This window comes from Cyanistes caeruleus, chromosome 14, assembly GCF_971803275.1.
Source record: "Cyanistes caeruleus chromosome 14, bCyaCae1.hap1.1, whole genome shotgun sequence".
NCBI classification, from domain to species: domain Eukaryota; kingdom Metazoa; phylum Chordata; class Aves; order Passeriformes; family Paridae; genus Cyanistes; species Cyanistes caeruleus.
The window spans coordinates 544364-608558 of NC_141714.1; the positions used below are offsets into that span (position 1 = coordinate 544364).

The 64195-nt window shown below is 50.1% G+C and overlaps 2 long non-coding RNA genes across 2 annotated transcripts in view; both read right to left on the bottom strand.

The window, feature by feature from the left end:
* Nucleotides 1-14132: 14132 nt before the first annotated feature.
* On the bottom strand, nt 14133-60275 carry LOC147650477 (uncharacterized). Its single transcript, XR_015276228.1, has 18 exons — nt 58105-60275; nt 57777-58010; nt 54962-57485; nt 54634-54867; nt 51818-54342; nt 51490-51723; nt 48674-51198; nt 48346-48579; nt 45530-48054; nt 45202-45435; nt 42392-44910; nt 42064-42297; nt 39248-41772; nt 38920-39153; nt 36104-38628; nt 35776-36009; nt 34187-35484; nt 14133-15359 (listed from the first exon to the last, which is right to left on the bottom strand). It is a non-coding gene; the product is annotated as an uncharacterized LOC147650477 (long non-coding RNA).
* Nucleotides 60276-63560: 3285 nt separating this feature from the next.
* Nucleotides 63561-64195, bottom strand: part of LOC147650478 (uncharacterized) — a 7437-nt gene continuing 6802 nt past the window's right edge. Inside the window, exons 6-7 of the long non-coding RNA XR_015276230.1 lie at nt 64066-64195; nt 63561-63774 (exon numbers count right to left, since the gene is read on the bottom strand). The exon at nt 64066-64195 is cut by the window's right edge and continues 104 nt beyond it. This is a non-coding gene — a long non-coding RNA (uncharacterized LOC147650478). The remainder of the gene's footprint in view (nt 63775-64065) is intronic.

Below are 64195 nucleotides of genomic sequence, written 5' to 3' on the forward strand. Positions count from 1 at the left end.
ACTGGGTTTTCAGGGCAGCTTTCCATATCTCTGCAAGATTTCTTCATCCCTCAACACGTCTGACTTTATTATGTCCAACGATGCATTTGGGTTTCTTCCGTCCTCTTGTGTGCCCGTGAGTAACCTTCCACGTGGATGAAGGAGATTGTGTACAGGACAATTGATTGCGGCATTGCCATTTGGCTTCACTGTCACTCAGTTGAACACGGTCCTTATCTAAGAAGGACTTCCAAGAAATGGGTAGGAGTTTTGGCTGTGAGAGGAGCAGAAAGCACATTTTCTACAGCAAATTGCTAGCTGATGCACTTTCCTCCCTGCCAAAATAGTGATTGCCATTCATCTTCCTGGGAAGAATGTAAAGACCCATTCAGAGATGCCAGGTTCAGCTGGCCTGTGGCTTTGTGTGCCTCATTTCACATGTCCAATTTCAAGGGCCACTAAAAGAGGCTCATGTTTGCCTTGCTACCCACAAGTGCTGTAGGTATTTCCAGGAGAAGAGGGAAAACATCGCTGTCCTGTGGTGTGGTAGAAATGCCACCACAACTGTGATTGTGTGAGCAAAGCCAGCCAGTGCTTTTTGGGGCAGCAGCAGCAGCTGAGAGTGTGGCAGAGCGGTTTTGATACTCTTTTTAGAGTCCTGCAAACATTGTTCCCGAAACAACCTACAGCTTTGCAAATGTGCCCGAAGAAAATGCAAAGAGAACTGGGGTGTGAAAATCAAAGACTGTTTATCTGTAGAAGAAAAGGAACAAGAATGAACTACACCACATATTTACACTGTAAGAATATTGGTAACAACAACAACAACAACAAACTATAGAACCTATTTACCTGAGAAGAGATCTAACAAAGCTCTATGAAACGTATTTACAGGCAACTTAAACAAACTCTAAAACTTCTATCCTGAACACAACAACTGTAAAACGTATGTACAGCAGGGTGGCATCTGTGTCTGTGATGTCCCTAAGTCCTGGAAGAAAAACAAGTAGCACGGTCAGTGCAGTCAGGCACGGAAGGGTGTTCCATGTGCTGCCGGGCTGGGACACTGGCCCAGTGGGACTCTGCTGCCAGAAGGGAGCGTGGCTGGGGGCTGTGGCCCAGGCACTGGAACAGGGCTTGTGTGGCCCACAGCAAGCCCAGGCCAGGCCAGGGATGGCCAGCAGAATCCAGTGCATGGGCTAGCGTGTCCCTGAGCAGGAAGTGCCCAGCCCGGCCCCAGGCTGGCAGCAGGGGCCCCACTCTGCCTGTGGGGAGCACCTGCCTGTTCTGCTGCTGGCATCGGTCTTCATCCCAAGACCATGTCTTCCTCCTTGTCTTTTAGATCAATATCCATCTCTTCAATATAATCTTTCGTTTCCACCTCCATCTCTTCCTCTGTCTCGTACATATCCACATCCATCTCTTCCTCTCCAGTATCCTCTCCGTCCACTTCCATGGCTTCTTCTCTATCAGTCTGTGTATCGACGTCCGTCTCCTCCTCTCGGTCTGTGCCAGCCTGCAGAGGTAGCAAAATTTCCCAGCCTGTCCCACAGAGCTCCAGCCCAGCCAGGCAGCTGCGGGGTGTCCGCCTCCGTGGAATAGTACCATACCTCTTTTGGAACAAATGCAGACATCCTGCAGGGATGGAGAGCAAAATCCAAGCGATGGGGAGCTTTGGGGACTGCTGGGGGAATCAGGGAGCAGGTGGCAACAAGGTGACAGAGGTAGGCTTGGAGCAGGGTGAATGAAGAGCGTGCTGGCACAAGGAGCCAAGGGTTGTGTTGTGGCCGTTGCTGGATGCTGGAAGTTCTAGCTGGAGCGTGCACTGTGACATCACCGCCAGGAGTTCAGGCCCAGGCTGAAGTGGACAACGGAGACCGTAGAATGAATGATGGAATCCCTGGGTGCTTGGGCTTGGAAGGGACCTTAAAGACCATCTTGTTCCAAGCGGAGCAATCTTCGCCCAGAAGAGGTTGCTCAGAGCCCCGCTCCCAGCTGGCCTTGGATGTTGCCAAGGATGGAGCATCCCCAGCCTCTGTGCACAGCCCGGGCCAGTGGCCCAGCAGCCGGAGTGGAAAAGAGCAGCTTCATTAGATCCAACTTCAAGCTCACTCCTGCAGTTGAAAGGCTTCTCCTCTCTGTGCCCATCTTTCCTAGAGCTGCAGGGAGGCCTCGCCAGCCCCCTTCTCTTTCCAGGCTGAGCATCCCCAGCCCCACACGGACAGCAGTCCGATGCGTGGCAGTCAAGGCTAAAGGGTAGCAAATGGCTACATCAGGAAGTGAGAGATGGAAGCTTTTGAAGATGGAAGCTTTACCTCTAAATGTAGAAAAGAAAGAAAAGTGGAGGGGGAAATGGTGGGACTCTGGCTCTGTTCTAACTGGCGAAGATTTTCTTTTCTTCTTTTCTGTCGTGCTAACCCAAGTTTTGTTGTTTGAAAGGAGGTTTAGCAAAATATCCATCGTCTTCTCCACTGCTGAAACACTGAACAACACCTGGGCAGGCTGAGGATGCAGAGCAAAACCTGCAAATATCTACTGCTGATCGTGATCCTGGGGAATGCAGCTAAAGCCAGCCAAAAGCAATTTCTGGAAAGTCAAGCCTGCTTTACGTTTTCTGGAGTTTGGTTGTGCCAACTTCACCAGTCATTTCTAAAAAAGGAAAAGAAACTCCAAGCAAAACAGAGAAAAACACAAAGAAACCAACCCAAAGAAACCAATCAAACAAACAGATAAAACACCCCCAATCAAACCAAAGGCAATGAGAAGTTAGGACTAGTTGTAAGGATATCACAGCAGGCGAATGGCTGCTTCCTACTTGGATCACCATCCAAAGCCACCTAGAACAACTTCTCCAAAACATATCCAGCAGGAGAAATGGAAAAAGTGATCCATGGCAGCTCTGCATTGTGGTGAAGGATGAGCATGCAGTGGTCCAGATGCAGCATTGCCCACCCTCCAGGCTGCTGTTTGCTCTGCTGAAAGACTCTTGCAGGACTGTGGCCCCTCTCCATGCAATGGAAATCATTGCCACAGCTCTCAGTTGAGGCACTGGCATTTCCAGAGCCAGATTCAGGCACAATCCTACTGCCTGCTGAGCATCTGGGAAAGGTGCTGAGCATCTTCAGGCCTAGAAGCACAAAAGAGCTCAGGCTCTCCCCGAACTGGGTTTTCAGGGCAGCTTTCCATATCTCTGCAAGATTTCTTCATCCCTCAACACGTCTGACTTTATTATGTCCAACGATGCCTTTGGGTTTCTTCCGTCCTCTTGTGTGCCCGTGAGTAACCTTCCACGTGGATGAAGGAGATTGTGTACAGGACAATTGATTGCGGCATTGCCATTTGGCTTCACTGTCACTCAGTTGAACACGGTCCTTATCTAAGAAGGACTTCCAAGAAATGGGTAGGAGTTTTGGCTGTGAGAGGAGCAGAAAGCACATTTTCTACAGCAAATTGCTAGCTGATGCACTTTCCTCCCTGCCAAAATAGTGATTGCCATTCATCTTCCTGGGAAGAATGTAAAGACCCATTCAGAGATGCCAGGTTCAGCTGGCCTGTGGCTTTGTGTGCCTCATTTCACATGTCCAATTTCAAGGGCCACTAAAAGAGGCTCATGTTTGCCTTGCTACCCACAAGTGCTGTAGGTATTTCCAGGAGAAGAGGGAAAACATCGCTGTCCTGTGGTGTGGTAGAAATGCCACCACAACTGTGATTGTGTGAGCAAAGCCAGCCAGTGCTTTTTGGGGCAGCAGCAGCAGCTGAGAGTGTGGCAGAGCGGTTTTGATACTCTTTTTAGAGTCCTGCAAACATTGTTCCCGAAACAACCTACAGCTTTGCAAATGTGCCCGAAGAAAATGCAAAGAGAACTGGGGTGTGAAAATCAAAGACTGTTTATCTGTAGAAGAAAAGGAACAAGAATGAACTACACCACATATTTACACTGTAAGAATATTGGTAACAACAACAACAACAACAAACTATAGAACCTATTTACCTGAGAAGAGATCTAACAAAGCTCTATGAAACGTATTTACAGGCAACTTAAACAAACTCTAAAACTTCTATCCTGAACACAACAACTGTAAAACGTATGTACAGCAGGGTGGCATCTGTGTCTGTGATGTCCCTAAGTCCTGGAAGAAAAACAAGTAGCACGGTCAGTGCAGTCAGGCACGGAAGGGTGTTCCATGTGCTGCCGGGCTGGGACACTGGCCCAGTGGGACTCTGCTGCCAGAAGGGAGCCTGGCTGGGGGCTGTGGCCCAGGCACTGGAACAGGGCTTGTGTGGCCCACAGCAAGCCCAGGCCAGGCCAGGGATGGCCAGCAGAATCCAGTGCATGGGCTAGCGTGTCCCTGAGCAGGAAGTGCCCAGCCCGGCCCCAGGCTGGCAGCAGGGGCCCCACTCTGCCTGTGGGGAGCACCTGCCTGTTCTGCTGCTGGCATCGGTCTTCATCCCAAGACCATGTCTTCCTCCTTGTCTTTTAGATCAATATCCATCTCTTCAATATAATCTTTCGTTTCCACCTCCATCTCTTCCTCTGTCTCGTACATATCCACATCCATCTCTTCCTCTCCAGTATCCTCTCCGTCCACTTCCATGGCTTCTTCTCTATCAGTCTGTGTATCGACGTCCGTCTCCTCCTCTCGGTCTGTGCCAGCCTGCAGAGGTAGCAAAATTTCCCAGCCTGTCCCACAGAGCTCCAGCCCAGCCAGGCAGCTGCGGGGTGTCCGCCTCCGTGGAATAGTACCATACCTCTTTTGGAACAAATGCAGACATCCTGCAGGGATGGAGAGCAAAATCCAAGCGATGGGGAGCTTTGGGGACTGCTGGGGGAATCAGGGAGCAGGTGGCAACAAGGTGACAGAGGTAGGCTTGGAGCAGGGTGAATGAAGAGCGTGCTGGCACAAGGAGCCAAGGGTTGTGTTGTGGCCGTTGCTGGATGCTGGAAGTTCTAGCTGGAGCGTGCACTGTGACATCACCGCCAGGAGTTCAGGCCCAGGCTGAAGTGGACAACGGAGACCGTAGAATGAATGATGGAATCCCTGGGTGCTTGGGCTTGGAAGGGACCTTAAAGACCATCTTGTTCCAAGCGGAGCAATCTTCGCCCAGAAGAGGTTGCTCAGAGCCCCGCTCCCAGCTGGCCTTGGATGTTGCCAAGGATGGAGCATCCCCAGCCTCTGTGCACAGCCCGGGCCAGTGGCCCAGCAGCCGGAGTGGAAAAGAGCAGCTTCATTAGATCCAACTTCAAGCTCACTCCTGCAGTTGAAAGGCTTCTCCTCTCTGTGCCCATCTTTCCTAGAGCTGCAGGGAGGCCTCGCCAGCCCCCTTCTCTTTCCAGGCTGAGCATCCCCAGCCCCACACGGACAGCAGTCCGATGCGTGGCAGTCAAGGCTAAAGGGTAGCAAATGGCTACATCAGGAAGTGAGAGATGGAAGCTTTTGAAGATGGAAGCTTTACCTCTAAATGTAGAAAAGAAAGAAAAGTGGAGGGGGAAATGGTGGGACTCTGGCTCTGTTCTAACTGGCGAAGATTTTCTTTTCTTCTTTTCTGTCGTGCTAACCCAAGTTTTGTTGTTTGAAAGGAGGTTTAGCAAAATATCCATCGTCTTCTCCACTGCTGAAACACTGAACAACACCTGGGCAGGCTGAGGATGCAGAGCAAAACCTGCAAATATCTACTGCTGATGGTGATCCTGGGGAATGCAGCTAAAGCCAGCCAAAAGCAATTTCTGGAAAGTCAAGCCTGCTTTACGTTTTCTGGAGTTTGGTTGTGCCAACTTCACCAGTCATTTCTAAAAAAGGAAAAGAAACTCCAAGCAAAAGAGAGAAAAACACAAAGAAACCAACCCAAAGAAACCAATCAAACAAACAGATAAAACACCCCCAATCAAACCAAAGGCAATGAGAAGTTAGGACTAGTTGTAAGGATATCACAGCAGGCGAATGGCTGCTTCCTACTTGGATCACCATCCAAAGCCACCTAGAACAACTTCTCCAAAACATATCCAACAGGACAAATGGAAAAAGTGATCCATGGCAGCTCTGCATTGTGGTGAAGGATGAGCATGCAGTGGTCCAGATGCAGCATTGCCCACCCTCCAGGCTGCTGTTTGCTCTGCTGAAAGACTCTTGCAGGACTGTGGCCCCTCTCCATGCAATGGAAATCATTGCCACAGCTCTCAGTTGAGGCACTGGCATTTCCAGAGCCAGATTCAGGCACAATCCTACTGCCTGCTGAGCATCTGGGAAAGGTGCTGAGCATCTTCAGGCCTAGAAGCACAAAAGAGCTCAGGCTCTCCCCGAACTGGGTTTTCAGGGCAGCTTTCCATATCTCTGCAAGATTTCTTCATCCCTCAACACGTCTGACTTTATTATGTCCAACGATGCCTTTGGGTTTCTTCCGTCCTCTTGTGTGCCCGTGGGTAACCTTCCACGTGGATGAAGGAGATTGTGTACAGGACAATTGATTGCGGCATTGCCATTTGGCTTCACTGTCACTCAGTTGAACACGGTCCTTATCTAAGAAGGACTTCCAAGAAATGGGTAGGAGTTTTGGCTGTGAGAGGAGCAGAAAGCACATTTTCTACAGCAAATTGCTAGCTGATGCACTTTCCTCCCTGCCAAAATAGTGATTGCCATTCATCTTCCTGGGAAGAATGTAAAGACCCATTCAGAGATGCCAGGTTCAGCTGGCCTGTGGCTTTGTGTGCCTCATTTCACATGTCCAATTTCAAGGGCCACTAAAAGAGGCTCATGTTTGCCTTGCTACCCACAAGTGCTGTAGGTATTTCCAGGAGAAGAGGGAAAACATCGCTGTCCTGTGGTGTGGTAGAAATGCCACCACAACTGTGATTGTGTGAGCAAAGCCAGCCAGTGCTTTTTGGGGCAGCAGCAGCAGCTGAGAGTGTGGCAGAGCGGTTTTGATACTCTTTTTAGAGTCCTGCAAACATTGTTCCCGAAACAACCTACAGCTTTGCAAATGTGCCCGAAGAAAATGCAAAGAGAACTGGGGTGTGAAAATCAAAGACTGTTTATCTGTAGAAGAAAAGGAACAAGAATGAACTACACCACATATTTACACTGTAAGAATATTGGTAACAACAACAACAACAACAAACTATAGAACCTATTTACCTGAGAAGAGATCTAACAAAGCTCTATGAAACGTATTTACAGGCAACTTAAACAAACTCTAAAACTTCTATCCTGAACACAACAACTGTAAAACGTATGTACAGCAGGGTGGCATCTGTGTCTGTGATGTCCCTAAGTCCTGGAAGAAAAACAAGTAGCACGGTCAGTGCAGTCAGGCACGGAAGGGTGTTCCATGTGCTGCCGGGCTGGGACACTGGCCCAGTGGGACTCTGCTGCCAGAAGGGAGCCTGGCTGGGGGCTGTGGCCCAGGCACTGGAACAGGGCTTGTGTGGCCCACAGCAAGCCCAGGCCAGGCCAGGGATGGCCAGCAGAATCCAGTGCATGGGCTAGCGTGTCTCTGAGCAGGGAGTGCCCAGCCCGGCCCCAGGCTGGCAGCAGGTGACCCACTCTGCCTGTGGGGAGCACCCGCCTGTTCTGCTGCTGGCATCGGTCTTCATCCCAAGACCATGTCTTCCTCCTTGTCTTTTAGATCAATATCCATCTCTTCAATATAATCTTTCGTTTCCACCTCCATCTCTTCCTCTGTCTCGTACATATCCACATCCATCTCTTGCTCTCCAGTATCCTCTCCGTCCACTTCCATGGCTTCTTCTCTATCAGTCTGTGTATCGACGTCCGTCTCCTTTTCTCGGTCTGTGCCAGCCTGCAGAGGTAGCAAAATTTCCCAGCCTGTCCCACAGAGCTCCAGCCCAGCCAGGCAGCTGCGGGGTGTCCGCCTCCGTGGAATAGTACCATACCTCTTTTGGAACAAATGCAGACATCCTGCAGGGATGGAGAGCAAAATCCAAGCGATGGGGAGCTTTGGGGACTGCTGGGGGAATCAGGGAGCAGGTGGCAACAAGGTGACAGAGGTAGGCTTGGAGCAGGGTGAATGAAGAGCGTGCTGGCACAAGGAGCCAAGGGTTGTGTTGTGGCCGTTGCTGGATGCTGGAAGTTCTAGCTGGAGCGTGCACTGTGACATCACCGCCAGGAGTTCAGGCCCAGGCTGAAGTGGACAACGGAGACCGTAGAATGAATGATGGAATCCCTGGGTGCTTGGGCTTGGAAGGGACCTTAAAGACCATCTTGTTCCAAGCGGAGCAATCTTCGCCCAGAAGAGGTTGCTCAGAGCCCCGCTCCCAGCTGGCCTTGGATGTTGCCAAGGATGGAGCATCCCCAGCCTCTGTGCACAGCCCGGGCCAGTGCCCCAGCAGCCGGAGTGGAAAAGAGCAGCTTCATTAGATCCAACTTCAAGCTCACTCCTGCAGTTGAAAGGCTTCTCCTCTCTGTGCCCATCTTTCCTAGAGCTGCAGGGAGGCCTCGCCAGCCCCCTTCTCTTTCCAGGCTGAGCATCCCCAGCCCCACACGGACAGCAGTCCGATGCGTGGCAGTCAAGGCTAAAGGGTAGCAAATGGCTACATCAGGAAGTGAGAGATGGAAGCTTTTGAAGATGGAAGCTTTACCTCTAAATGTAGAAAAGAAAGAAAAGTGGAGGGGGAAATGGTGGGACTCTGGCTCTGTTCTAACTGGCGAAGATTTTCTTTTCTTCTTTTCTGTCGTGCTAACCCAAGTTTTGTTGTTTGAAAGGAGGTTTAGCAAAATATCCATCGTCTTCTCCACTGCTGAAACACTGAACAACACCTGGGCAGGCTGAGGATGCAGAGCAAAACCTGCAAATATCTACTGCTGATCGTGATCCTGGGGAATGCAGCTAAAGCCAGCCAAAAGCAATTTCTGGAAAGTCAAGCCTGCTTTACGTTTTCTGGAGTTTGGTTGTGCCAACTTCACCAGTCATTTCTAAAAAAGGAAAAGAAACTCCAAGCAAAACAGAGAAAAACACAAAGAAACCAACCCAAAGAAACCAATCAAACAAACAGATAAAACACCCGAATCAAACCAAAGGCAATGAGAAGTTAGGACTAGTTGTAAGGATATCACAGCAGGCGAATGGCTGCTTCCTACTTGGATCACCATCCAAAGCCACCTAGAACAACTTCTCCAAAACATATCCAACAGGACAAATGGAAAAAGTGATCCATGGCAGCTCTGCATTGTGGTGAAGGATGAGCATGCAGTGGTCCAGATGCAGCATTGCCCACCCTCCAGGCTGCTGTTTGCTCTGCTGAAAGACTCTTGCAGGACTGTGGCCCCTCTCGATGCAATGGAAATCATTGCCACAGCTCTCAGTTGAGGCACTGGCATTTCCAGAGCCAGATTCAGGCACAATCCTACTGCCTGCTGAGCATCTGGGAAAGGTGCTGAGCATCTTCAGGCCTAGAAGCACAAAAGAGCTCAGGCTCTCCCCGAACTGGGTTTTCAGGGCAGCTTTCCATATCTCTGCAAGATTTCTTCATCCCTCAACACGTCTGACTTTATTATGTCCAACGATGCATTTGGGTTTCTTCCGTCCTCTTGTGTGCCCGTGGGTAACCTTCCACGTGGATGAAGGAGATTGTGTACAGGACAATTGATTGCGGCATTGCCATTTGGCTTCACTGTCACTCAGTTGAACACGGTCCTTATCTAAGAAGGACTTCCAAGAAATGGGTAGGAGTTTTGGCTGTGAGAGGAGCAGAAAGCACATTTTCTACAGCAAATTGCTAGCTGATGCACTTTCCTCCCTGCCAAAATAGTGATTGCCATTCATCTTCCTGGGAAGAATGTAAAGACCCATTCAGAGATGCCAGGTTCAGCTGGCCTGTGGCTTTGTGTACCTCATTTCACACGTCCAATTTCAAGGGCCACTAAAAGAGGCTCATGTTTGCCTTGCTACCCACAAGTGCTGTAGGTATTTCCAGGAGAAGAGGGAAAACATCGCTGTCCTGTGGTGTGGTAGAAATGCCACCACAACTGTGATTGTGTGAGCAAAGCCAGCCAGTGCTTTTTGGGGCAGCAGCAGCAGCTGAGAGTGTGGCAGAGCGGTTTTGATACTCTTTTTAGAGTCCTGCAAACATTGTTCCCGAAACAACCCACAGCTTTGCAAATGTGCCCAAAGAAAATGCAAAGAGAACTGGGGTGTGAAAATCAAAGACTGTTTATCTGTAGAAGAAAAGGAACAAGAATGAACTACACCACATATTTACACTGTAAGAATATTGGTAACAACAACAACAAACTATAGAACCTATTTACCTGAGAACAGCTCTAACAAAACTCTATGAAACGTATTTACAGACAACTTAAACAAACTCTAAAACCTCTATCCTGAACACAACAACTGTAAAACGTATGTACAGCAGGGTGGCATCTGTGTCTGTGATGTCCCTAAGTCCTGGAAGAAAAACAAGTAGCACGGTCAGTGCAGTCAGGCACGGAAGGGTGTTCCATGTGCTGCCGGGCTGGGACACTGGCCCAGTGGGACTCTGCTGCCAGAAGGGAGCGTGGCTGGGGGCTGTGGCCCAGGCACTGGAACAGGACTTGTGTGGCCCACAGCAAGCCCAGGCCAGGCCAGGGATGGCCAGCAGAATCCAGTGCATGGGCTAGCGTGTCCCTGAGCAAGAAGTGCCCAGCCCGGCCCCAGGCTGGCAGCAGGGGCCCCACTCTGCCTGTGGGGAGCACCTGCCTGTTCTGCTGCTGGCATCGGTCTTCATCCCAAGACCATGTCTTCCTCCTTGTCTTTTAGATCAATATCCATCTCTTCAATATAATCTTTCGTTTCCACCTCCATCTCTTCCTCTGTCTCGTACATATCCACATCCATCTCTTGCTCTCCAGTATCCTCTCCGTCCACTTCCATGGCTTCTTCTCTATCAGTCTGTGTATCGACGTCCGTCTCCTCCTCTCCGTCTGTGCCAGCCTGCAGAGGTAGCAAAATTTCCCACCCTGTCCCACAGAGCTCCAGCCCAGCCAGGCAGCTGCGGGGTGTCCGCCTCCGTGGAATAGTACCATACCTCTTTTGGAACAAATGCAGACATCCTGCAGGGATGGAGAGCAAAATCCAAGCGATGGGGAGCTTTGGGGACTGCTGGGGGAATCAGGGAGCAGGTGGCAACAAGGTGACAGGGGTAGGCTTGGAGCAGGGTGAATGAAGAGCGTGCTGGCACAAGGAGCCAAGGGTTGTGTTGTGGCCGTTGCTGGATGCTGGAAGTTCTAGCTGGAGCGTGCACTGTGACATCACCGCCAGGAGTTCAGGCCCAGGCTGAAGTGGACAACGGAGACCGTAGAATGAATGATGGAATCCCTGGGTGCTTGGGCTTGGAAGGGACCCTAAAGACCATCTTGTTCCAAGCGGAGCGATCTTCCCCTAGAATAGGTTGCTCAGAGCCCCGCTCCCAGCTGGCCTTGGATGTTGCCAAGGATGGAGCATCCCCAGCCTCTGTGCACAGCCTGGGCCAGTGCCCCAGCAGCCGGAGTGGAAAAGAGCAGCTTCATTAGATCCAACTTCAAGCTCACTCCTGCAGTTGAAAGGCTTCTCCTCTCTGTGCCCATCTTTCCTAGAGCTGCAGGGAGGCCTCGCCAGCCCCCTTCTCTTTCTAGACTGAGCATCCCCAGCCCCACACGGACAGCAGTCCGATGCGTGGCAGTCAAGGCTAAAGGGTAGCAAATGGCTACATCAGGAAGTGAGAGATGGAAGCTTTTGGAGATGGAAGCTTTACCTCTAAATGTAGAAAAGAAAGAAAAGTGGAGGGGGAAATGGTGGGACTCTGGATCTGTTCTAAGTGGCGAGGATTTTCTTTTCTTCTTTTCTGTCGTGCTAACCCAAGTTTTGTTGTTTGAAAGGAGGTTTAGCAAAATATCCATCGTCTTCTCCATTGCTGAAACACTGAACAACACCTGGGCAGGCTGAGGATGCAGAGCAAAACCTGCAAATATCTACTGCTGATCGTGATCCTGGGGAATGCAGCTAAAGCCAGCCAAAAGCAATTTCTGGAAAGTCAAGCCTGCTTTACGTTTTCTGGAGTTTGGTTGTGCCAACTTCACCAGTCATTTCTAAAAAAGGAAAAGAAACTCCAAGCAAAAGAGAGAAAAACACAAAGAAACCAACCCAAAGAAACCAATCAAACAAACAGATAAAACACCCCCAATCAAACCAAAGGCAATGAGAAGTTAGGACTAGTTGTAAGGATATCACAGCAGGCGAATGGCTGCTTCCTACTTGGATCACCATCCAAAGCCACCTAGAACAACTTCTCCAAAACATATCCAACAGGACAAATGGAAAAAGTGATCCATGGCAGCTCTGCATTGTGGTGAAGGATGAGCATGCAGTGGTACAGATGCAGCATTGCCCACCCTCCAGGCTGCTGTTTGCTCTGCTGAAAGACTCTTGCAGGACTGTGGCCCCTCTCCATGCAATGGAAATCATTGCCACAGCTCTCAGTTGAGGCACTGGCATTTCCAGAGCCAGATTCAGGCACAATCCTACTGCCTGCTGAGCATCTGGGAAAGGTGCTGAGCATCTTCAGGCCTAGAAGCACAAAAGAGCTCAGGCTCTCCCCGAACTGGGTTTTCAGGGCAGCTTTCCATATCTCTGCAAGATTTCTTCATCCCTCAACACGTCTGACTTTATGATGTCCAACGATGCATTTGGGTTTCTTCCGTCCTCTTGTGTGCCCGTGAGTAACCTTCCACGTGGATGAAGGAGATTGTGTACAGGACAATTGATTGCGGCATTGCCATTTGGCTTCACTGTCACTCAGTTGAACACGGTCCTTATCTAAGAAGGACTTCCAAGAAATGGGTAGGAGTTTTGGCTGTGAGAGGAGCAGAAAGCACATTTTCTACAGCAAATTGCTAGCTGATGCACTTTCCTCCCTGCCAAAATAGTGATTGCCATTCATCTTCCTGGGAAGAATGTAAAGACCCATTCAGAGATGCCAGGTTCAGCTGGCCTGTGGCTTTGTGTGCCTCATTTCACATGTCCAATTTCAAGGGCCACTAAAAGAGGCTCATGTTTGCCTTGCTACCCACAAGTGCTGTAGGTATTTCCAGGAGAAGAGGGAAAACATCGCTGTCCTGTGGTGTGGTAGAAATGCCACCACAACTGTGATTGTGTGAGCAAAGCCAGCCAGTGCTTTTTGGGGCAGCAGCAGCAGCTGAGAGTGTGGCAGAGCGGTTTTGATACTCTTTTTAGAGTCCTGCAAACATTGTTCCCGAAACAACCTACAGCTTTGCAAATGTGCCCGAAGAAAATGCAAAGAGAACTGGGGTGTGAAAATCAAAGACTGTTTATCTGTAGAAGAAAAGGAACAAGAATGAACTACACCACATATTTACACTGTAAGAATATTGGTAACAACAACAACAAACTATAGAACCTATTTACCTGAGAACAGCTCTAACAAAACTCTATGAAACGTATTTACAGACAACTTAAACAAACTCTAAAACCTCTATCCTGAACACAACAACTGTAAAACGTATGTACAGCAGGGTGGCATCTGTGTCTGTGATGTCCCTAAGTCCTGGAAGAAAAACAAGTAGCACGGTCAGTGCAGTCAGGCACGGAAGGGTGTTCCATGTGCTGCCGGGCTGGGACACTGGCCCAGTGGGACTCTGCTGCCAGAAGGGAGCCTGGCTGGGGGCTGTGGCCCAGGCACTGGAACAGGACTTGTGTGGCCCACAGCAAGCCCAGGCCAGGCCAGGGATGGCCAGCAGAATCCAGTGCATGGGCTAGCGTGTCCCTGAGCAAGAAGTGCCCAGCCCGGCCCCAGGCTGGCAGCAGGGGCCCCACTCTGCCTGTGGGGAGCACCTGCCTGTTCTGCTGCTGGCATCGGTCTTCATCCCAAGACCATGTCTTCCTCCTTGTCTTTTAGATCAATATCCATCTCTTCAATATAATCTTTCGTTTCCACCTCCATCTCTTCCTCTGTCTCGTACATATCCACATCCATCTCTTGCTCTCCAGTATCCTCTCCGTCCACTTCCATGGCTTCTTCTCTATCAGTCTGTGTATCGACGTCCGTCTCCTCCTCTCCGTCTGTGCCAGCCTGCAGAGGTAGCAAAATTTCCCACCCTGTCCCACAGAGCTCCAGCCCAGCCAGGCAGCTGCGGGGTGTCCGCCTCCGTGGAATAGTACCATACCTCTTTTGGAACAAATGCAGACATCCTGCAGGGATGGAGAGCAAAATCCAAGCGATGGGGAGCTTTGGGGACTGCTGGGGGAATCAGGGAGCAGGTGGCAACAAGGTGACAGGGGTAGGCTTGGAGCAGGGTGAATGAAGAGCGTGCTGGCACAAGGAGCCAAGGGTTGTGTTGTGGCCGTTGCTGGATGCTGGAAGTTCTAGCTGGAGCGTGCACTGTGACATCACCGCCAGGAGTTCAGGCCCAGGCTGAAGTGGACAACGGAGACCGTAGAATGAATGATGGAATCCCTGGGTGCTTGGGCTTGGAAGGGACCCTAAAGACCATCTTGTTCCAAGCGGAGCGATCTTCCCCTAGAATAGGTTGCTCAGAGCCTCGCTCCCAGCTGGCCTTGGATGTTGCCAAGGATGGAGCATCCCCAGCCTCTGTGCACAGCCTGGGCCAGTGCCCCAGCAGCCGGAGTGGAAAAGAGCAGCTTCATTAGATCCAACTTCAAGCTCACTCCTGCAGTTGAAAGGCTTCTCCTCTCTGTGCCCATCTTTCCTAGAGCTGCAGGGAGGCCTCGCCAGCCCCCTTCTCTTTCTAGGCTGAGCATCCCCAGCCCCACACGGACAGCAGTCCGATGCGTGGCAGTCAAGGCTAAAGGGTAGCAAATGGCTACATCAGGAAGTGAGAGATGGAAGCTTTTGGAGATGGAAGCTTTACCTCTAAATGTAGAAAAGAAAGAAAAGTGGAGGGGGAAATGGTGGGACTCTGGATCTGTTCTAAGTGGCGAGGATTTTCTTTTCTTCTTTTCTGTCGTGCTAACCCAAGTTTTGTTGTTTGAAAGGAGGTTTAGCAAAATATCCATCGTCTTCTCCATTGCTGAAACACTGAACAACACCTGGGCAGGCTGAGGATGCAGAGCAAAACCTGCAAATATCTACTGCTGATCGTGATCCTGGGGAATGCAGCTAAAGCCAGCCAAAAGCAATTTCTGGAAAGTCAAGCCTGCTTTACGTTTTCTGGAGTTTGCTTGTGCCAACTTCACCAGTCATTTCTAAAAAAGGAAAAGAAACTCCAAGCAAAAGAGAGAAAAACACAAAGAAACCAACCCAAAGAAACCAATCAAACAAACAGATAAAACACCCCCAATCAAACCAAAGGCAATGAGAAGTTAGGACTAGTTGTAAGGATATCACAGCAGGCGAATGGCTGCTTCCTACTTGGATCACCATCCAAAGCCACCTAGAACAACTTCTCCAAAACATATCCAACAGGAGAAATGGAAAAAGTGATCCATGGCAGCTCTGCATTGTGGTGAAGGATGAGCATGCAGTGGTCCAGATGCAGCATTGCCCACCCTCCAGGCTGCTGTTTGCTCTGCTGAAAGACTCTTGCAGGACTGTGGCCCCTCTCCATGCAATGGAAATCATTGCCACAGCTCTCAGTTGAGGCACTGGCATTTCCAGAGCCAGATTCAGGCACAATCCTACTGCCTGCTGAGCATCTGGGAAAGGTGCTGAGCATCTTCAGGCCTAGAAGCACAAAAGAGCTCAGGCTCTCCCCGAACTGGGTTTTCAGGGCAGCTTTCCATATCTCTGCAAGATTTCTTCATCCCTCAACACGTCTGACTTTATGATGTCCAACGATGCATTTGGGTTTCTTCCGTCCTCTTGTGTGCCCGTGAGTAACCTTCCACGTGGATGAAGGAGATTGTGTACAGGACAATTGATTGCGGCATTGCCATTTGGCTTCACTGTCACTCAGTTGAACACGGTCCTTATCTAAGAAGGACTTCCAAGAAATGGGTAGGAGTTTTGGCTGTGAGAGGAGCAGAAAGCACATTTTCTACAGCAAATTGCTAGCTGATGCACTTTCCTCCCTGCCAAAATAGTGATTGCCATTCATCTTCCTGGGAAGAATGTAAAGACCCATTCAGAGATGCCAGGTTCAGCTGGCCTGTGGCTTTGTGTGCCTCATTTCACATGTCCAATTTCAAGGGCCACTAAAAGAGGCTCATGTTTGCCTTGCTACCCACAAGTGCTGTAGGTATTTCCAGGAGAAGAGGGAAAACATCGCTGTCCTGTGGTGTGGTAGAAATGCCACCACAACTGTGATTGTGTGAGCAAAGCCAGCCAGTGCTTTTTGGGGCAGCAGCAGCAGCTGAGAGTGTGGCAGAGCGGTTTTGATACTCTTTTTAGAGTCCTGCAAACATTGTTCCCGAAACAACCTACAGCTTTGCAAATGTGCCCGAAGAAAATGCAAAGAGAACTGGGGTGTGAAAATCAAAGACTGTTTATCTGTAGAAGAAAAGGAACAAGAATGAACTACACCACATATTTACACTGTAAGAATATTGGTAACAACAACAACAACAACAAACTATAGAACCTATTTACCTGAGAAGAGATCTAACAAAGCTCTATGAAACGTATTTACAGGCAACTTAAACAAACTCTAAAACTTCTATCCTGAACACAACAACTGTAAAACGTATGTACAGCAGGGTGGCATCTGTGTCTGTGATGTCCCTAAGTCCTGGAAGAAAAACAAGTAGCACGGTCAGTGCAGTCAGGCACGGAAGGGTGTTCCATGTGCTGCCGGGCTGGGACACTGGCCCAGTGGGACTCTGCTGCCAGAAGGGAGCCTGGCTGGGGGCTGTGGCCCAGGCACTGGAACAGGGCTTGTGTGGCCCACAGCAAGCCCAGGCCAGGCCAGGGATGGCCAGCAGAATCCAGTGCATGGGCTAGCGTGTCCCTGAGCAGGAAGTGCCCAGCCCGGCCCCAGGCTGGCAGCAGGGGCCCCACTCTGCCTGTGGGGAGCACCTGCCTGTTCTGCTGCTGGCATCGGTCTTCATCCCAAGACCATGTCTTCCTCCTTGTCTTTTAGATCAATATCCATCTCTTCAATATAATCTTTCGTTTCCACCTCCATCTCTTCCTCTGTCTCGTACATATCCACATCCATCTCTTGCTCTCCAGTATCCTCTCCGTCCACTTCCATGGCTTCTTCTCTATCAGTCTGTGTATCGACGTCCGTCTCCTCCTCTCCGTCTGTGCCAGCCTGCAGAGGTAGCAAAATTTCCCAGCCTGTCCCACAGAGCTCCAGCCCAGCCAGGCAGCTGCGGGGTGTCCGCCTCCGTGGAATAGTACCATACCTCTTTTGGAACAAATGCAGACATCCTGCAGGGATGGAGAGCAAAATCCAAGCGATGGGGAGCTTTGGGGACTGCTGGGGGAATCAGGGAGCAGGTGGCAACAAGGTGACAGAGGTAGGCTTGGAGCAGGGTGAATGAAGAGCGTGCTGGCACAAGGAGCCAAGGGTTGTGTTGTGGCCGTTGCTGGATGCTGGAAGTTCTAGCTGGAGCGTGCACTGTGACATCACCGCCAGGAGTTCAGGCCCAGGCTGAAGTGGACAACGGAGACCGTAGAATGAATGATGGAATCCCTGGGTGCTTGGGCTTGGAAGGGACCTTAAAGACCATCTTGTTCCAAGCGGAGCAATCTTCGCCCAGAAGAGGTTGCTCAGAACCCTGCTCCCAGCTGGCCTTGGATGTTGCCAAGGATGGAGCATCCCCAGCCTCTGTGCACAGCCCGGGCCAGTGGCCCAGCAGCCGGAGTGGAAAAGAGCAGCTTCATTAGATCCAACTTCAAGCTCACTCCTGCAGTTGAAAGGCTTCTCCTCTCTGTGCCCATCTTTCCTAGAGCTGCAGGGAGGCCTCGCCAGCCCCCTTCTCTTTCCAGGCTGAGCATCCCCAGCCCCACACGGACAGCAGTCCGATGCGTGGCAGTCAAGGCTAAAGGGTAGCAAATGGCTACATCAGGAAGTGAGAGATGGAAGCTTTTGAAGATGGAAGCTTTACCTCTAAATGTAGAAAAGAAAGAAAAGTGGAGGGGGAAATGGTGGGACTCTGGCTCTGTTCTAACTGGCGAAGATTTTCTTTTCTTCTTTTCTGTCGTGCTAACCCAAGTTTTGTTGTTTGAAAGGAGGTTTAGCAAAATATCCATCGTCTTCTCCACTGCTGAAACACTGAACAACACCTGGGCAGGCTGAGGATGCAGAGCAAAACCTGCAAATATCTACTGCTGATCGTGATCCTGGGGAATGCAGCTAAAGCCAGCCAAAAGCAATTTCTGGAAAGTCAAGCCTGCTTTACGTTTTCTGGAGTTTGCTTGTGCCAACTTCACCAGTCATTTCTAAAAAAGGAAAAGAAACTCCAAGCAAAACAGAGAAAAACACAAAGAAACCAACCCAAAGAAACCAATCAAACAAACAGATAAAACACCCCCAATCAAACCAAAGGCAATGAGAAGTTAGGACTAGTTGTAAGGATATCACAGCAGGCGAATGGCTGCTTCCTACTTGGATCACCATCCAAAGCCACCTAGAACAACTTCTCCAAAACATATCCAACAGGACAAATGGAAAAAGTGATCCATGGCAGCTCTGCATTGTGGTGAAGGATGAGCATGCAGTGGTCCAGATGCAGCATTGCCCACCCTCCAGGCTGCTGTTTGCTCTGCTGAAAGACTCTTGCAGGACTGTGGCCCCTCTCCATGCAATGGAAATCATTGCCACAGCTCTCAGTTGAGGCACTGGCATTTCCAGAGCCAGATTCAGGCACAATCCTACTGCCTGCTGAGCATCTGGGAAAGCTGCTGAGCATCTTCAGGCCTAGAAGCACAAAAGAGCTCAGGCTCTCCCCGAACTGGGTTTTCAGGGCAGCTTTCCATATCTCTGCAAGATTTCTTCATCCCTCAACACGTCTGACTTTATGATGTCCAACGATGCATTTGGGTTTCTTCCGTCCTCTTGTGTGCCCGTGAGTAACCTTCCACGTGGATGAAGGAGATTGTGTACAGGACAATTGATTGCGGCATTGCCATTTGGCTTCACTGTCACTCAGTTGAACACGGTCCTTATCTAAGAAGGACTTCCAAGAAATGGGTAGGAGTTTTGGCTGTGAGAGGAGCAGAAAGCACATTTTCTACAGCAAATTGCTAGCTGATGCACTTTCCTCCCTGCCAAAATAGTGATTGCCATTCATCTTCCTGGGAAGAATGTAAAGACCCATTCAGAGATGCCAGGTTCAGCTGGCCTGTGGCTTTGTGTGCCTCATTTCACATGTCCAATTTCAAGGGCCACTAAAAGAGGCTCATGTTTGCCTTGCTACCCACAAGTGCTGTAGGTATTTCCAGGAGAAGAGGGAAAACATCGCTGTCCTGTGGTGTGGTAGAAATGCCACCACAACTGTGATTGTGTGAGCAAAGCCAGCCAGTGCTTTTTGGGGCAGCAGCAGCAGCTGAGAGTGTGGCAGAGCGGTTTTGATACTCTTTTTAGAGTCCTGCAAACATTGTTCCGGAAACAACCTACAGCTTTGCAAATGTGCCCGAAGAAAATGCAAAGAGAACTGGGGTGTGAAAATCAAAGACTGTTTATCTGTAGAAGAAAAGGAACAAGAATGAACTACACCACATATTTACACTGTAAGAATATTGGTAACAACAACAACAACAACAAATTATAGAACCTATTTACCTGAGAAGAGATCTAACAAAGCTCTATGAAACGTATTTACAGGCAACTTAAACAAACTCTAAAACTTCTATCCTGAACACAACAACTGTAAAACGTATGTACAGCAGGGTGGCATCTGTGTCTGTGATGTCCCTAAGTCCTGGAAGAAAAACAAGTAGCACGGTCAGTGCAGTCAGGCACGGAAGGGTGTTCCATGTGCTGCCGGGCTGGGACACTGGCCCAGTTGGACTCTGCTGCCAGAAGGGAGCCTGGCTGGGGGCTGTGGCCCAGGCACTGGAACAGGGCTTGTGTGGCCCACAGCAAGCCCAGGCCAGGCCAGGGATGGCCAGCAGAATCCAGTGCATGGCCTAGCGTGTCTCTGAGCAGGGAGTGCCCAGCCCGGCCCCAGGCTGGCAGCAGGTGACCCACTCTGCCTGTGGGGAGCACCCGCCTGTTCTGCTGCTGGCATCGGTCTTCATCCCAAGACCATGTCTTCCTCCTTGTCTTTTAGATCAATATCCATCTCTTCAATATAATCTTTCGTTTCCACCTCCATCTCTTCCTCTGTCTCGTACATATCCACATCCATCTCTTGCTCTCCAGTATCCTCTCCGTCCACTTCCATGGCTTCTTCTCTATCAGTCTGTGTATCGACGTCCGTCTCCTTTTCTCGGTCTGTGCCAGCCTGCAGAGGTAGCAAAATTTCCCAGCCTGTCCCACAGAGCTCCAGCCCAGCCAGGCAGCTGCGGGGTGTCCGCCTCCGTGGAATAGTACCATACCTCTTTTGGAACAAATGCAGACATCCTGCAGGGATGGAGAGCAAAATCCAAGCGATGGGGAGCTTTGGGGACTGCTGGGGGAATCAGGGAGCAGGTGGCAACAAGGTGACAGAGGTAGGCTTGGAGCAGGGTGAATGAAGAGCGTGCTGGCACAAGGAGCCAAGGGTTGTGTTGTGGCCGTTGCTGGATGCTGGAAGTTCTAGCTGGAGCGTGCACTGTGACATCACCGCCAGGAGTTCAGGCCCAGGCTGAAGTGGACAACGGAGACCGTAGAATGAATGATGGAATCCCTGGGTGCTTGGGCTTGGAAGGGACCTTAAAGACCATCTTGTTCCAAGCGGAGCAATCTTCGCCCAGAATAGGTTGCTCAGAGCCCCGCTCCCAGCTGGCCTTGGATGTTGCCAAGGATGGAGCATCCCCAGCCTCTGTGCACAGCCCGGGCCAGTGGCCCAGCAGCCGGAGTGGAAAAGAGCAGCTTCATTAGATCCAACTTCAAGCTCACTCCTGCAGTTGAAAGGCTTCTCCTCTCTGTGCCCATCTTTCCTAGAGCTGCAGGGAGGCCTCGCCAGCCCCCTTCTCTTTCCAGGCTGAGCATCCCCAGCCCCACACGGACAGCAGTCCGATGCGTGGCAGTCAAGGCTAAAGGGTAGCAAATGGCTACATCAGGAAGTGAGAGATGGAAGCTTTTGAAGATGGAAGCTTTACCTCTAAATGTAGAAAAGAAAGAAAAGTGGAGGGGGAAATGGTGGGACTCTGGCTCTGTTCTAACTGGCGAAGATTTTCTTTTCTTCTTTTCTGTCGTGCTAACCCAAGTTTTGTTGTTTGAAAGGAGGTTTAGCAAAATATCCATCGTCTTCTCCACTGCTGAAACACTGAACAACACCTGGGCAGGCTGAGGATGCAGAGCAAAACCTGCAAATATCTACTGCTGATGGTGATCCTGGGGAATGCAGCTAAAGCCAGCCAAAAGCAATTTCTGGAAAGTCAAGCCTGCTTTACGTTTTCTGGAGTTTGGTTGTGCCAACTTCACCAGTCATTTCTAAAAAAGGAAAAGAAACTCCAAGCAAAACAGAGAAAAACACAAAGAAACCAACCCAAAGAAACCAATCAAACAAACAGATAAAACACCCCCAATCAAACCAAAGGCAATGAGAAGTTAGGACTAGTTGTAAGGATATCACAGCAGGCGAATGGCTGCTTCCTACTTGGATCACCATCCAAAGCCACCTAGAACAACTTCTCCAAAACATATCCAACAGGACAAATGGAAAAAGTGATCCATGGCAGCTCTGCATTGTGGTGAAGGATGAGCATGCAGTGGTCCAGATGCAGCATTGCCCACCCTCCAGGCTGCTGTTTGCTCTGCTGAAAGACTCTTGCAGGACTGTGGCCCCTCTCCATGCAATGGAAATCATTGCCACAGCTCTCAGTTGAGGCACTGGCATTTCCAGAGCCAGATTCAGGCACAATCCTACTGCCTGCTGAGCATCTGGGAAAGGTGCTGAGCATCTTCAGGCCTAGAAGCACAAAAGAGCTCAGGCTCTCCCCGAACTGGGTTTTCAGGGCAGCTTTCCATATCTCTGCAAGATTTCTTCATCCCTCAACACGTCTGACTTTATTATGTCCAACGATGCCTTTGGGTTTCTTCCGTCCTCTTGTGTGCCCGTGAGTAACCTTCCACGTGGATGAAGGAGATTGTGTACAGGACAATTGATTGCGGCATTGCCATTTGGCTTCACTGTCACTCAGTTGAACACGGTCCTTATCTAAGAAGGACTTCCAAGAAATGGGTAGGAGTTTTGGCTGTGAGAGGAGCAGAAAGCACATTTTCTACAGCAAATTGCTAGCTGATGCACTTTCCTCCCTGCCAAAATAGTGATTGCCATTCATCTTCCTGGGAAGAATGTAAAGACCCATTCAGAGATGCCAGGTTCAGCTGGCCTGTGGCTTTGTGTGCCTCATTTCACATGTCCAATTTCAAGGGCCACTAAAAGAGGCTCATGTTTGCCTTGCTACCCACAAGTGCTGTAGGTATTTCCAGGAGAAGAGGGAAAACATCGCTGTCCTGTGGTGTGGTAGAAATGCCACCACAACTGTGATTGTGTGAGCAAAGCCAGCCAGTGCTTTTTGGGGCAGCAGCAGCAGCTGAGAGTGTGGCAGAGCGGTTTTGATACTCTTTTTAGAGTCCTGCAAACATTGTTCCCGAAACAACCTACAGCTTTGCAAATGTGCCCGAAGAAAATGCAAAGAGAACTGGGGTGTGAAAATCAAAGACTGTTTATCTGTAGAAGAAAAGGAACAAGAATGAACTACACCACATATTTACACTGTAAGAATATTGGTAACAACAACAACAACAACAAACTATAGAACCTATTTACCTGAGAAGAGATCTAACAAAGCTCTATGAAACGTATTTACAGGCAACTTAAACAAACTCTAAAACTTCTATCCTGAACACAACAACTGTAAAACGTATGTACAGCAGGGTGGCATCTGTGTCTGTGATGTCCCTAAGTCCTGGAAGAAAAACAAGTAGCACGGTCAGTGCAGTCAGGCACGGAAGGGTGTTCCATGTGCTGCCGGGCTGGGACACTGGCCCAGTGGGACTCTGCTGCCAGAAGGGAGCGTGGCTGGGGGCTGTGGCCCAGGCACTGGAACAGGGCTTGTGTGGCCCACAGCAAGCCCAGGCCAGGCCAGGGATGGCCAGCAGAATCCAGTGCATGGGCTAGCGTGTCTCTGAGCAGGGAGTGCCCAGCCCGGCCCCAGGCTGGCAGCAGGTGACCCACTCTGCCTGTGGGGAGCACCCGCCTGTTCTGCTGCTGGCATCGGTCTTCATCCCAAGACCATGTCTTCCTCCTTGTCTTTTAGATCAATATCCATCTCTTCAATATAATCTTTCGTTTCCACCTCCATCTCTTCCTCTGTCTCGTACATATCCACATCCATCTCTTGCTCTCCAGTATCCTCTCCGTCCACTTCCATGGCTTCTTCTCTATCAGTCTGTGTATCGACGTCCGTCTCCTTTTCTCGGTCTGTGCCAGCCTGCAGAGGTAGCAAAATTTCCCAGCCTGTCCCACAGAGCTCCAGCCCAGCCAGGCAGCTGCGGGGTGTCCGCCTCCGTGGAATAGTACCATACCTCTTTTGGAACAAATGCAGACATCCTGCAGGGATGGAGAGCAAAATCCAAGCGATGGGGAGCTTTGGGGACTGCTGGGGGAATCAGGGAGCAGGTGGCAACAAGGTGACAGAGGTAGGCTTGGAGCAGGGTGAATGAAGAGCGTGCTGGCACAAGGAGCCAAGGGTTGTGTTGTGGCCGTTGCTGGATGCTGGAAGTTCTAGCTGGAGCGTGCACTGTGACATCACCGCCAGGAGTTCAGGCCCAGGCTGAAGTGGACAACGGAGACCGTAGAATGAATGATGGAATCCCTGGGTGCTTGGGCTTGGAAGGGACCTTAAAGACCATCTTGTTCCAAGCGGAGCAATCTTCGCCCAGAATAGGTTGCTCAGAGCCCCGCTCCCAGCTGGCCTTGGATGTTGCCAAGGATGGAGCATCCCCAGCCTCTGTGCACAGCCCGGGCCAGTGCCCCAGCAGCCGGAGTGGAAAAGAGCAGCTTCATTAGATCCAACTTCAAGCTCACTCCTGCAGTTGAAAGGCTTCTCCTCTCTGTGCCCATCTTTCCTAGAGCTGCAGGGAGGCCTCGCCAGCCCCCTTCTCTTTCCAGGCTGAGCATCCCCAGCCCCACACGGACAGCAGTCCGATGCGTGGCAGTCAAGGCTAAAGGGTAGCAAATGGCTACATCAGGAAGTGAGAGATGGAAGCTTTTGAAGATGGAAGCTTTACCTCTAAATGTAGAAAAGAAAGAAAAGTGGAGGGGGAAATGGTGGGACTCTGGCTCTGTTCTAACTGGCGAAGATTTTCTTTTCTTCTTTTCTGTCGTGCTAACCCAAGTTTTGTTGTTTGAAAGGAGGTTTAGCAAAATATCCATCGTCTTCTCCACTGCTGAAACACTGAACAACACCTGGGCAGGCTGAGGATGCAGAGCAAAACCTGCAAATATCTACTGCTGATCGTGATCCTGGGGAATGCAGCTAAAGCCAGCCAAAAGCAATTTCTGGAAAGTCAAGCCTGCTTTACGTTTTCTGGAGTTTGGTTGTGCCAACTTCACCAGTCATTTCTAAAAAAGGAAAAGAAACTCCAAGCAAAACAGAGAAAAACACAAAGAAACCAACCCAAAGAAACCAATCAAACAAACAGATAAAACACCCCCAATCAAACCAAAGGCAATGAGAAGTTAGGACTAGTTGTAAGGATATCACAGCAGGCGAATGGCTGCTTCCTACTTGGATCACCATCCAAAGCCACCTAGAACAACTTCTCCAAAACATATCCAACAGGACAAATGGAAAAAGTGATCCATGGCAGCTCTGCATTGTGGTGAAGGATGAGCATGCAGTGGTCCAGATGCAGCATTGCCCACCCTCCAGGCTGCTGTTTGCTCTGCTGAAAGACTCTTGCAGGACTGTGGCCCCTCTCCATGCAATGGAAATCATTGCCACAGCTCTCAGTTGAGGCACTGGCATTTCCAGAGCCAGATTCAGGCACAATCCTACTGCCTGCTGAGCATCTGGGAAAGGTGCTGAGCATCTTCAGGCCTAGAAGCACAAAAGAGCTCAGGCTCTCCCCGAACTGGGTTTTCAGGGCAGCTTTCCATATCTCTGCAAGATTTCTTCATCCCTCAACACGTCTGACTTTATTATGTCCAACGATGCCTTTGGGTTTCTTCCGTCCTCTTGTGTGCCCGTGAGTAACCTTCCACGTGGATGAAGGAGATTGTGTACAGGACAATTGATTGCGGCATTGCCATTTGGCTTCACTGTCACTCAGTTGAACACGGTCCTTATCTAAGAAGGACTTCCAAGAAATGGGTAGGAGTTTTGGCTGTGAGAGGAGCAGAAAGCACATTTTCTACAGCAAATTGCTAGCTGATGCACTTTCCTCCCTGCCAAAATAGTGATTGCCATTCATCTTCCTGGGAAGAATGTAAAGACCCATTCAGAGATGCCAGGTTCAGCTGGCCTGTGGCTTTGTGTGCCTCATTTCACATGTCCAATTTCAAGGGCCACTAAAAGAGGCTCATGTTTGCCTTGCTACCCACAAGTGCTGTAGGTATTTCCAGGAGAAGAGGGAAAACATCGCTGTCCTGTGGTGTGGTAGAAATGCCACCACAACTGTGATTGTGTGAGCAAAGCCAGCCAGTGCTTTTTGGGGCAGCAGCAGCAGCTGAGAGTGTGGCAGAGCGGTTTTGATACTCTTTTTAGAGTCCTGCAAACATTGTTCCCGAAACAACCTACAGCTTTGCAAATGTGCCCGAAGAAAATGCAAAGAGAACTGGGGTGTGAAAATCAAAGACTGTTTATCTGTAGAAGAAAAGGAACAAGAATGAACTACACCACATATTTACACTGTAAGAATATTGGTAACAACAACAACAACAACAAACTATAGAACCTATTTACCTGAGAAGAGATCTAACAAAGCTCTATGAAACGTATTTACAGGCAACTTAAACAAACTCTAAAACTTCTATCCTGAACACAACAACTGTAAAACGTATGTACAGCAGGGTGGCATCTGTGTCTGTGATGTCCCTAAGTCCTGGAAGAAAAACAAGTAGCACGGTCAGTGCAGTCAGGCACGGAAGGGTGTTCCATGTGCTGCCGGGCTGGGACACTGGCCCAGTGGGACTCTGCTGCCAGAAGGGAGCCTGGCTGGGGGCTGTGGCCCAGGCACTGGAACAGGGCTTGTGTGGCCCACAGCAAGCCCAGGCCAGGCCAGGGATGGCCAGCAGAATCCAGTGCATGGGCTAGCGTGTCTCTGAGCAGGGAGTGCCCAGCCCGGCCCCAGGCTGGCAGCAGGTGACCCACTCTGCCTGTGGGGAGCACCCGCCTGTTCTGCTGCTGGCATCGGTCTTCATCCCAAGACCATGTCTTCCTCCTTGTCTTTTAGATCAATATCCATCTCTTCAATATAATCTTTCGTTTCCACCTCCATCTCTTCCTCTGTCTCGTACATATCCACATCCATCTCTTGCTCTCCAGTATCCTCTCCGTCCACTTCCATGGCTTCTTCTCTATCAGTCTGTGTATCGACGTCCGTCTCCTTTTCTCGGTCTGTGCCAGCCTGCAGAGGTAGCAAAATTTCCCAGCCTGTCCCACAGAGCTCCAGCCCAGCCAGGCAGCTGCGGGGTGTCCGCCTCCGTGGAATAGTACCATACCTCTTTTGGAACAAATGCAGACATCCTGCAGGGATGGAGAGCAAAATCCAAGCGATGGGGAGCTTTGGGGACTGCTGGGGGAATCAGGGAGCAGGTGGCAACAAGGTGACAGAGGTAGGCTTGGAGCAGGGTGAATGAAGAGCGTGCTGGCACAAGGAGCCAAGGGTTGTGTTGTGGCCGTTGCTGGATGCTGGAAGTTCTAGCTGGAGCGTGCACTGTGACATCACCGCCAGGAGTTCAGGCCCAGGCTGAAGTGGACAACGGAGACCGTAGAATGAATGATGGAATCCCTGGGTGCTTGGGCTTGGAAGGGACCTTAAAGACCATCTTGTTCCAAGCGGAGCAATCTTCGCCCAGAAGAGGTTGCTCAGAGCCCCGCTCCCAGCTGGCCTTGGATGTTGCCAAGGATGGAGCATCCCCAGCCTCTGTGCACAGCCCGGGCCAGTGCCCCAGCAGCCGGAGTGGAAAAGAGCAGCTTCATTAGATCCAACTTCAAGCTCACTCCTGCAGTTGAAAGGCTTCTCCTCTCTGTGCCCATCTTTCCTAGAGCTGCAGGGAGGCCTCGCCAGCCCCCTTCTCTTTCCAGGCTGAGCATCCCCAGCCCCACACGGACAGCAGTCCGATGCGTGGCAGTCAAGGCTAAAGGGTAGCAAATGGCTACATCAGGAAGTGAGAGATGGAAGCTTTTGAAGATGGAAGCTTTACCTCTAAATGTAGAAAAGAAAGAAAAGTGGAGGGGGAAATGGTGGGACTCTGGCTCTGTTCTAACTGGCGAAGATTTTCTTTTCTTCTTTTCTGTCGTGCTAACCCAAGTTTTGTTGTTTGAAAGGAGGTTTAGCAAAATATCCATCGTCTTCTCCACTGCTGAAACACTGAACAACACCTGGGCAGGCTGAGGATGCAGAGCAAAACCTGCAAATATCTACTGCTGATCGTGATCCTGGGGAATGCAGCTAAAGCCAGCCAAAAGCAATTTCTGGAAAGTCAAGCCTGCTTTACGTTTTCTGGAGTTTGCTTGTGCCAACTTCACCAGTCATTTCTAAAAAAGGAAAAGAAACTCCAAGCAAAAGAGAGAAAAACACAAAGAAACCAACCCAAAGAAACCAATCAAACAAACAGATAAAACACCCCCAATCAAACCAAAGGCAATGAGAAGTTAGGACTAGTTGTAAGGATATCACAGCAGGCGAATGGCTGCTTCCTACTTGGATCACCATCCAAAGCCACCTAGAACAACTTCTCCAAAACATATCCAACAGGAGAAATGGAAAAAGTGATCCATGGCAGCTCTGCATTGTGGTGAAGGATGAGCATGCAGTGGTCCAGATGCAGCATTGCCCACCCTCCAGGCTGCTGTTTGCTCTGCTGAAAGACTCTTGCAGGACTGTGGCCCCTCTCGATGCAATGGAAATCATTGCCACAGCTCTCAGTTGAGGCACTGGCATTTCCAGAGCCAGATTCAGGCACAATCCTACTGCCTGCTGAGCATCTGGGAAAGGTGCTGAGCATCTTCAGGCCTAGAAGCACAAAAGAGCTCAGGCTCTCCCCGAACTGGGTTTTCAGGGCAGCTTTCCATATCTCTGCAAGATTTCTTCATCCCTCAACACGTCTGACTTTATTATGTCCAACGATGCATTTGGGTTTCTTCCGTCCTCTTGTGTGCCCGTGGGTAACCTTCCACGTGGATGAAGGAGATTGTGTACAGGACAATTGATTGCGGCATTGCCATTTGGCTTCACTGTCACTCAGTTGAACACGGTCCTTATCTAAGAAGGACTTCCAAGAAATGGGTAGGAGTTTTGGCTGTGAGAGGAGCAGAAAGCACATTTTCTACAGCAAATTGCTAGCTGATGCACTTTCCTCCCTGCCAAAATAGTGATTGCCATTCATCTTCCTGGGAAGAATGTAAAGACCCATTCAGAGATGCCAGGTTCAGCTGGCCTGTGGCTTTGTGTACCTCATTTCACATGTCCAGTTTCAAGGGCCACTAAAAGAGGCTCATGTTTGCCTTGCTACCCACAAGTGCTGTAGGTATTTCCAGGAGAAGAGGGAAAACATCGCTGTCCTGTGGTGAGGTAGAAATGCCACCACAACTGTGATTGTGTGAGCAAAGCCAGCCAGTGCTTTTTGGGGCAGCAGCAGCAGCTGAGAGTGTGGCAGCGCGGTTTTGATACTCTTTTTAGAGTCCTGCAAACATTGTTCCCGAAACAACCCACAGCTTTGCAAATGTGCCCAAAGAAAATGCAAAGAGAACTGGGGTGTGAAAATCAAAGACTGTTTATCTGTAGAAGAAAAGGAACAAGAATGAACTACACCACATATTTACACTGTAAGAATATTGGTAACAACAACAACAACAACAAACTATAGAACCTATTTACCTGAGAAGAGATCTAACAAAGCTCTATGAAACGTATTTACAGGCAACTTAAACAAACTCTAAAACTTCTATCCTGAACACAACAACTGTAAAACGTATGTACAGCAGGGTGGCATCTGTGTCTGTGATGTCCCTAAGTCCTGGAAGAAAAACAAGTAGCACGGTCAGTGCAGTCAGGCACGGAAGGGTGTTCCATGTGCTGCCGGGCTGGGACACTGGCCCAGTGGGACTCTGCTGCCAGAAGGGAGCCTGGCTGGGGGCTGTGGCCCAGGCACTGGAACAGGGCTTGTGTGGCCCACAGCAAGCCCAGGCCAGGCCAGGGATGGCCAGCAGAATCCAGTGCATGGGCTAGCGTGTCTCTGAGCAGGGAGTGCCCAGCCCGGCCCCAGGCTGGCAGCAGGTGACCCACTCTGCCTGTGGGGAGCACCCGCCTGTTCTGCTGCTGGCATCGGTCTTCATCCCAAGACCATGTCTTCCTCCTTGTCTTTTAGATCAATATCCATCTCTTCAATATAATCTTTCGTTTCCACCTCCATCTCTTCCTCTGTCTCGTACATATCCACATCCATCTCTTGCTCTCCAGTATCCTCTCCGTCCACTTCCATGGCTTCTTCTCTATCAGTCTGTGTATCGACGTCCGTCTCCTTTTCTCGGTCTGTGCCAGCCTGCAGAGGTAGCAAAATTTCCCAGCCTGTCCCACAGAGCTCCAGCCCAGCCAGGCAGCTGCGGGGTGTCCGCCTCCGTGGAATAGTACCATACCTCTTTTGGAACAAATGCAGACATCCTGCAGGGATGGAGAGCAAAATCCAAGCGATGGGGAGCTTTGGGGACTGCTGGGGGAATCAGGGAGCAGGTGGCAACAAGGTGACAGAGGTAGGCTTGGAGCAGGGTGAATGAAGAGCGTGCTGGCACAAGGAGCCAAGGGTTGTGTTGTGGCCGTTGCTGGATGCTGGAAGTTCTAGCTGGAGCGTGCACTGTGACATCACCGCCAGGAGTTCAGGCCCAGGCTGAAGTGGACAACGGAGACCGTAGAATGAATGATGGAATCCCTGGGTGCTTGGGCTTGGAAGGGACCTTAAAGACCATCTTGTTCCAAGCGGAGCAATCTTCGCCCAGAAGAGGTTGCTCAGAGCCCCGCTCCCAGCTGGCCTTGGATGTTGCCAAGGATGGAGCATCCCCAGCCTCTGTGCACAGCCCGGGCCAGTGCCCCAGCAGCCGGAGTGGAAAAGAGCAGCTTCATTAGATCCAACTTCAAGCTCACTCCTGCAGTTGAAAGGCTTCTCCTCTCTGTGCCCATCTTTCCTAGAGCTGCAGGGAGGCCTCGCCAGCCCCCTTCTCTTTCCAGGCTGAGCATCCCCAGCCCCACACGGACAGCAGTCCGATGCGTGGCAGTCAAGGCTAAAGGGTAGCAAATGGCTACATCAGGAAGTGAGAGATGGAAGCTTTTGAAGATGGAAGCTTTACCTCTAAATGTAGAAAAGAAAGAAAAGTGGAGGGGGAAATGGTGGGACTCTGGCTCTGTTCTAACTGGCGAAGATTTTCTTTTCTTCTTTTCTGTCGTGCTAACCCAAGTTTTGTTGTTTGAAAGGAGGTTTAGCAAAATATCCATCGTCTTCTCCACTGCTGAAACACTGAACAACACCTGGGCAGGCTGAGGATGCAGAGCAAAACCTGCAAATATCTACTGCTGATCGTGATCCTGGGGAATGCAGCTAAAGCCAGCCAAAAGCAATTTCTGGAAAGTCAAGCCTGCTTTACGTTTTCTGGAGTTTGGTTGTGCCAACTTCACCAGTCATTTCTAAAAAAGGAAAAGAAACTCCAAGCAAAACAGAGAAAAACACAAAGAAACCAACCCAAAGAAACCAATCAAACAAACAGATAAAACACCCGAATCAAACCAAAGGCAATGAGAAGTTAGGACTAGTTGTAAGGATATCACAGCAGGCGAATGGCTGCTTCCTACTTGGATCACCATCCAAAGCCACCTAGAACAACTTCTCCAAAACATATCCAACAGGACAAATGGAAAAAGTGATCCATGGCAGCTCTGCATTGTGGTGAAGGATGAGCATGCAGTGGTCCAGATGCAGCATTGCCCACCCTCCAGGCTGCTGTTTGCTCTGCTGAAAGACTCTTGCAGGACTGTGGCCCCTCTCCATGCAATGGAAATCATTGCCACAGCTCTCAGTTGAGGCACTGGCATTTCCAGAGCCAGATTCAGGCACAATCCTACTGCCTGCTGAGCATCTGGGAAAGGTGCTGAGCATCTTCAGGCCTAGAAGCACAAAAGAGCTCAGGCTCTCCCCGAACTGGGTTTTCAGGGCAGCTTTCCATATCTCTGCAAGATTTCTTCATCCCTCAACACGTCTGACTTTATTATGTCCAACGATGCATTTGGGTTTCTTCCGTCCTCTTGTGTGCCCGTGGGTAACCTTCCACGTGGATGAAGGAGATTGTGTACAGGACAATTGATTGCGGCATTGCCATTTGGCTTCACTGTCACTCAGTTGAACACGGTCCTTATCTAAGAAGGACTTCCAAGAAATGGGTAGGAGTTTTGGCTGTGAGAGGAGCAGAAAGCACATTTTCTACAGCAAATTGCTAGCTGATGCACTTTCCTCCCTGCCAAAATAGTGATTGCCATTCATCTTCCTGGGAAGAATGTAAAGACCCATTCAGAGATGCCAGGTTCAGCTGGCCTGTGGCTTTGTGTACCTCATTTCACATGTCCAGTTTCAAGGGCCACTAAAAGAGGCTCATGTTTGCCTTGCTACCCACAAGTGCTGTAGGTATTTCCAGGAGAAGAGGGAAAACATCGCTGTCCTGTGGTGTGGTAGAAATGCCACCACAACTGTGATTGTGTGAGCAAAGCCAGCCAGTGCTTTTTGGGGCAGCAGCAGCAGCTGAGAGTGTGGCAGCGCGGTTTTGATACTCTTTTTAGAGTCCTGCAAACATTGTTCCCGAAACAACCCACAGCTTTGCAAATGTGCCCGAAGAAAATGCAAAGAGAACTGGGGTGTGAAAATCAAAGACTGTTTATCTGTAGAAGAAAAGGAACAAGAATGAACTACACCACATATTTACACTGTAAGAATATTGGTAACAACAACAACAAACTATAGAACCTATTTACCTGAGAACAGCTCTAACAAAACTCTATGAAACGTATTTACAGACAACTTAAACAAACTCTAAAACCTCTATCCTGAACACAACAACTGTAAAACGTATGTACAGCAGGGTGGCATCTGTGTCTGTGATGTCCCTAAGTCCTGGAAGAAAAACAAGTAGCACGGTCAGTGCAGTCAGGCACGGAAGGGTGTTCCATGTGCTGCCGGGCTGGGACACTGGCCCAGTGGGACTCTGCTGCCAGAAGGGAGCCTGGCTGGGGGCTGTGGCCCAGGCACTGGAACAGGACTTGTGTGGCCCACAGCAAGCCCAGGCCAGGCCAGGGATGGCCAGCAGAATCCAGTGCATGGGCTAGCGTGTCCCTGAGCAAGAAGTGCCCAGCCCGGCCCCAGGCTGGCAGCAGGGGCCCCACTCTGCCTGTGGGGAGCACCCGCCTGTTCTGCTGCTGGCATCGGTCTTCATCCCAAGACCATGTCTTCCTCCTTGTCTTTTAGATCAATATCCATCTCTTCAATATAATCTTTCGTTTCCACCTCCATCTCTTCCTCTGTCTCGTACATATCCACATCCATCTCTTGCTCTCCAGTATCCTCTCCGTCCACTTCCATGGCTTCTTCTCTATCAGTCTGTGTATCGACGTCCGTCTCCTCCTCTCCGTCTGTGCCAGCCTGCAGAGGTAGCAAAATTTCCCAGCCTGTCCCACAGAGCTCCAGCCCAGCCAGGCAGCTGCGGGGTGTCCGCCTCCGTGGAATAGTACCATACCTCTTTTGGAACAAATGCAGACATCCTGCAGGGATGGAGAGCAAAATCCAAGCGATGGGGAGCTTTGGGGACTGCTGGGGGAATCAGGGAGCAGGTGGCAACAAGGTGACAGGGGTAGGCTTGGAGCAGGGTGAATGAAGAGCGTGCTGGCACAAGGAGCCAAGGGTTGTGTTGTGGCCGTTGCTGGATGCTGGAAGTTCTAGCTGGAGCGTGCACTGTGACATCACCGCCAGGAGTTCAGGCCCAGGCTGAAGTGGACAACGGAGACCGTAGAATGAATGATGGAATCCCTGGGTGCTTGGGCTTGGAAGGGACCCTAAAGACCATCTTGTTCCAAGCGGAGCGATCTTCCCCTAGAATAGGTGGCTCAGAGCCCCGCTCCCAGCTGGCCTTGGATGTTGCCAAGGATGGAGCATCCCCAGCCTCTGTGCACAGCCTGGGCCAGTGCCCCAGCAGCCGGAGTGGAAAAGAGCAGCTTCATTAGATCCAACTTCAAGCTCACTCCTGCAGTTGAAAGGCTTCTCCTCTCTGTGCCCATCTTTCCTAGAGCTGCAGGGAGGCCTCGCCAGCCCCCTTCTCTTTCTAGGCTGAGCATCCCCAGCCCCACACGGACAGCAGTCCGATGCGTGGCAGTCAAGGCTAAAGGGTAGCAAATGGCTACATCAGGAAGTGAGAGATGGAAGCTTTTGGAGATGGAAGCTTTACCTCTAAATGTAGAATAGAAAGCAAAGTGGAGGGGGAAATGGTGGGACTCTGGCTCTGTTCTAACTGGTGAAGATTTTCTTTTCTTCTTTTCTGTCGTGCTAACCCAAGTTTTGTTGTTTGAAAGGAGGTTTAGCAAAATATCCATCGTCTTCTCCACTGCTGAAACACTGAACAACACCTGGGCAGGCTGAGGATGCAGAGCAAAACCTGCAAATATCTACTGCTGATCGTGATCCTGGGGAATGCAGCTAAAGCCAGCCAAAAGCAATTTCTGGAAAGTCAAGCCTGCTTTACGTTTTCTGGAGTTTGGTTGTGCCAACTTCACCAGTCATTTCTAAAAAAGGAAAAGAAACTCCAAGCAAAACAGAGAAAAACACAAAGAAACCAACCCAAAGAAACCAATCAAACAAACAGATAAAACACCCCCAATCAAACCAAAGGCAATGAGAAGTTAGGACTAGTTGTAAGGATATCACAGCAGGCGAATGGCTGCTTCCTACTTGGATCACTATCCAAAGCCACCTAGAACAACTTCTCCAAAACATATCCAACAGGACAAATGGAAAAAGTGATCCATGGCAGCTCTGCATTGTGGTGAAGGATGAGCATGCAGTGGTACAGATTGCCCACCCTCCAGGCTGCTGTTTGCTCTGCTGAAAGACTCTTGCAGGACTGTGGCCCCTCTCCATGCAATGGAAATCATTGCCACAGCTCTCAGTTGAGGCACTGGCATTTCCAGAGCCAGATTCAGGCACAATCCTACTGCCTGCTGAGCATCTGGGAAAGGTGCTGAGCATCTTCAGGCCTACAAGCACAAAAGAGCTCAGGCTCTCCCCGAACTGGGTTTTCAGGGCAGCTTTCCATATCTCTGCAAGATTTCTTCATCCCTCAACACGTCTGACTTTATTATGTCCAACGATGCATTTGGGTTTCTTCCGTCCTCTTGTGTGCCCGTGAGTAACCTTCCACGTGGATGAAGGAGATTGTGTACAGGACAATTGATTGCGGCATTGCCATTTGACTTCACTGTCACTCAGTTGAACACGGTCCTTATCTAAGAAGGACTTCCAAGAAATGGGTAGGAGTTTTGGCTGTGAGAGGAGCAGAAAGCACATTTTCTACAGCAAATTGCTAGCTGATGCACTTTCCTCCCTGCCAAAATAGTGATTGCCATTCATCTTCCTGGGAAGAATGTAAAGACCCATTCAGAGATGCCAGGTTCAGCTGGCCTGTGGCTTTGTGTGCCTCATTTCACATGTCCAATTTCAAGGGCCACTAAAAGAGGCTCATGTTTGCCTTGCTACCCACAAGTGCTGTAGGTATTTCCAGGAGAAGAGGGAAAACATCGCTGTCCTGTGGTGTGGTAGAAATGCCACCACAACTGTGATTGTGTGAGCAAAGCCAGCCAGTGCTTTTTGGGGCAGCAGCAGCAGCTGAGAGTGTGGCAGAGCGGTTTTGATACTCTTTTTAGAGTCCTGCAAACATTGTTCCCGAAACAACCCACAGCTTTGCAAATGTGCCCGAAGAAAATGCAAAGAGAACTGGGGTGTGAAAATCAAAGACTGTTTATCTGGAGAAGAAAAGGAACAAGAATGAACTACACCACATATTTACACTGTAAGAATATTGGTAACAACAACAACAACAACAACAACAACAACAAACTATAGAACCTATTTACCTGAGAACAGCTCTAACAAAACTCTATGAAACGTATTTACAGACAACTTAAACAAACTCTAAAACCTCTATCCTGAACACAACAACTGTAAAACGTATGTACAGCAGGGTGGCATCTGTGTCTGTGATGTCCCTAAGTCCTGGAAGAAAAACAAGTAGCACGGTCAGTGCAGTCAGGCACGGAAGGGTGTTCCATGTGCTGCCGGGCTGGGACACTGGCCCAGTGGGACTCTGCTGCCAGAAGGGAGCCTGGCTGGGGGCTGTGGCCCAGGCACTGGAACAGGACTTGTGTGGCCCACAGCAAGCCCAGGCCAGGCCAGGGATGGCCAGCAGAATCCAGTGCATGGGCTAGCGTGTCCCTGAGCAAGAAGTGCCCAGCCCGGCCCCAGGCTGGCAGCAGGGGCCCCACTCTGCCTGTGGGGAGCACCTGCCTGTTCTGCTGCTGGCATCGGTCTTCATCCCAAGACCATGTCTTCCTCCTTGTCTTTTAGATCAATATCCATCTCTTCAATATAATCTTTCGTTTCCACCTCCATCTCTTCCTCTGTCTCGTACATATCCACATCCATCTCTTGCTCTCCAGTATCCTCTCCGTCCACTTCCATGGCTTCTTCTCTATCAGTCTGTGTATCGACGTCCGTCTCCTCCTCTCGGTCTGTGCCAGCCTGCAGAGGTAGCAAAATTTCCCAGCCTGTCCCACAGAGCTCCAGCCCAGCCAGGCAGCTGCGGGGTGTCCGCCTCCGTGGAATAGTACCATACCTCTTTTGGAACAAATGCAGACATCCTGCAGGGATGGAGAGCAAAATCCAAGCGATGGGGAGCTTTGGGGACTGCTGGGGGAATCAGGGAGCAGGTGGCAACAAGGTGACAGGGGTAGGCTTGGAGCAGGGTGAATGAAGAGCGTGCTGGCACAAGGAGCCAAGGGTTGTGTTGTGGCCGTTGCTGGATGCTGGAAGTTCTAGCTGGAGCGTGCACTGTGACATCACCGCCAGGAGTTCAGGCCCAGGCTGAAGTGGACAACGGAGACCGTAGAATGAATGATGGAATCCCTGGGTGCTTGGGCTTGGAAGGGACCCTAAAGACCATCTTGTTCCAAACGGAGCGATCTTCCCCTAGAATAGGTTGCTCAGAGCCCCGCTCCCAGCTGGCCTTGGATGTTGCCAAGGATGGAGCATCCCCAGCCTCTGTGCACAGCCTGGGCCAGTGGCCCAGCAGCCGGAGTGGAAAAGAGCAGCGTCATTAGATCCAACTTCAAGCTCACTCCTGCAGTTGAAAGGCTTCTCCTCTCTGTGCCCATCTTTCCTAGAGCTGCAGGGAGGCCTCGCCAGCCCCCTTCTCTTTCCAGGCTGAGCATCCCCAGCCCCACACGGACAGCAGTCCGATGCGTGGCAGTCAAGGCTAAAGGGTAGCAAATGGCTACATCAGGAAGTGAGAGATGGAAGCTTTTGGAGATGGAAGCTTTACCTCTAAATGTAGAAAAGAAAGAAAAGTGGAGGGGGAAATGGTGGGACTCTGGATCTGTTCTAACTGGCGAGGATTTTCTTTTCTTCTTTTCTGTCGTGCTAACCCAAGTTTTGTTGTTTGAAAGGAGGTTTAGCAAAATATCCATCGTCTTCTCCATTGCTGAAACACTGAACAACACCTGGGCAGGCTGAGGATGCAGAGCAAAACCTGCAAATATCTACTGCTGATCGTGATCCTGGGGAATGCAGCTAAAGCCAGCCAAAAGCAATTTCTGGAAAGTCAAGCCTGCTTTACGTTTTCTGGAGTTTGCTTGTGCCAACTTCACCAGTCATTTCTAAAAAAGGAAAAGAAACTCCAAGCAAAACAGAGAAAAACACAAAGAAACCAACCCAAAGAAACCAATCAAACAAACAGATAAAACACCCCCAATCAAACCAAAGGCAATGAGAAGTTAGGACTAGTTGTAAGGATATCACAGCAGGCGAATGGCTGCTTCCTACTTGGATCACCATCCAAAGCCACCTAGAACAACTTCTCCAAAACATATCCAACAGCAGAAATGGAAAAAGTGATCCATGGCAGCTCTGCATTGTGGTGAATGATGAGCATGCAGTGGTACAGATTGCCCACCCTCCAGGCTGCTGTTTGCTCTGCTGAAAGACTCTTGCAGGACTGTGGCCCCTCTCCATGCAATGGAAATCATTGCCACAGCTCTCAGTTGAGGCACTGGCATTTCCAGAGCCAGATTCAGGCACAATCCTACTGCCTGCTGAGCATCTGGGAAAGGTGCTGAGCATCTTCAGGCCTAGAAGCACAAAAGAGCTCAGGCTCTCCCCGAACTGGGTTTTCAGGGCAGCTTTCCATATCTCTGCAAGATTTCTTCATCCCTCAACACGTCTGACTTTATTATGTCCAACGATGCATTTGGGTTTCTTCCGTCCTCTTGTGTGCCCGTGGGTAACCTTCCACGTGGATGAAGGAGATTGTGTACAGGACAATTGATTGCGGCATTGCCATTTGGCTTCACTGTCACTCAGTTGAACACGGTCCTTATCTAAGAAGGACTTCCAAGAAATGGGTAGGAGTTTTGGCTGTGAGAGGAGCAGAAAGCACATTTTCTACAGCAAATTGCTAGCTGATGCACTTTCCTCCCTGCCAAAATAGTGATTGCCATTCATCTTCCTGGGAAGAATGTAAAGACCCATTCAGAGATGCCAGGTTCAGCTGGCCTGTGGCTTTGTGTGCCTCATTTCACATGTCCAATTTCAAGGGCCACTAAAAGAGGCTCATGTTTGCCTTGCTACCCACAAGTGCTGTAGGTATTTCCAGGAGAAGAGGGAAAACATCGCTGTCCTGTGGTGTGGTAGAAATGCCACCACAACTGTGATTGTGTGAGCAAAGCCAGCCAGTGCTTTTTGGGGCAGCAGCAGCAGCTGAGAGTGTGGCAGAGCGGTTTTGATACTCTTTTTAGAGTCCTGCAAACATTGTTCCCGAAACAACCCACAGCTTTGCAAATGTGCCCGAAGAAAATGCAAAGAGAACTGGGGTGTGAAAATCAAAGACTGTTTATCTGTAGAAGAAAAGGAACAAGAATGAACTACACCACATATTTACACTGTAAGAATATTGGTAACAACAACAGCAACAACAACAACAACAACAAACTATAGAACCTATTTACCTGAGAACAGCTCTAACAAAACTCTATGAAACGTATTTACAGACAACTTAAACAAACTCTAAAACCTCTATCCTGAACACAACAACTGTAAAACGTATGTACAGCAGGGTGGCATCTGTGTCTGTGATGTCCCTAAGTCCTGGAAGAAAAACAAGTAGCACGGTCAGTGCAGTCAGGCACGGAAGGGTGTTCCATGTGCTGCCGGGCTGGGACACTGGCCCAGTGGGACTCTGCTGCCAGAAGGGAGCCTGGCTGGGGGCTGTGGCCCAGGCACTGGAACAGGACTTGTGTGGCCCACAGCAAGCCCAGGCCAGGCCAGGGATGGCCAGCAGAATCCAGTGCATGGGCTAGCGTGTCCCTGAGCAAGAAGTGCCCAGCCCAGCCCCAGGCTGGCAGCAGGGGCCCCACTCTGCCTGTGGGGAGCACCTGCCTGTTCTGCTGCTGGCATCGGTCTTCATCCCAAGACCATGTCTTCCTCCTTGTCTTTTAGATCAATATCCATCTCTTCAATATAATCTTTCGTTTCCACCTCCATCTCTTCCTCTGTCTCGTACATATCCACATCCATCTCTTCCTCTCCAGTATCCTCTCCGTCCACTTCCATGGCTTCTTCTCTATCAGTCTGTGTATCGACGTCCGTCTCCTCCTCTCGGTCTGTGCCAGCCTGCAGAGGTAGCAAAATTTCCCAGCCTGTCCCACAGAGCTCCAGCCCAGCCAGGCAGCTGCGGGGTGTCCGCCTCCGTGGAATAGTAGCATACCTCTTTTGGAACAAATGCAGACATCCTGCAGGGATGGAGAGCAAAATCCAAGCGATGGGGAGCTTTGGGGACTGCTGGGGGAATCAGGGAGCAGGTGGCAACAAGGTGACAGGGGTAGGCTTGGAGCAGGGTGAATGAAGAGCGTGCTGGCACAAGGAGCCAAGGGTTGTGTTGTGGCCGTTGCTGGATGCTGGAAGTTCTAGCTGGAGCGTGCACTGTGACATCACCGCCAGGAGTTCAGGCCCAGGCTGAAGTGGACAACGGAGACCGTAGAATGAATGATGGAATCCCTGGGTGCTTGGGCTTGGAAGGGACCCTAAAGACCATCTTGTTCCAAGCGGAGCAATCTTCGCCCAGAAGAGGTTGCTCAGAGCCCCGCTCCCAGCTGGCCTTGGATGTTGCCAAGGATGGAGCATCCCCAGCCTCTGTGCACAGCCTGGGCCAGTGGCCCAGCAGCCGGAGTGGAAAAGAGCAGCTTCATTAGATCCAACTTCAAGCTCACTCCTGCAGTTGAAAGGCTTCTCCTCTCTGTGCCCATCTTTCCTAGAGCTGCAGGGAGGCCTCACCAGCCCCCTTCTCTTTCCAGGCTGAGCATCCCCAGCCCCACACGGACAGCAGTCCGATGCGTGGCAGTCAAGGCTAAAGGGTAGCAAATGGCTACATCAGGAAGTGAGAGATGGAAGCTTTTGGAGATGGAAGCTTTACCTCTAAATGTAGAAAAGAAAGAAAAGTGGAGGGGGAAATGGTGGGACTCTGGATCTGTTCTAACTGGCGAGGATTTTCTTTTCTTCTTTTCTGTCGTGCTAACCCAAGTTTTGTTGTTTGAAAGGAGGTTTAGCAAAATATCCATCGTCTTCTCCATTGCTGAAACACTGAACAACACCTGGGCAGGCTGAGGATGCAGAGCAAAACCTGCAAATATCTACTGCTGATCGTGATCCTGGGGAATGCAGCTAAAGCCAGCCAAAAGCAATTTCTGGAAAGTCAAGCCTGCTTTACGTTTTCTGGAGTTTGCTTGTGCCAACTTCACCAGTCATTTCTAAAAAAGGAAAAGAAACTCCAAGCAAAACAGAGAAAAACACAAAGAAACCAACCCAAAGAAACCAATCAAACAAACAGATAAAACACCCCCAATCAAACCAAAGGCAATGAGAAGTTAGGACTAGTTGTAAGGATATCACAGCAGGCGAATGGCTGCTTCCTACTTGGATCACCATCCAAAGCCACCTAGAACAACTTCTCCAAAACATATCCAACAGGAGAAATGGAAAAAGTGATCCATGGCAGCTCTGCATTGTGGTGAAGGATGAGCATGCAGTGGTACAGATTGCCCACCCTCCAGGCTGCTGTTTGCTCTGCTGAAAGACTCTTGCAGGACTGTGGCCCCTCTCCATGCAATGGAAATCATTGCCACAGCTCTCAGTTGAGGCACTGGCATTTCCAGAGCCAGATTCAGGCACAATCCTACTGCCTGCTGAGCATCTGGGAAAGGTGCTGAGCATCTTCAGGCCTAGAAGCACAAAAGAGCTCAGGCTCTCCCCGAACTGGGTTTTCAGGGCAGCTTTCCATATCTCTGCAAGATTTCTTCATCCCTCAACACGTCTGACTTTATTATGTCCAACGATGCATTTGGGTTTCTTCCGTCCTCTTGTGTGCCCGTGGGTAACCTTCCACGTGGATGAAGGAGATTGTGTACAGGACAATTGATTGCGGCATTGCCATTTGGCTTCACTGTCACTCAGTTGAACACGGTCCTTATCTAAGAAGGACTTCCAAGAAATGGGTAGGAGTTTTGGCTGTGAGAGGAGCAGAAAGCACATTTTCTACAGCAAATTGCTAGCTGATGCACTTTCCTCCCTGCCAAAATAGTGATTGCCATTCATCTTCCTGGGAAGAATGTAAAGACCCATTCAGAGATGCCAGGTTCAGCTGGCCTGTGGCTTTGTGTGCCTCATTTCACATGTCCAATTTCAAGGGCCACTAAAAGAGGCTCATGTTTGCCTTGCTACCCACAAGTGCTGTAGGTATTTCCAGGAGAAGAGGGAAAACATCGCTGTCCTGTGGTGTGGTAGAAATGCCACCACAACTGTGATTGTGTGAGCAAAGCCAGCCAGTGCTTTTTGGGGCAGCAGCAGCAGCTGAGAGTGTGGCAGCGCGGTTTTGATACTCTTTTTAGAGTCCTGCAAACATTGTTCCCGAAACAACCCACAGCTTTGCAAATGTGCCCGAAGAAAATGCAAAGAGAACTGGGGTGTGAAAATCAAAGACTGTTTATCTGGAGAAGAAAAGGAACAAGAATGAACTACACCACATATTTACACTGTAAGAATATTGGTAACAACAACAACAACAACAACAACAACAACAAACTATAGAACCTATTTACCTGAGAACAGCTCTAACAAAACTCTATGAAACGTATTTACAGACAACTTAAACAAACTCTAAAACCTCTATCCTGAACACAACAACTGTAAAACGTATGTACAGCAGGGTGGCATCTGTGTCTGTGATGTCCCTAAGTCCTGGAAGAAAAACAAGTAGCACGGTCAGTGCAGTCAGGCACGGAAGGGTGTTCCATGTGCTGCCGGGCTGGGACACTGGCCCAGTGGGACTCTGCTGCCAGAAGGGAGCCTGGCTGGGGGCTGTGGCCCAGGCACTGGAACAGGACTTGTGTGGCCCACAGCAAGCCCAGGCCAGGCCAGGGATGGCCAGCAGAATCCAGTGCATGGGCTAGCGTGTCCCTGAGCAAGAAGTGCCCAGCCCGGCCCCAGGCTGGCAGCAGGGGCCCCACTCTGCCTGTGGGGAGCACCTGCCTGTTCTGCTGCTGGCATCGGTCTTCATCCCAAGACCATGTCTTCCTCCTTGTCTTTTAGATCAATATCCATCTCTTCAATATAATCTTTCGTTTCCACCTCCATCTCTTCCTCTGTCTCGTACATATCCACATCCATCTCTTCCTCTCCAGTATCCTCTCCGTCCACTTCCATGGCTTCTTCTCTATCAGTCTGTGTATCGACGTCCGTCTCCTCCTCTCGGTCTGTGCCAGCCTGCAGAGGTAGCAAAATTTCCCAGCCTGTCCCACAGAGCTCCAGCCCAGCCAGGCAGCTGCGGGGTGTCCGCCTCCGTGGAATAGTACCATACCTCTTTTGGAACAAATGCAGACATCCTGCAGGGATGGAGAGCAAAATCCAAGCGATGGGGAGCTTTGGGGACTGCTGGGGGAATCAGGGAGCAGGTGGCAACAAGGTGACAGGGGTAGGCTTGGAGCAGGGTGAATGAAGAGCGTGCTGGCACAAGGAGCCAAGGGTTGTGTTGTGGCCGTTGCTGGATGCTGGAAGTTCTAGCTGGAGCGTGCACTGTGACATCACCGCCAGGAGTTCAGGCCCAGGCTGAAGTGGACAACGGAGACCGTAGAATGAATGATGGAATCCCTGGGTGCTTGGGCTTGGAAGGGACCCTAAAGACCATCTTGTTCCAAGCGGAGCAATCTTCGCCCAGAAGAGGTTGCTCAGAGCCCCGCTCCCAGCTGGCCTTGGATGTTGCCAAGGATGGAGCATCCCCAGCCTCTGTGCACAGCCTGGGCCAGTGGCCCAGCAGCCGGAGTGGAAAAGAGCAGCTTCATTAGATCCAACTTCAAGCTCACTCCTGCAGTTGAAAGGCTTCTCCTCTCTGTGCCCATCTTTCCTAGAGCTGCAGGGAGGCCTCACCAGCCCCCTTCTCTTTCCAGGCTGAGCATCCCCAGCCCCACACGGACAGCAGTCCGATGCGTGGCAGTCAAGGCTAAAGGGTAGCAAATGGCTACATCAGGAAGTGAGAGATGGAAGCTTTTGGAGATGGAAGCTTTACCTCTAAATGTAGAAAAGAAAGAAAAGTGGAGGGGGAAATGGTGGGACTCTGGATCTGTTCTAACTGGCGAGGATTTTCTTTTCTTCTTTTCTGTCGTGCTAACCCAAGTTTTGTTGTTTGAAAGGAGGTTTAGCAAAATATCCATCGTCTTCTCCATTGCTGAAACACTGAACAACACCTGGGCAGGCTGAGGATGCAGAGCAAAACCTGCAAATATCTACTGCTGATCGTGATCCTGGGGAATGCAGCTAAAGCCAGCCAAAAGCAATTTCTGGAAAGTCAAGCCTGCTTTACGTTTTCTGGAGTTTGCTTGTGCCAACTTCACCAGTCATTTCTAAAAAAGGAAAAGAAACTCCAAGCAAAAGAGAGAAAAACACAAAGAAACCAACCCAAAGAAACCAATCAAACAAACAGATAAAACACCCCCAATCAAACCAAAGGCAATGAGAAGTTAGGACTAGTTGTAAGGATATCACAGCAGGCGAATGGCTGCTTCCTACTTGGATCACCATCCAAAGCCACCTAGAACAACTTCTCCAAAACATATCCAACAGGAGAAATGGAAAAAGTGATCCATGGCAGCTCTGCATTGTGGTGAAGGATGAGCATGCAGTGGTACAGATTGCCCACCCTCCAGGCTGCTGTTTGCTCTGCTGAAAGACTCTTGCAGGACTGTGGCCCCTCTCCATGCAATGGAAATCATTGCCACAGCTCTCAGTTGAGGCACTGGCATTTCCAGAGCCAGATTCAGGCACAATCCTACTGCCTGCTGAGCATCTGGGAAAGGTGCTGAGCATCTTCAGGCCTAGAAGCACAAAAGAGCTCAGGCTCTCCCCGAACTGGGTTTTCAGGGCAGCTTTCCATATCTCTGCAAGATTTCTTCATCCCTCAACACGTCTGACTTTATTATGTCCAACGATGCATTTGGGTTTCTTCCGTCCTCTTGTGTGCCCGTGGGTAACCTTCCACGTGGATGAAGGAGATTGTGTACAGGACAATTGATTGCGGCATTGCCATTTGGCTTCACTGTCACTCAGTTGAACACGGTCCTTATCTAAGAAGGACTTCCAAGAAATGGGTAGGAGTTTTGGCTGTGAGAGGAGCAGAAAGCACATTTTCTACAGCAAATTGCTAGCTGATGCACTTTCCTCCCTGCCAAAATAGTGATTGCCATTCATCTTCCTGGGAAGAATGTAAAGACCCATTCAGAGATGCCAGGTTCAGCTGGCCTGTGGCTTTGTGTGCCTCATTTCACATGTCCAATTTCAAGGGCCACTAAAAGAGGCTCATGTTTGCCTTGCTACCCACAAGTGCTGTAGGTATTTCCAGGAGAAGAGGGAAAACATCGCTGTCCTGTGGTGTGGTAGAAATGCCACCACAACTGTGATTGTGTGAGCAAAGCCAGCCAGTGCTTTTTGGGGCAGCAGCAGCAGCTGAGAGTGTGGCAGCGCGGTTTTGATACTCTTTTTAGAGTCCTGCAAACATTGTTCCCGAAACAACCCACAGCTTTGCAAATGTGCCCGAAGAAAATGCAAAGAGAACTGGGGTGTGAAAATCAAAGACTGTTTATCTGTAGAAGAAAAGGAACAAGAATGAACTACACCACATATTTACACTGTAAGAATATTGGTAACAACAACAACAACAACAACAACAAACTATAGAACCTATTTACCTGAGAACAGCTCTAACAAAACTCTATGAAACGTATTTACAGACAACTTAAACAAACTCTAAAACCTCTATCCTGAACACAACAACTGTAAAACGTATGTACAGCAGGGTGGCATCTGTGTCTGTGATGTCCCTAAGTCCTGGAAGAAAAACAAGTAGCACGGTCAGTGCAGTCAGGCACGGAAGGGTGTTCCATGTGCTGCCGGGCTGGGACACTGGCCCAGTGGGACTCTGCTGCCAGAAGGGAGCCTGGCTGGGGGCTGTGGCCCAGGCACTGGAACAGGACTTGTGTGGCCCACAGCAAGCCCAGGCCAGGCCAGGGATGGCCAGCAGAATCCAGTGCATGGGCTAGCGTGTCCCTGAGCAAGAAGTGCCCAGCCCGGCCCCAGGCTGGCAGCAGGGGCCCCACTCTGCCTGTGGGGAGCACCTGCCTGTTCTGCTGCTGGCATCGGTCTTCATCCCAAGACCATGTCTTCCTCCTTGTCTTTTAGATCAATATCCATCTCTTCAATATAATCTTTCGTTTCCACCTCCATCTCTTCCTCTGTCTCGTACATATCCACATCCATCTCTTCCTCTCCAGTATCCTCTCCGTCCACTTCCATGGCTTCTTCTCTATCAGTCTGTGTATCGACGTCCGTCTCCTCCTCTCGGTCTGTGCCAGCCTGCAGAGGTAGCAAAATTTCCCAGCCTGTCCCACAGAGCTCCAGCCCAGCCAGGCAGCTGCGGGGTGTCCGCCTCCGTGGAATAGTACCATACCTCTTTTGGAACAAATGCAGACATCCTGCAGGGATGGAGAGCAAAATCCAAGCGATGGGGAGCTTTGGGGACTGCTGGGGGAATCAGGGAGCAGGTGGCAACAAGGTGACAGGGGTAGGCTTGGAGCAGGGTGAATGAAGAGCGTGCTGGCACAAGGAGCCAAGGGTTGTGTTGTGGCCGTTGCTGGATGCTGGAAGTTCTAGCTGGAGCGTGCACTGTGACATCACCGCCAGGAGTTCAGGCCCAGGCTGAAGTGGACAACGGAGACCGTAGAATGAATGATGGAATCCCTGGGGGCTTGGGCTTGGAAGGGACCCTAAAGACCATCTTGTTCCAAGCGGAGCGATCTTCCCCTAGAACAGGTTGCTCAGAGCCCCGCTCCCAGCTGGCCTTGGATGTTGCCAAGGATGGAGCATCCCCAGCCTCTGTGCACAGCCTGGGCCAGTGCCCCAGCAGCCGGAGTGGAAAAGAGCAGCGTCATTAGATCCAACTTCAAGCTCACTCCTGCAGTTGAAAGGCTTCTCCTCTCTGTGCCCATCTTTCCTAGAGCTGCAGGGAGGCCTCGCCAGCCCCCTTCTCTTTCCAGGCTGAGCATCCCCAGCCCCACACGGACAGCAGTCCGATGCGTGGCAGTCAAGGCTAAAGGGTAGCAAATGGCTACATCAGGAAGTGAGAGATGGAAGCTTTTGGAGATGGAAGCTTTACCTCTAAATGTAGAAAAGAAAGAAAAGTGGAGGGGGAAATGGTGGGACTCTGGATCTGTTCTAACTGGCGAGGATTTTCTTTTCTTCTTTTCTGTCGTGCTAACCCAAGTTTTGTTGTTTGAAAGGAGGTTTAGCAAAATATCCATCGTCTTCTCCACTGCTGAAACACTGAACAACACCTGGGCAGGCTGAGGATGCAGAGCAAAACCTGCAAATATCTACTGCTGATCGTGATCCTGGGGAATGCAGCTAAAGCCAGCCAAAAGCAATTTCTGGAAAGTCAAGCCTGCTTTACGTTTTCTGGAGTTTGCTTGTGCCAACTTCACCAGTCATTTCTAAAAAAGGAAAAGAAACTCCAAGCAAAACAGAGAAAAACACAAAGAAACCAACCCAAAGAAACCAATCAAACAAACAGATAAAACACCCCCAATCAAACCAAAGGCAATGAGAAGTTAGGACTAGTTGTAAGGATATCACAGCAGGCGAATGGCTGCTTCCTACTTGGATCACCATCCAAAGCCACCTAGAACAACTTCTCCAAAACATATCCAACAGGAGAAATGGAAAAAGTGATCCATGGCAGCTCTGCATTGTGGTGAAGGATGAGCATGCAGTGGTACAGATTGCCCACCCTCCAGGCTGCTGTTTGCTCTGCTGAAAGACTCTTGCAGGACTGTGGCCCCTCTCCATGCAATGGAAATCATTGCCACAGCTCTCAGTTGAGGCACTGGCATTTCCAGAGCCAGATTCAGGCACAATCCTACTGCCTGCTGAGCATCTGGGAAAGGTGCTGAGCATCTTCAGGCCTAGAAGCACAAAAGAGCTCAGGCTCTCCCCGAACTGGGTTTTCAGGGCAGCTTTCCATATCTCTGCAAGATTTCTTCATCCCTCAACACGTCTGACTTTATTATGTCCAACGATGCATTTGGGTTTCTTCCGTCCTCTTGTGTGCCCGTGGGTAACCTTCCACGTGGATGAAGGAGATTGTGTACAGGACAATTGATTGCGGCATTGCCATTTGGCTTCACTGTCACTCAGTTGAACACGGTCCTTATCTAAGAAGGACTTCCAAGAAATGGGTAGGAGTTTTGGCTGTGAGAGGAGCAGAAAGCACATTTTCTACAGCAAATTGCTAGCTGATGCACTTTCCTCCCTGCCAAAATAGTGATTGCCATTCATCTTTCTGGGAAGAATGTAAAGACCCATTCAGAGATGCCAGGTTCAGCTGGCCTGTGGCTTTGTGTGCCTCATTTCACATGTCCAATTTCAAGGGCCACTAAAAGAGGCTCATGTTTGCCTTGCTACCCACAAGTGCTGTAGGTATTTCCAGGAGAAGAGGGAAAACATCGCTGTCCTGTGGTGTGGTAGAAATGCCACCACAACTGTGATTGTGTGAGCAAAGCCAGCCAGTGCTTTTTGGGGCAGCAGCAGCAGCTGAGAGTGTGGCAGAGCGGTTTTGATACTCTTTTTAGAGTCCTGCAAACATTGTTCCCGAAACAACCCACAGCTTTGCAAATGTGCCCGAAGAAAATGCAAAGAGAACTGGGGTGTGAAAATCAAAGACTGTTTATCTGTAGAAGAAAAGGAACAAGAATGAACTACACCACATATTTACACTGTAAGAATATTGGTAACAACAACAACAACAACAACAACAACAACAAACTATAGAACCTATTTACCTGAGAACAGCTCTAACAAAACTCTATGAAACGTATTTACAGACAACTTAAACAAACTCTAAAACCTCTATCCTGAACACAACAACTGTAAAACGTATGTACAGCAGGGTGGCATCTGTGTCTGTGATGTCCCTAAGTCCTGGAAGAAAAACAAGTAGCACGGTCAGTGCAGTCAGGCACGGAAGGGTGTTCCATGTGCTGCCGGGCTGGGACACTGGCCCAGTGGGACTCTGCTGCCAGAAGGGAGCCTGGCTGGGGGCTGTGGCCCAGGCACTGGAACAGGACTTGTGTGGCCCACAGCAAGCCCAGGCCAGGCCAGGGATGGCCAGCAGAATCCAGTGCATGGGCTAGCGTGTCCCTGAGCAAGAAGTGCCCAGCCCGGCCCCAGGCTGGCAGCAGGGGCCCCACTCTGCCTGTGGGGAGCACCTGCCTGTTCTGCTGCTGGCATCGGTCTTCATCCCAAGACCATGTCTTCCTCCTTGTCTTTTAGATCAATATCCATCTCTTCAATATAATCTTTCGTTTCCACCTCCATCTCTTCCTCTGTCTCGTACATATCCACATCCATCTCTTCCTCTCCAGTATCCTCTCCGTCCACTTCCATGGCTTCTTCTCTATCAGTCTGTGTATCGACGTCCGTCTCCTCCTCTCCGTCTGTGCCAGCCTGCAGAGGTAGCAAAATTTCCCAGCCTGTCCCACAGAGCTCCAGCCCAGCCAGGCAGCTGCGGGGTGTCCGCCTCCGTGGAATAGTACCATACCTCTTTTGGAACAAATGCAGACATCCTGCAGGGATGGAGAGCAAAATCCAAGCGATGGGGAGCTTTGGGGACTGCTGGGGGAATCAGGGAGCAGGTGGCAACAAGGTGACAGGGGTAGGCTTGGAGCAGGGTGAATGAAGAGCGTGCTGGCACAAGGAGCCAAGGGTTGTGTTGTGGCCGTTGCTGGATGCTGGAAGTTCTAGCTGGAGCGTGCACTGTGACATCACCGCCAGGAGTTCAGGCCCAGGCTGAAGTGGACAACGGAGACCGTAGAATGAATGATGGAATCCCTGGGTGCTTGGGCTTGGAAGGGACCCTAAAGACCATCTTGTTCCAAGCGGAGCGATCTTCCCCTAGAATAGGTTGCTCAGAGCCCCGCTCCCAGCTGGCCTTGGATGTTGCCAAGGATGGAGCATCCCCAGCCTCTGTGCACAGCCTGGGCCAGTGCCCCAGCAGCCGGAGTGGAAAAGAGCAGCGTCATTAGATCCAACTTCAAGCTCACTCCTGCAGTTGAAAGGCTTCTCCTCTCTGTGCCCATCTTTCCTAGAGCTGCAGGGAGGCCTCGCCAGCCCCCTTCTCTTTCCAGGCTGAGCATCCCCAGCCCCACACGGACAGCAGTCCGATGCGTGGCAGTCAAGGCTAAAGGGTAGCAAATGGCTACATCAGGAAGTGAGAGATGGAAGCTTTTGGAGATGGAAGCTTTACCTCTAAATGTAGAAAAGAAAGAAAAGTGGAGGGGGAAATGGTGGGACTCTGGATCTGTTCTAAGTGGCGAGGATTTTCTTTTCTTCTTTTCTGTCGTGCTAACCCAAGTTTTGTTGTTTGAAAGGAGGTTTAGCAAAATATCCATCGTCTTCTCCATTGCTGAAACACTGAACAACACCTGGGCAGGCTGAGGATGCAGAGCAAAACCTGCAAATATCTACTGCTGATCGTGATCCTGGGGAATGCAGCTAAAGCCAGCCAAAAGCAATTTCTGGAAAGTCAAGCCTGCTTTACGTTTTCTGGAGTTTGCTTGTGCCAACTTCACCAGTCATTTCTAAAAAAGGAAAAGAAACTCCAAGCAAAACAGAGAAAAACACAAAGAAACCAACCCAAAGAAACCAATCAAACAAACAGATAAAACACCCCCAATCAAACCAAAGGCAATGAGAAGTTAGGACTAGTTGTAAGGATATCACAGCAGGCGAATGGCTACTTCCTACTTGGATCACCATCCAAAGCCACCTAGAACAACTTCTCCAAAACATATCCAACAGGAGAAATGGAAAAAGTGATCCATGGCAGCTCTGCATTGTGGTGAAGGATGAGCATGCAGTGGTACAGATTGCCCACCCTCCAGGCTGCTGTTTGCTCTGCTGAAAGACTCTTGCAGGACTGTGGCCCCTCTCCATGCAATGGAAATCATTGCCACAGCTCTCAGTTGAGGCACTGGCATTTCCAGAGCCAGATTCAGGCACAATCCTACTGCCTGCTGAGCATCTGGGAAAGGTGCTGAGCATCTTCAGGCCTAGAAGCACAAAAGAGCTCAGGCTCTCCCCGAACTGGGTTTTCAGGGCAGCTTTCCATATCTCTGCAAGATTTCTTCATCCCTCAACACGTCTGACTTTATTATGTCCAACGATGCATTTGGGTTTCTTCCGTCCTCTTGTGTGCCCGTGGGTAACCTTCCACGTGGATGAAGGAGATTGTGTACAGGACAATTGATTGCGGCATTGCCATTTGGCTTCACTGTCATTCAGTTGAACACGGTCCTTATCTAAGAAGGACTTCCAAGAAATGGGTAGGAGTTTTGGCTGTGAGAGGAGCAGAAAGCACATTTTCTACAGCAAATTGCTAGCTGATGCACTTTCCTCCCTGCCAAAATAGTGATTGCCATTCATCTTCCTGGGAAGAATGTAAAGACCCATTCAGAGATGCCAGGTTCAGCTGGCCTGTGGCTTTGTGTACCTCATTTCACATGTCCAGTTTCAAGGGCCACTAAAAGAGGCTCATGTTTGCCTTGCTACCCACAAGTGCTGTAGGTATTTCCAGGAGAAGAGGGAAAACATCGCTGTCCTGTGGTGTGGTAGAAATGCCACCACAACTGTGATTGTGTGAGCAAAGCCAGCCAGTGCTTTTTGGGGCAGCAGCAGCAGCTGAGAGTGTGGCAGAGCGGTTTTGATACTCTTTTTAGAGTCCTGCAAACATTGTTCCCGAAACAACCCACAGCTTTGCAAATGTGCCCGAAGAAAATGCAAAGAGAACTGGGGTGTGAAAATCAAAGACTGTTTATCTGTAGAAGAAAAGGAACAAGAATGAACTACACCACATATTTACACTGTAAGAATATTGGTAACAACAACAACAACAACAACAACAACAACAAACTATAGAACCTATTTACCTGAGAACAGCTCTAACAAAACTCTATGAAACGTATTTACAGACAACTTAAACAAACTCTAAAACCTCTATCCTGAACACAACAACTGTAAAACGTATGTACAGCAGGGTGGCATCTGTGTCTGTGATGTCCCTAAGTCCTGGAAGAAAAACAAGTAGCACGGTCAGTGCAGTCAGGCACGGAAGGGTGTTCCATGTGCTGCCGGGCTGGGACACTGGCCCAGTGGGACTCTGCTGCCAGAAGGGAGCCTGGCTGGGGGCTGTGGCCCAGGCACTGGAACAGGACTTGTGTGGCCCACAGCAAGCCCAGGCCAGGCCAGGGATAGCCAGCAGAATCCAGTGCATGGGCTAGCGTGTCCCTGAGCAAGAAGTGCCCAGCCCGGCCCCAGGCTGGCAGCAGGGGCCCCACTCTGCCTGTGGGGAGCACCTGCCTGTTCTGCTGCTGGCATCGGTCTTCATCCCAAGACCATGTCTTCCTCCTTGTCTTTTAGATCAATATCCATCTCTTCAATATAATCTTTCGTTTCCACCTCCATCTCTTCCTCTGTCTCGTACATATCCACATCCATCTCTTCCTCTCCAGTATCCTCTCCGTCCACTTCCATGGCTTCTTCTCTATCAGTCTGTGTATCGACGTCCGTCTCCTCCTCTCCGTCTGTGCCAGCCTGCAGAGGTAGCAAAATTTCCCAGCCTGTCCCACAGAGCTCCAGCCCAGCCAGGCAGCTGCGGGGTGTCCGCCTCCGTGGAATAGTACCATACCTCTTTTGGAACAAATGCAGACATCCTGCAGGGATGGAGAGCAAAATCCAAGCGATGGGGAGCTTTGGGGACTGCTGGGGGAATCAGGGAGCAGGTGGCAACAAGGTGACAGGGGTAGGCTTGGAGCAGGGTGAATGAAGAGCGTGCTGGCACAAGGAGCCAAGGGTTGTGTTGTGGCCGTTGCTGGATGCTGGAAGTTCTAGCTGGAGCGTGCACTGTGACATCACCGCCAGGAGTTCAGGCCCAGGCTGAAGTGGACAACGGAGACCGTAGAATGAATGATGGAATCCCTGGGTGCTTGGGCTTGGAAGGGACCCTAAAGACCATCTTGTTCCAAGCGGAGCGATCTTCCCCTAGAATAGGTTGCTCAGAGCCCCGCTCCCAGCTGGCCTTGGATGTTGCCAAGGATGGAGCATCCCCAGCCTCTGTGCACAGCCTGGGCCAGTGCCCCAGCAGCCGGAGTGGAAAAGAGCAGCGTCATTAGATCCAACTTCAAGCTCACTCCTGCAGTTGAAAGGCTTCTCCTCTCTGTGCCCATCTTTCCTAGAGCTGCAGGGAGGCCTCGCCAGCCCCCTTCTCTTTCCAGGCTGAGCATCCCCAGCCCCACACGGACAGCAGTCCGATGCGTGGCAGTCAAGGCTAAAGGGTAGCAAATGGCTACATCAGGAAGTGAGAGATGGAAGCTTTTGGAGATGGAAGCTTTACCTCTAAATGTAGAAAAGAAAGAAAAGTGGAGGGGGAAATGGTGGGACTCTGGATCTGTTCTAAGTGGCGAGGATTTTCTTTTCTTCTTTTCTGTCGTGCTAACCCAAGTTTTGTTGTTTGAAAGGAGGTTTAGCAAAATATCCATCGACTTCTCCATTGCTGAAACACTGAACAACACCTGGGCAGGCTGAGGATGCAGAGCAAAACCTGCAAATATCTACTGCTGATCGTGATCCTGGGGAATGCAGCTAAAGCCAGCCAAAAGCAATTTCTGGAAAGTCAAGCCTGCTTTACGTTTTCTGGAGTTTGCTTGTGCCAACTTCACCAGTCATTTCTAAAAAAGGAAAAGAAACTCCAAGCAAAACAGAGAAAAACACAAAGAAACCAACCCAAAGAAACCAATCAAACAAACAGATAAAACACCCCCAATCAAACCAAAGGCAATGAGAAGTTAGGACTAGTTGTAAGGATATCACAGCAGGCGAATGGCTACTTCCTACTTGGATCACCATCCAAAGCCACCTAGAACAACTTCTCCAAAACATATCCAACAGGAGAAATGGAAAAAGTGATCCATGGCAGCTCTGCATTGTGGTGAAGGATGAGCATGCAGTGGTACAGATTGCCCACCCTCCAGGCTGCTGTTTGCTCTGCTGAAAGACTCTTGCAGGACTGTGGCCCCTCTCCATGCAATGGAAATCATTGCCACAGCTCTCAGTTGAGGCACTGGCATTTCCAGAGCCAGATTCAGGCACAATCCTACTGCCTGCTGAGCATCTGGGAAAGGTGCTGAGCATCTTCAGGCCTAGAAGCACAAAAGAGCTCAGGCTCTCCCCGAACTGGGTTTTCAGGGCAGCTTTCCATATCTCTGCAAGATTTCTTCATCCCTCAACACGTCTGACTTTATTATGTCCAACGATGCATTTGGGTTTCTTCCGTCCTCTTGTGTGCCCGTGGGTAACCTTCCACGTGGATGAAGGAGATTGTGTACAGGACAATTGATTGCGGCATTGCCATTTGGCTTCACTGTCATTCAGTTGAACACGGTCCTTATCTAAGAAGGACTTCCAAGAAATGGGTAGGAGTTTTGGCTGTGAGAGGAGCAGAAAGCACATTTTCTACAGCAAATTGCTAGCTGATGCACTTTCCTCCCTGCCAAAATAGTGATTGCCATTCATCTTCCTGGGAAGAATGTAAAGACCCATTCAGAGATGCCAGGTTCAGCTGGCCTGTGGCTTTGTGTACCTCATTTCACATGTCCAGTTTCAAGGGCCACTAAAAGAGGCTCATGTTTGCCTTGCTACCCACAAGTGCTGTAGGTATTTCCAGGAGAAGAGGGAAAACATCGCTGTCCTGTGGTGTGGTAGAAATGCCACCACAACTGTGATTGTGTGAGCAAAGCCAGCCAGTGCTTTTTGGGGCAGCAGCAGCAGCTGAGAGTGTGGCAGTGCGGTTTTGATACTCTTTTTAGAGTCCTGCAAACATTGTTCCCGAAACAACCCACAGCTTTGCAAATGTGCCCGAAGAAAATGCAAAGAGAACTGGGGTGTGAAAATCAAAGACTGTTTATCTGGAGAAGAAAAGGAACAAGAATGAACTACACCACATATTTACACTGTAAGAATATTGGTAACAACAACAACAACAACAACAACAACAACAAACTATAGAACCTATTTACCTGAGAACAGCTCTAACAAAACTCTATGAAACGTATTTACAGACAACTTAAACAAACTCTAAAACCTCTATCCTGAACACAACAACTGTAAAACGTATGTACAGCAGGGTGGCATCTGTGTCTGTGATGTCCCTAAGTCCTGGAAGAAAAACAAGTAGCACGGTCAGTGCAGTCAGGCACGGAAGGGTGTTCCATGTGCTGCCGGGCTGGGACACTGGCCCAGTGGGACTCTGCTGCCAGAAGGGAGCCTGGCTGGGGGCTGTGGCCCAGGCACTGGAACAGGACTTGTGTGGCCCACAGCAAGCCCAGGCCAGGCCAGGGATAGCCAGCAGAATCCAGTGCATGGGCTAGCGTGTCCCTGAGCAAGAAGTGCCCAGCCCGGCCCCAGGCTGGCAGCAGGGGCCCCACTCTGCCTGTGGGGAGCACCTGCCTGTTCTGCTGCTGGCATCGGTCTTCATCCCAAGACCATGTCTTCCTCCTTGTCTTTTAGATCAATATCCATCTCTTCAATATAATCTTTCGTTTCCACCTCCATCTCTTCCTCTGTCTCGTACATATCCACATCCATCTCTTCCTCTCCAGTATCCTCTCCGTCCACTTCCATGGCTTCTTCTCTATCAGTCTGTGTATCGACGTCCGTCTCCTCCTCTCGGTCTGTGCCAGCCTGCAGAGGTAGCAAAATTTCCCAGCCTGTCCCACAGAGCTCCAGCCCAGCCAGGCAGCTGCGGGGTGTCCGCCTCCGTGGAATAGTAGCATACCTCTTTTGGAACAAATGCAGACATCCTGCAGGGATGGAGAGCAAAATCCAAGCGATGGGGAGCTTTGGGGACTGCTGGGGGAATCAGGGAGCAGGTGGCAACAAGGTGACAGGGGTAGGCTTGGAGCAGGGTGAATGAAGAGCGTGCTGGCACAAGGAGCCAAGGGTTGTGTTGTGGCCGTTGCTGGATGCTGGAAGTTCTAGCTGGAGCGTGCACTGTGACATCACCGCCAGGAGTTCAGGCCCAGGCTGAAGTGGACAACGGAGACCGTAGAATGAATGATGGAATCCCTGGGTGCTTGGGCTTGGAAGGGACCCTAAAGACCATCTTGTTCCAAGCGGAGCGATCTTCCCCTAGAACAGGTTGCTCAGAGCCCCGCTCCAGCTGGCCTTGGATGTTGCCAAGGATGGAGCATCCCCAGCCTCTGTGCACAGCCTGGGCCAGTGCCCCAGCAGCCGGAGTGGAAAAGAGCAGCGTCATTAGATCCAACTTCAAGCTCACTCCTGCAGTTGAAAGGCTTCTCCTCTCTGTGCCCATCTTTCCTAGAGCTGCAGGGAGGCCTCGCCAGCCCCCTTCTCTTTCCAGGCTGAGCATCCCCAGCCCCACACGGACAGCAGTCCGATGCGTGGCAGTCAAGGCTAAAGGGTAGCAAATGGCTACATCAGGAAGTGAGAGATGGAAGCTTTTGGAGATGGAAGCTTTACCTCTAAATGTAGAAAAGAAAGAAAAGTGGAGGGGGAAATGGTGGGACTCTGGATCTGTTCTAACTGGCGAGGATTTTCTTTTCTTCTTTTCTGTCGTGCTAACCCAAGTTTTGTTGTTTGAAAGGAGGTTTAGCAAAATATCCATCGTCTTCTCCATTGCTGAAACACTGAACAACACCTGGGCAGGCTGAGGATGCAGAGCAAAACCTGCAAATATCTACTGCTGATCGTGATCCTGGGGAATGCAGCTAAAGCCAGCCAAAAGCAATTTCTGGAAAGTCAAGCCTGCTTTACGTTTTCTGGAGTTTGCTTGTGCCAACTTCACCAGTCATTTCTAAAAAAGGAAAAGAAACTCCAAGCAAAACAGAGAAAAACACAAAGAAACCAACCCAAAGAAACCAATCAAACAAACAGATAAAACACCCCCAATCAAACCAAAGGCAATGAGAAGTTAGGACTAGTTGTAAGGATATCACAGCAGGCGAATGGCTGCTTCCTACTTGGATCACCATCCAAAGCCACCTAGAACAACTTCTCCAAAACATATCCAACAGCAGAAATGGAAAAAGTGATCCATGGCAGCTCTGCATTGTGGTGAATGATGAGCATGCAGTGGTACAGATTGCCCACCCTCCAGGCTGCTGTTTGCTCTGCTGAAAGACTCTTGCAGGACTGTGGCCCCTCTCCATGCAATGGAAATCATTGCCACAGCTCTCAGTTGAGGCACTGGCATTTCCAGAGCCAGATTCAGGCACAATCCTACTGCCTGCTGAGCATCTGGGAAAGGTGCTGAGCATCTTCAGGCCTAGAAGCACAAAAGAGCTCAGGCTCTCCCCGAACTGGGTTTTCAGGGCAGCTTTCCATATCTCTGCAAGATTTCTTCATCCCTCAACACGTCTGACTTTATTATGTCCAACGATGCATTTGGGTTTCTTCCGTCCTCTTGTGTGCCCGTGGGTAACCTTCCACGTGGATGAAGGAGATTGTGTACAGGACAATTGATTGCGGCATTGCCATTTGGCTTCACTGTCACTCAGTTGAACACGGTCCTTATCTAAGAAGGACTTCCAAGAAATGGGTAGGAGTTTTGGCTGTGAGAGGAGCAGAAAGCACATTTTCTACAGCAAATTGCTAGCTGATGCACTTTCCTCCCTGCCAAAATAGTGATTGCCATTCATCTTCCTGGGAAGAATGTAAAGACCCATTCAGAGATGCCAGGTTCAGCTGGCCTGTGGCTTTGTGTACCTCATTTCACATGTCCAGTTTCAAGGGCCACTAAAAGAGGCTCATGTTTGCCTTGCTACCCACAAGTGCTGTAGGTATTTCCAGGAGAAGAGGGAAAACATCGCTGTCCTGTGGTGTGGTAGAAATGCCACCACAACTGTGATTGTGTGAGCAAAGCCAGCCAGTGCTTTTTGGGGCAGCAGCAGCAGCTGAGAGTGTGGCAGCGCGGTTTTGATACTCTTTTTAGAGTCCTGCAAACATTGTTCCCGAAACAACCCACAGCTTTGCAAATGTGCCCAAAGAAAATGCAAAGAGAACTGGGGTGTGAAAATCAAAGACTGTTTATCTGTAGAAGAAAAGGAACAAGAATGAACTACACCACATATTTACACTGTAAGAATATTGGTAACAACAACAACAACAACAACAACAACAACAAACTATAGAACCTATTTACCTGAGAACAGCTCTAACAAAACTCTATGAAACGTATTTACAGACAACTTAAACAAACTCTAAAACCTCTATCCTGAACACAACAACTGTAAAACGTATGTACAGCAGGGTGGCATCTGTGTCTGTGATGTCCCTAAGTCCTGGAAGAAAAACAAGTAGCACGGTCAGTGCAGTCAGGCACGGAAGGGTGTTCCATGTGCTGCCGGGCTGGGACACTGGCCCAGTGGGACTCTGCTGCCAGAAGGGAGCCTGGCTGGGGGCTGTGGCCCAGGCACTGGAACAGGACTTGTGTGGCCCACAGCAAGCCCAGGCCAGGCCAGGGATAGCCAGCAGAATCCAGTGCATGGGCTAGCGTGTCCCTGAGCAAGAAGTGCCCAGCCCGGCCCCAGGCTGGCAGCAGGGGCCCCACTCTGCCTGTGGGGAGCACCTGCCTGTTCTGCTGCTGGCATCGGTCTTCATCCCAAGACCATGTCTTCCTCCTTGTCTTTTAGATCAATATCCATCTCTTCAATATAATCTTTCGTTTCCACCTCCATCTCTTCCTCTGTCTCGTACATATCCACATCCATCTCTTCCTCTCCAGTATCCTCTCCGTCCACTTCCATGGCTTCTTCTCTATCAGTCTGTGTATCGACGTCCGTCTCCTCCTCTCGGTCTGTGCCAGCCTGCAGAGGTAGCAAAATTTCCCAGCCTGTCCCACAGAGCTCCAGCCCAGCCAGGCAGCTGCGGGGTGTCCGCCTCCGTGGAATAGTAGCATACCTCTTTTGGAACAAATGCAGACATCCTGCAGGGATGGAGAGCAAAATCCAAGCGATGGGGAGCTTTGGGGACTGCTGGGGGAATCAGGGAGCAGGTGGCAACAAGGTGACAGGGGTAGGCTTGGAGCAGGGTGAATGAAGAGCGTGCTGGCACAAGGAGCCAAGGGTTGTGTTGTGGCCGTTGCTGGATGCTGGAAGTTCTAGCTGGAGCGTGCACTGTGACATCACCGCCAGGAGTTCAGGCCCAGGCTGAAGTGGACAACGGAGACCGTAGAATGAATGATGGAATCCCTGGGTGCTTGGGCTTGGAAGGGACCCTAAAGACCATCTTGTTCCAAGCGGAGCGATCTTCCCCTAGAACAGGTTGCTCAGAGCCCCGCTCCAGCTGGCCTTGGATGTTGCCAAGGATGGAGCATCCCCAGCCTCTGTGCACAGCCTGGGCCAGTGCCCCAGCAGCCGGAGTGGAAAAGAGCAGCGTCATTAGATCCAACTTCAAGCTCACTCCTGCAGTTGAAAGGCTTCTCCTCTCTGTGCCCATCTTTCCTAGAGCTGCAGGGAGGCCTCGCCAGCCCCCTTCTCTTTCCAGGCTGAGCATCCCCAGCCCCACACGGACAGCAGTCCGATGCGTGGCAGTCAAGGCTAAAGGGTAGCAAATGGCTACATCAGGAAGTGAGAGATGGAAGCTTTTGGAGATGGAAGCTTTACCTCTAAATGTAGAAAAGAAAGAAAAGTGGAGGGGGAAATGGTGGGACTCTGGATCTGTTCTAACTGGCGAGGATTTTCTTTTCTTCTTTTCTGTCGTGCTAACCCAAGTTTTGTTGTTTGAAAGGAGGTTTAGCAAAATATCCATCGTCTTCTCCATTGCTGAAACACTGAACAACACCTGGGCAGGCTGAGGATGCAGAGCAAAACCTGCAAATATCTACTGCTGATCGTGATCCTGGGGAATGCAGCTAAAGCCAGCCAAAAGCAATTTCTGGAAAGTCAAGCCTGCTTTACGTTTTCTGGAGTTTGCTTGTGCCAACTTCACCAGTCATTTCTAAAAAAGGAAAAGAAACTCCAAGCAAAACAGAGAAAAACACAAAGAAACCAACCCAAAGAAACCAATCAAACAAACAGATAAAACACCCCCAATCAAACCAAAGGCAATGAGAAGTTAGGACTAGTTGTAAGGATATCACAGCAGGCGAATGGCTGCTTCCTACTTGGATCACCATCCAAAGCCACCTAGAACAACTTCTCCAAAACATATCCAACAGCAGAAATGGAAAAAGTGATCCATGGCAGCTCTGCATTGTGGTGAATGATGAGCATGCAGTGGTACAGATTGCCCACCCTCCAGGCTGCTGTTTGCTCTGCTGAAAGACTCTTGCAGGACTGTGGCCCCTCTCCATGCAATGGAAATCATTGCCACAGCTCTCAGTTGAGGCACTGGCATTTCCAGAGCCAGATTCAGGCACAATCCTACTGCCTGCTGAGCATCTGGGAAAGGTGCTGAGCATCTTCAGGCCTAGAAGCACAAAAGAGCTCAGGCTCTCCCCGAACTGGGTTTTCAGGGCAGCTTTCCATATCTCTGCAAGATTTCTTCATCCCTCAACACGTCTGACTTTATTATGTCCAACGATGCATTTGGGTTTCTTCCGTCCTCTTGTGTGCCCGTGGGTAACCTTCCACGTGGATGAAGGAGATTGTGTACAGGACAATTGATTGCGGCATTGCCATTTGGCTTCACTGTCACTCAGTTGAACACGGTCCTTATCTAAGAAGGACTTCCAAGAAATGGGTAGGAGTTTTGGCTGTGAGAGGAGCAGAAAGCACATTTTCTACAGCAAATTGCTAGCTGATGCACTTTCCTCCCTGCCAAAATAGTGATTGCCATTCATCTTCCTGGGAAGAATGTAAAGACCCATTCAGAGATGCCAGGTTCAGCTGGCCTGTGGCTTTGTGTACCTCATTTCACACGTCCAATTTCAAGGGCCACTAAAAGAGGCTCATGTTTGCCTTGCTACCCACAAGTGCTGTAGGTATTTCCAGGAGAAGAGGGAAAACATCGCTGTCCTGTGGTGTGGTAGAAATGCCACCACAACTGTGATTGTGTGAGCAAAGCCAGCCAGTGCTTTTTGGGGCAGCAGCAGCAGCTGAGAGTGTGGCAGAGCGGTTTTGATACTCTTTTTAGAGTCCTGCAAACATTGTTCCCGAAACAACCCACAGCTTTGCAAATGTGCCCAAAGAAAATGCAAAGAGAACTGGGGTGTGAAAATCAAAGACTGTTTATCTGTAGAAGAAAAGGAACAAGAATGAACTACACCACATATTTACACTGTAAGAATATTGGTAACAACAACAACAACAACAACAACAACAACAAACTATAGAACCTATTTACCTGAGAACAGCTCTAACAAAACTCTATGAAACGTATTTACAGACAACTTAAACAAACTCTAAAACCTCTATCCTGAACACAACAACTGTAAAACGTATGTACAGCAGGGTGGCATCTGTGTCTGTGATGTCCCTAAGTCCTGGAAGAAAAACAAGTAGCACGGTCAGTGCAGTCAGGCACGGAAGGGTGTTCCATGTGCTGCCGGGCTGGGACACTGGCCCAGTGGGACTCTGCTGCCAGAAGGGAGCCTGGCTGGGGGCTGTGGCCCAGGCACTGGAACAGGACTTGTGTGGCCCACAGCAAGCCCAGGCCAGGCCAGGGATAGCCAGCAGAATCCAGTGCATGGGCTAGCGTGTCCCTGAGCAAGAAGTGCCCAGCCCGGCCCCAGGCTGGCAGCAGGGGCCCCACTCTGCCTGTGGGGAGCACCTGCCTGTTCTGCTGCTGGCATCGGTCTTCATCCCAAGACCATGTCTTCCTCCTTGTCTTTTAGATCAATATCCATCTCTTCAATATAATCTTTCGTTTCCACCTCCATCTCTTCCTCTGTCTCGTACATATCCACATCCATCTCTTCCTCTCCAGTATCCTCTCCGTCCACTTCCATGGCTTCTTCTCTATCAGTCTGTGTATCGACGTCCGTCTCCTCCTCTCGGTCTGTGCCAGCCTGCAGAGGTAGCAAAATTTCCCAGCCTGTCCCACAGAGCTCCAGCCCAGCCAGGCAGCTGCGGGGTGTCCGCCTCCGTGGAATAGTACCATACCTCTTTTGGAACAAATGCAGACATCCTGCAGGGATGGAGAGCAAAATCCAAGCGATGGGGAGCTTTGGGGACTGCTGGGGGAATCAGGGAGCAGGTGGCAACAAGGTGACAGGGGTAGGCTTGGAGCAGGGTGAATGAAGAGTGTGCTGGCACAAGGAGCCAAGGGTTGTGTTGTGGCCGTTGCTGGATGCTGGAAGTTCTAGCTGGAGCGTGCACTGTGACATCACCGCCAGGAGTTCAGGCCCAGGCTGAAGTGGACAACGGAGACCGTAGAATGAATGATGGAATCCCTGGGTGCTTGGGCTTGGAAGGGACCCTAAAGACCATCTTGTTCCAAGCGGAGCGATCTTCCCCTAGAACAGGTTGCTCAGAGCCCCGCTCCAGCTGGCCTTGGATGTTGCCAAGGATGGAGCATCCCCAGCCTCTGTGCACAGCCTGGGCCAGTGCCCCAGCAGCCGGAGTGGAAAAGAGCAGCGTCATTAGATCCAACTTCAAGCTCACTCCTGCAGTTGAAAGGCTTCTCCTCTCTGTGCCCATCTTTCCTAGAGCTGCAGGGAGGCCTCGCCAGCCCCCTTCTCTTTCCAGGCTGAGCATCCCCAGCCCCACACGGACAGCAGTCCGATGCGTGGCAGTCAAGGCTAAAGGGTAGCAAATGGCTACATCAGGAAGTGAGAGATGGAAGCTTTTGGAGATGGAAGCTTTACCTCTAAATGTAGAAAAGAAAGAAAAGTGGAGGGGGAAATGGTGGGACTCTGGATCTGTTCTAACTGGCGAGGATTTTCTTTTCTTCTTTTCTGTCGTGCTAACCCAAGTTTTGTTGTTTGAAAGGAGGTTTAGCAAAATATCCATCGTCTTCTCCATTGCTGAAACACTGAACAACACCTGGGCAGGCTGAGGATGCAGAGCAAAACCTGCAAATATCTACTGCTGATCGTGATCCTGGGGAATGCAGCTAAAGCCAGCCAAAAGCAATTTCTGGAAAGTCAAGCCTGCTTTACGTTTTCTGGAGTTTGCTTGTGCCAACTTCACCAGTCATTTCTAAAAAAGGAAAAGAAACTCCAAGCAAAACAGAGAAAAACACAAAGAAACCAACCCAAAGAAACCAATCAAACAAACAGATAAAACACCCCCAATCAAACCAAAGGCAATGAGAAGTTAGGACTAGTTGTAAGGATATCACAGCAGGCGAATGGCTGCTTCCTACTTGGATCACCATCCAAAGCCACCTAGAACAACTTCTCCAAAACATATCCAACAGGAGAAATGGAAAAAGTGATCCATGGCAGCTCTGCATTGTGGTGAAGGATGAGCATGCAGTGGTACAGATTGCCCACCCTCCAGGCTGCTGTTTGCTCTGCTGAAAGACTCTTGCAGGACTGTGGCCCCTCTCCATGCAATGGAAATCATTGCCACAGCTCTCAGTTGAGGCACTGGCATTTCCAGAGCCAGATTCAGGCACAATCCTACTGCCTGCTGAGCATCTGGGAAAGGTGCTGAGCATCTTCAGGCCTAGAAGCACAAAAGAGCTCAGGCTCTCCCCGAACTGGGTTTTCAGGGCAGCTTTCCATATCTCTGCAAGATTTCTTCATCCCTCAACACGTCTGACTTTATTATGTCCAACGATGCATTTGGGTTTCTTCCGTCCTCTTGTGTGCCCGTGGGTAACCTTCCACGTGGATGAAGGAGATTGTGTACAGGACAATTGATTGCGGCATTGCCATTTGGCTTCACTGTCACTCAGTTGAACACGGTCCTTATCTAAGAAGGACTTCCAAGAAATGGGTAGGAGTTTTGGCTGTGAGAGGAGCAGAAAGCACATTTTCTACAGCAAATTGCTAGCTGATGCACTTTCCTCCCTGCCAAAATAGTGATTGCCATTCATCTTCCTGGGAAGAATGTAAAGACCCATTCAGAGATGCCAGGTTCAGCTGGCCTGTGGCTTTGTGTACCTCATTTCACATGTCCAGTTTCAAGGGCCACTAAAAGAGGCTCATGTTTGCCTTGCTACCCACAAGTGCTGTAGGTATTTCCAGGAGAAGAGGGAAAACATCGCTGTCCTGTGGTGTGGTAGAAATGCCACCACAACTGTGATTGTGTGAGCAAAGCCAGCCAGTGCTTTTTGGGGCAGCAGCAGCAGCTGAGAGTGTGGCAGAGCGGTTTTGATACTCTTTTTAGAGTCCTGCAAACATTGTTCCCGAAACAACCCACAGCTTTGCAAATGTGCCCGAAGAAAATGCAAAGAGAACTGGGGTGTGAAAATCAAAGACTGTTTATCTGTAGAAGAAAAGGAACAAGAATGAACTACACCACATATTTACACTGTAAGAATATTGGTAACAACAACAATAACAACAACAACAACAACAACAAACTATAGAACCTATTTACCTGAGAACAGCTCTAACAAAACTCTATGAAACGTATTTACAGACAACTTAAACAAACTCTAAAACCTCTATCCTGAACACAACAACTGTAAAACGTATGTACAGCAGGGTGGCATCTGTGTCTGTGATGTCCCTAAGTCCTGGAAGAAAAACAAGTAGCACGGTCAGTGCAGTCAGGCACGGAAGGGTGTTCCATGTGCTGCCGGGCTGGGACACTGGCCCAGTGGGACTCTGCTGCCAGAAGGGAGCCTGGCTGGGGGCTGTGGCCCAGGCACTGGAACAGGACTTGTGTGGCCCACAGCAAGCCCAGGCCAGGCCAGGGATGGCCAGCAGAATCCAGTGCATGGGCTAGCGTGTCCCTGAGCAGGAAGTGCCCAGCCCGGCCCCAGGATGGCAGCAGGGGCCCCACTCTGCCTGTGGGGAGCACCTGCCTGTTCTGCTGCTGGCATCGGTCTTCATCCCAAGACCATGTCTTCCTCCTTGTCTTTTAGATCAATATCCATCTCTTCAATATAATCTTTCGTTTCCACCTCCATCTCTTCCTCTGTCTCGTACATATCC